General features: G+C 33.8%; 3 protein-coding genes and 1 long non-coding RNA gene across 9 annotated transcripts in view; 2 read left to right on the forward strand and 2 right to left on the reverse strand.

Annotated features, from left to right (window-relative positions):
• Window positions 1-1689, forward strand: part of LOC105785749 (squamosa promoter-binding-like protein 2) — a 4657-nt gene extending 2968 nt beyond the window's left edge. For 4 of the 5 annotated variants that reach the window (XM_012611896.2, XM_012611897.2, XM_012611900.2 and 1 more), the window contains 2 exons: window positions 187-453; window positions 1212-1689. In XM_012611896.2, the coding sequence (XP_012467350.1) occupies window positions 187-453; window positions 1212-1540 (596 nt within the window). In that variant the 3' untranslated portion in view covers window positions 1541-1689. The remainder of the gene's footprint in view (window positions 1-186; window positions 454-1211) is intronic. The other variant, XM_012611901.2, reaches the window with a different exon arrangement.
• Window positions 1690-13464: 11775 nt separating this feature from the next.
• Window positions 13465-14634, reverse strand: LOC128039728 (uncharacterized). Its single transcript, XR_008194205.1, has 2 exons — window positions 14363-14634; window positions 13465-13856 (listed from the first exon to the last, which is right to left on the reverse strand). It is a non-coding gene; the product is annotated as an uncharacterized LOC128039728 (long non-coding RNA).
• A 33244-nt stretch (window positions 14635-47878) lies between these two features.
• LOC105785751 (YTH domain-containing protein ECT3) lies at window positions 47879-54568 on the forward strand. 2 transcript variants are annotated; one of them, XM_012611903.2, is made up of 9 exons: window positions 47880-48203; window positions 48351-48494; window positions 48621-48694; window positions 48827-48956; window positions 49722-49783; window positions 49920-50429; window positions 52128-52658; window positions 53275-53487; window positions 54066-54568. In XM_012611903.2, exons 3-9 carry the CDS (start codon window positions 48644-48646, stop codon window positions 54378-54380), a joined length of 1812 nt encoding a protein of 603 aa, XP_012467357.1. In that variant the 5' UTR covers window positions 47880-48203; window positions 48351-48494; window positions 48621-48643; the 3' UTR covers window positions 54381-54568. The 2 variants fall into 2 exon arrangements, with proteins under 2 accessions (XP_012467356.1, XP_012467357.1); XM_012611902.2 differs by lacking the exon at window positions 48351-48494 and having other exon boundaries at window positions 47879-48203.
• A 2138-nt stretch (window positions 54569-56706) lies between these two features.
• On the reverse strand, window positions 56707-57617 carry LOC105785752 (non-specific lipid transfer protein GPI-anchored 1). Its single transcript, XM_012611904.2, has 2 exons — window positions 57230-57617; window positions 56707-57146 (listed from the first exon to the last, which is right to left on the reverse strand). The coding sequence occupies exons 1-2, from the start codon at window positions 57567-57569 to the stop codon at window positions 56920-56922; spliced, it is 567 nt and encodes a 188-aa protein (XP_012467358.1). The 5' UTR covers window positions 57570-57617; the 3' UTR covers window positions 56707-56919.
• Window positions 57618-72089: the final 14472 nt, after the last annotated feature.

A 72089-nucleotide genomic window follows, 5' to 3' on the forward strand; every position in this document is an offset into this window, starting at 1 on the left:
AGATATTATGCAAGTGACTTAATTCATGCTTACTGAGTAGTTGCTTGATTTTATTCTATAACATCTTATACTCAAATAGTTTGGATCACCTTACTTCATTGGATGCTATGTTTCTATTATAATTACTGTCCCAGCTTTCAAGTATATGTGTTAAGGCTTTATAAGTTTTGCCTCTACTTGTTGCAGATGGGAAGCAACAGATGAGTTTCATCTGGAATAAAGTGCCATTTCTTCATAATGCTAGACCCAATGAAATTTTTACATGGGAAGGCACATTTGATTCCAAGTCCTCTCAAATGAAAGGTTATACGCCTACAAAAGTTGGAAATGTTAATGGACAGCCAAACCTCCCTGGCAATCAGCTTTTGAATTCCATCACAATGCGATGTCATGATTCCAATGGATTCCTGCCCTCCAAGGGCAAGCAAAGTATAGATGACATTCTCAACCAAAGTTTGGTTTGTTTATCTTACTAAGAAACAAGATTTATGATATGCATTTTGATTTTGATTAATGACGTATGTTATCTTCTAGTGCTAGTTTAACACAAATTGTTTTTAAATGAACTTATATATGGAGTAAAATAAATGCCCCAAGAATGTTCCCTTAAGATAAAAACATGATCAGAATCATGAGTGGATGAGCGTGAGGCCAAAGAGGTGAGAATCTTGATGTGCCACTAATTTTGCTAGGTCTCTACCTTTGAAAATTGTTTTCTCCCAAGTTAGGATAATAAATATTCAATTCTTCATCAAAAAGTAAAGAAATAACGTGCCTACTTATTTCATAAAGCTTTTGCTGTGACATGTGAAAGTGAAGGTTCTTTTTGTTTGGATAAACAGATTTAGGACAATGATTTTTCGACTTTTAGATCCTTATGCTACAAGTCCTTTCCTGAACACTTTTGGATAGCGTCTAGGTAGTTAGCAATAGATGTTTGATGATGAAACGGTTTCCTATGGAATGATCAATGTACATTAAGTGACATGCTGCCCTCAATGGGACATGGAGTAATGCTAATTGAGGGATTGGAGTTTTTTGCCGAAATATGATGTACATATGTGACAGAATGTTGAATAATTAACTTTCAGCAGAGGTACATGTTGGATGGGAGATGAGTGATGGTTCTGAAGGCCTTTAATGGTTGTTAAAATGATGCTCTCCTTATGGAACTGATATACAAGCTTAACAAATTTGGTCAAATTTTGTAGGTGTAGAAGAATCCAGAGTTGATTCAAACATGGCTACGACGCAAGATCTTCATCGTGCTCTCTCTCTTCTGTCAAACGAATCCTGGGTTTCTTGTGAGCCAAAACACGGTTCAATTGCATACCCCGTGCATGTTAACCCTAGTACCAGTATGTCTCAGCCAGCAATGAATGCAATTTCACGAGGATTTCCAAGTGCCTTATCTGAAAACTGGCAGATGGAACAGCAGACAACTGAATCTCAAGTGCATAATAGTGATGGTGACAACCATTTCCAAGAGTTCCAGCTGCTCAAGGCTCCCTATTATAGTGGCTTTTATTCCAATCAATGAGCTGAATGAGTGCGCTCAATTCAGCCAATTTGAAATTTGTGATCCCACACTCAAAGCTTAAACAATGTTTTGTTTTGGTAGGAACTCTCGGATATTCCAGTTTGCTGTTTTTCTTTTTCTAAAAAAGAATTTTTCATTTACTTTTACAACTTTGTTTCAATTTTTTTTTTTTGGTATAAATGTTGACTTTTTCAAGTGTCCATCAGGCGTATATGTGTCTGCGCTTAGGTAGTTTTGGTTTTGAAAAAGAAAAATTTATTATATTTTACAATAATCGAGTTTTTAAACTTCATTGAAATTGATTCTTCAAAATAAAATATATATATTCCGACTTGTATGGAGAAATGAACGTAGTGCAAAATCCCTTTGGAGAGAACTGCATTTCATCCCTTGTCCTTAAAGACAATTTTGTTATTTATCTACACTGCATCCACTCTTTCAATGATGGAAAAAAAAATTCGTGTTAATCAAGTTGATATGTCTTATTTTATCCTTGATTTAAAATTTTTCCAAATCGAGTCGAGTGAAATAAAATTCGAGTCGAATCGAGTAAAATTGTTCGAGTTAAATTAGACATATTAAATTAAAATCTTGTTACAAGATAATTAATTTCATGTTAGACTACATAAATTTGAAATATTTTATAACTTTTTCAAAGAAAACAATAAAAAGATACTTTAGTATGATAAACATGAACCATTATTTAGGTCCCAAAATTTTAATTTTAACTTTCTTTATATATTTTTAGATTTTTTTTTGAAATCTTTACAATTTTTTTAAAATATAAATTTTGGAATTTTAAAAGTTATTTGAATTTTTTTGTAATTTTTGTTGAGAGAGACTAATTGGCTCATTTTTAAACTTGACAGGAACCAAAAGGATATATACACTAATATATTATTCGAGTTATTTGAATTATAAAAGTTAACTCGATTCGAACTCGAAACTCAAATTGCTTATTCGAGTTTACTCAAATAATTCAAATAACTCGATTCGGTTATTTCGAAATTCAATTTTTCTTTTGATTTTTTAAATCAAATCGAATTTTACTCACCGTTAAATAATGCTTGTAACCATCATCTTTTCCGTTTCAATTTTTTGGAATTATGTAAGATCTATTCATATAAAGAGTAACACGAATATTTTAGGAAACTTGTTTTAGGCTTTCAAAATATTTTCTATTTTAGTTATATTTAAAAGGTTAAATTACACAACTGTAAAAAAATTCTCACGCATTTAAAATAAAAATTAATTTAAGTATTCACATTAAAAATGGTCACTCTCCTTAAAAATTCTAAGAAGAAACCTAACATGATGTTTTTAACACAGAGATCAATTATTGAATACCACATAGCACAATTTACCATGTCGTAAGTGTTGCATACTAATTAAAGGACTAAAATATAATTTGCCCCAATATTAATTATTAATCAAATTAAAAGAAAAAACAATAATTAAAAAGTTGAAAAAACCTTCTTCCTCACCTTGCAAACTGTCATACAATTAGAAAAAAGAGAACTTATAGACATCCTAACAACAACATGCAGCTTTCTATCAGCTTCGTTTCTAGTTGAGTAAGGTCCAAAAACCAGCTGCCTCGGTCTCCACGCATAGCAGAGCCTTCATCGGAGACCGATTCTAAGGTCCTCGGAGGCTCCCCTTGATTACTAGGACCGACTTCATCCATAACTATCCCCCGCAAAGAATCAACGTTTTCTAACCCCAAAATTTATTATTACCCTCAATAACTCCATTAAAGAAGAAACCACTCAAAACACCATAATAACTCCATTAAAGAAGAAACAACTCAAAACACCATCAATCGGATTGTAGTTTCCAAGTCAAGATTGAAACTTTGGTTACTTTTCAAAGAACCATTCAGCTAACTCAAATCCCATTCTTTTTTTATATTGATTCTAAGAAGAATCAGAAATAAAATGTTTTGGTAATTTATAACAATTATTTTATAAAACAAAAACCCCAAATAAAATGTATATATTATTCAAGTCAAGATTGAAACTTTAGGTATTTTATAACAAAATGTTTATTTTTTCAAATTTGAGGAGGAAGATGAGGTTTAGATTTTACCACTTTTTTGAACTATTTAATTATTGTTTTCTTTTATTTTGCTTAATAATTAGTATTGGATAAATTATGTTTAGTCCTTTAAAATAGTATGCAATACTTTTGACGTGGTAAGTGCGCATGTTAAAAAATTGTTATGTAGATTTTTGTTAGCGTGTTTAATAGGAGTAACTAAAATGAATGAACTGTATAACGTGAGTGTCTAAATTATAATTTAGAATTTTTTATAATTGCGTGACTATCTACATAGTTCACCCTATTTAAAATTGGTCTGTTTTTAAATATAATTTCTTGAGTTTTTTACCCAAATAATACAAAAAAATTTAAAAAAACCAAAATAGTACAAGCATTTTATTATGTACCAAAATGGTACAAACAGTAGTGGAGGGACTGCCACAGGCGGCACTAATGGTGCCAGTGGCAGAGGCGGCACCAAAGGTGCCACTGCCACAAGCGGCACCCCCCATTTATTCGTATTTTTCTTATTTTTGGATTTTTTTATAAAAATAAAATATCGATAAAATATGTTTATGAAAAAATAAAATACGAAAAGAAATAAAAAACGAAAATAGTATATTTACTGAAAGTAATGAAATCCGAAAAAAAAAAAGAAAAATACGAACAAAGGGTCAAAACAAGGTTTTCACTAAATTTATATAAAAAACACACTAAAATAATATATTTCAAACATTATGTACTAAAATAATATAAAATATGAAAATACGAAAATAATATATTTTTGAAAGTAATAAAATCCAAAAATAAGAAATGTATTAATTTAGTGTATTAATTTAGTGTATTAATTTTTATATTATTTTATATAGGCGGCACCCCCTTTGTTTCTATTTTTCTTATTTTCGATTTTATTACTTTCAAAAATATAATATCTTCGTATTTTATTATTTTATATTATTTTATTACATAAAGTTTGAAATGTATTAATTTAGTGTGTTTTTATATAAATTTAGTAAAAACCCTTATTTTGACCATTTGTTCGTATTTTTCTTATTTTCAGATTTTATTACTTTCAAAAATATATTATTTTATATTTTATTATTTTATATTATTTTAGTACATAATGTTTGAAATGTATTATTTTAGTGTGTTTTTATGTAAATTTAGTAAAAACCCTTACTTTGGCCCTTTGTTCGTATTTTTCTTATTTTCAGATTTTATTATTTTCAAAAATATATTATTTTCGTATTTTATTATTTTATATTATTTTAGTACATAAATTTTGAAATGTATTATTTTTGTGTGTTTTTTATAAAAATTTAGTAAAAACCTTATTTTGGCACTTTGTTCGTATTTTTCTTTTTTCGGATTTTATTACTTTCAAAAATATACTATTTTCGTATTTTATTATTTTATATTATTTTAGTACATAATGTTTGAAATGTATTAATTTAGTGTGTTTTTTATATAAATTTAGTAAAAAACCCTTATTTTGACCATTTGTTCGTATTTTTCTTATTTTCGAATTTTATTACTTTCAAAAAATATACTATTTTTGTATTTTATTATTTTATATTATTTTAGTACATAATATTTGAAATGTATTATTTTAGTGTGTTTTTATATAAATTTAGTGAAAACCCTTATTTTAGCCCTTTGTTCGTATTTTTCTTTTTTTGAATTTTATTACTTTCAAGAAATATACTATTTTCATTTTTTTATTTCTTTTCGTATTTTATTTTTCATAAACATATTTTTTGGTATTTTATTTTTAAAACTATTTTATTAAAAAATCCAAAAATAAAAAATACGAATAAAGGGGGGGTAATTTACCAATAAAAGCCCTTTTTTTTCAAAATTTACCGAAATGGGCCAACTATTTAATTATTTACCGGAATAGTCCATTTTCCGCGAAATCGCGTCCACGCCAACATGATGTCGTGGTACGCCAGCCAGAATGCGTCCACGTCAGCGTGACTTGCTGACGTGGATGGAAATCGTGCCCTAGAGGATGCGATTTGCTGACGTGGCATGAACAGTTTATGTTTTTTAGCTTGAAAAACTTTGAAAGGCCATAACTTTTGGCTCGGTTGTCCGATTGAGACGATTTTTTTTATTTTGAATAACTTTTCGAGATCTACGCGCTGACAAACTGCTTAGAGATGAATAGGGACTAATTTGTAAAGTATAATTTGTTAGTTACGATATAGGGACTAAAGTGTAATTATTTCAAAATTAGCATGAAATTTTTGTATTTAAGAATATTTGAATGTTATGGAAGGATGAAATTGAATTTGAATTGAAAAACGAAGCTTAGATTTGAAAATATGACTATTTAGGTTTTAGGGACTAAATTGAATAAAATCAAAAATTTTAGGGAACTTCTCAAAAGTGGAATGAGCTAACTTATACCTATAACAGGATGATATAAGACAATTCTGTAAAAAAAGATCCGGTGTTTACTTCAAATAAATAAAGAAAATAATGATTTGAATGTTTCAAAATTCAATTTTAAACCGAAAAAATCAAAATTTAGGGGAAAAAAAGGATCTTTTTCGACAGAAACTACGGCAAACCGCCTTCGGCATTTGTCAGCGCGTAGATCTCGAAAATTGATTCGAAATAAAAAAAAATCGTCTCAATCGGACAACCGAGCGAAAAGTTATGGCCTTTCAAAGTTTTCCAAGCTTAAAAACATAAACTGTTCATCCACGTCAGCAAATCGCGTCCTCGTAGGCGCGATTTGTGTCCACGTAAGCAAATTGCGCTGACGTGGACGCGATGTCTTGACATCGCACTCGACATCGCTACGACGTGGACGCGATTTCGCGAAAATGGCCCATTCCGGTAAATAATCAAAAAATCGGCCCATTTCGGTAAATTTTGAAAAAAACGGCTTTTATTGGTAAATTACCCTAAAGGGGGGTGCCGCCTGTGGCAGTGGCACCTTTGGTGCCGCCTCTGCCACTGGCACCATTGGTGTCGCCTGTGGCAATCCCTCCACTATTGTTTGTACCATTTTGGTACATAATAAAATGCTTGTAATATTTTGGTATTTTTTTAATTTTTTTTGTATTATTTAGGTAAAAAACCCTAATTTCTTCAATAGTAATAATTAAGTTTTAAATAATAAACATATTTAAATATTATACATATGTGTATTAAATAAATTACATTTAAGTAATAAAATAATAGATAAACAATGAGGATACATGTTTTGGAGCAGTGTGTGTATAAATTTAGCCTTCGTACAAATCTTTATGCATGGGTCTTCTTAAATTTAAACATTGTATGTACATTTATGTAATCATTTTATAATATCATACTTATAAATATTTATATCAATTACTTTTATACATAACTTATTTAATATCAATAGAAGTGTGTATAAATTAAATATTTGAATAATCACCCTAAATATAATATTAAATTGCAAAATTGAATACAATTACATATCATATATATACACAAAACTTAAACCTAATTACAAAAAAGATAATCATTATTTGAATTATTTTAACATTGTAGTGTCTAAATTTTATATTTTATATTTTATATAATGTTTTAATTTATTTAAGCATTATTTTGGTTGACATTAAATAAATTTTTAATATAAAACTTACTATTAATTTTTAACTTAAATTTTATATAAATTTATTTATTTTGTAATTTATACATGTTATTAGTACAAACAGACATTTAATACTATTTGAATCTTACACCATGTTTAGTTGGGTGTAATTGCCCCACTCAATCCTTTGTTTGGTTCAGTATATTGGCCTAATACGACTCTATTACATTACGGACGTAATCCCCAAATCTACCTATTTCTATTTCCTTCCTTTTGGTCAGTTTAGGTCCTGCTTTAGTTTTATGCCCTGTTTTAACCTCTCAATTCACGCTTCTGTTTTACCTAAAATCCACCGTCTTCTGTTTCTTCCTTCTAGCTTTCTTCTCCACTCTCCTCGCCGTCTTCTCCTTCTCTTTTTTACCTCTCTTTGGCGTCACAACTGGACTTAGAACACCGATCAGAAAGCAGCCTCCATCTCACGTTTTCCGTTCCTCTCCATCAGTGAAACTGTGTTGTGTCCATTGGAACCGGTAAGGAAGATACAACTTTATTATTATTATTGAACATACATATCTCAGGATTCTTTTGTGTTTAAGCTGTCTTGCAATGACAAATTTTGCAGTGGCATATATGTTCGATGATTCGATGTCTGAATTTCCATGCAAAAAGAAAATATTTTTGTTTGCTAAGATATCGACAAAAAAAAATGGGGTTTCTGCAGATTTGCTCTCTCTCTAATATTTTTTCAACAAGTTAAGTTAACTAAATATAGAAATTGAGTTTTGTCCACGCAGAAAACCTACTAATATTGTGGATTGGGTTCTGCAAGTTATTAACTTTGACTTATAATTTGTTTTTGTTTGAAGTTATGGAATTTTAATGGATTGTTTTCTAACCTTGCGATGACCACATTTTGTTTTAGAAGGGGTTTCTGTTTGAAATTAAAATGAGAAACTGGATTTGGGTATTTCGATTTTTATCACATCATGTTAACTTTGAAGTTTTCTTTTTCTATTTTCTTTTTGATTTCTGTAATTTGCTAAATTGTGGATTTGATTGTTTGGCTGTAATGTGGTTTAGCAGAAGATTCACAATTGGTTTCTCTAGAATGTTTTGATCTATCATTTACTGGTATAGAAGAGTTGCCAATGGAGTTGAAATCCTGGACAAAGCTAAAAATGTTGGACTTGAGTTGTACGGACAATCTCAGAAAAATCCCACAACATTTGATATGTAGTTTTTCAAAGTTGCAAATATTCAGAATGTGATTCAGAATGTATCTGATAGATTATCCTAACGAAGACAATGTTTTAAAAAGGGGTAATGAAAAACTTATAGCTTGGAAGGTTTGTAACATTTGAATATATTAAGGATACAGATAAAAAACATGTTTTGTTTAGAAAGATTCCTAAGCTTTAACTTGTTTCGATGTTGCACCGAAGCACTAAAACTTAGTGATTTTAGAGAATCCAATGTGTTCAATGTTTTATGCTTAGAAAATTTGGAACGTCTAAAGAAAAAAGGGTTGCTTTCTGTCGCAATGATGAGTCTCTGTCTCGCCAATGATTTTGAAATGCTGAGCAATGCAATAAAGTTCAAATCATGGTGAACAATTGTTGATTGTTCTAGTAATAAGTTATCCGTAACACACCGGTATGTAGATAGATGAGATATGACTGGTTATGCTAGACTGGATCAATGCAATTATGATATATGTCCTGTTTTTACTTTTTACACTCAATTTGCAGGCTAACTAGTTACTGAAATGTATGATAAGTCTGTCATAATTCTTGTTGGGTTGCAATATGATGAGCATCAATTAATTTACAATCACTTGCATGGATCGTGAAGTTGACATGTCTGAAATGATGGCATGCTGAAAGTTTTACAGTAATTAGTTTCTTTTGTGACAGGAGAGTGAAGCTGCTATCTTTAGAAGGATGCTCGCTGTTGACAACTGAAGGTCTGGAAGCGGTGATTCTTTCATGGCAGGACCTTGAAAATCTTATAGTGGTATCATGCAAGAACATAAATGAAAGCGACATATCTCCTGCACTTGCAACTTTGTTCTCCATTCTGAAAGAGTTGTTTCTTCAGCTGCATTTGGATCCTGCTAGTAGCAATACTTTGCCTACAAGTGGTAATGGGTCCATCACTCAAAGCATGAAAGTCACTAATAGCCAACATGGGAAGGTATGTACCGAGTTTGAGTAGATGATTATATATGTATATATATAGTATTGGTTAAGTTGCTCTATGATATTGTTAGTGGTGCTCTCTGTTCTTCTAACTGGCATGTTGTGGCAGCAGCTTTTTATGATTGTTTCATCATATAAAAGCAATTTTTAAACTTTTGAACATAGGGATTAAGCACTTGGCAGAATCAAAGTGATACTTTGACTAAGCATTTTTTTTGCACAATAGTTAGTTTATCAATGCTTACTTGGCCTTCTTTTTTACTTTTTAACTTTAGTAAGTATTTGTCTTAGATTTATCCTGTATCAATGGAACAATGCTTGCATGTCCATGTTTTATCCTTTAGAAGAAAAGGGTGGTTTAGGCTAACTTTGTTTGGGAAATATGCCATGATTATTTTCATAATGTTAATCTCTTGATGGTATCCATATTTCAAGGATCTTTTAGAGGCTTAGTTACTCTTTTATCTATTTTAACTTTCAGAAATCGTTGGTCATGCGCATAAGGATAGCTTACAAGATAAACAACAAAGATGTTGTAGAAGAGGGGCAAGTCAGCAATTTCCCTCGCTATTTGTGAGGATGATTGATCCAGAGATGCGGAAGATATTCACGTACCACCTTTCCTTTTTCTTTTAACTCTCAGAAACTTCATCTCACAACTTGTAGTGAGATAGACTGGTAATGCAATCTTTTTGTTTCAAATCTTGTAACCGTGGGGGAACATAAGATTTTGTTGGGGTTTGTGTTGTGTTGATTCTTCAAAATTTTTCTCATCTTAGGTGATTTTATGTATATTATCATCTTCATTATTATTTCACTTGTCATCCAAGTATTAGTGTGTTTTTTGTTTTGGTCATTCAATTCTAAAATTTTTAATTTTGCCACCAATGTTATTCACATTGAATTTTTGTTGTCACTCTTCTGTCGAATTGTGTTTTTTTTTTTGCATAATAATAAAATTAGCCCTCAACATTTACGTATTTTATCAATTTGGTTACGGTTCTTGTTAAAGGGAGGTTGGTCTCGAATCTTTAACGAAAGATATTATCTCGTTCAGGGGTTTTTATCTCCCTTAGGGAGTACTTTAGTTGATGTAGATACGACTTGTAAGTTTATAGAAGAGGTATCAATATTTGTTAGAAATTATGAAAAATGCATTTGTTAGGAATTAAACCATCAACCATTGGCATCACTTGCTAGCCTAGCTTCCATGGTTGTCATTTTTTTCCTCTTCATTTCTTTGCTTATTTCTTCAATTTCTTCCAAAATTTGCACCAATGTTGAGATTTTGTTAAAATCTTCATGTAAGCAATTTCTTAAGCTCATTTTCTCCATAAATTTCATCACTACAACCTAAGGTTTATGAAGCTTTTGTGAGAGAAGACAAACTAGTGTGAGAAAGCTTCAACAATAGTAAAAAATGGTTTACTACACCTCCATTAGTTTAATATTTGTTGAGCAATGTCACGAAAAAGCTTAAAAAGTATATGTTAATATTGGATATTTTCTTATTATTGTATGAAAATGGGGAAATGTTGGTTCATATATTTAATAATAATTATTTTAAAATTATATTTTATAGTATTATATATTATGATTTTAGTAAATTCATATAAGAATATTTATTATTAAGAATTTTATTAAATTATATATTTTATTAAAATATATTTAATATATTTTATTAAATTATATTTAATAATAATTATTTTAAATTATATTTTATAGTATTATATATTATGATTTTAGTAAATTCATATATTTTATTAAATTATATATTTTATTAAATTATATTTAATAATAATTATGTTAAAATATGATTAAATTATTTATTAGTTATATTAATAATCTTATTAAAATTTAATAACAATAATCATCTACCTAAAAAAATTCTGCTAAGGGTATTCTAGTCATTTTAGTTTTTTCCTTATGTTATTACACATCTATTCCATTCAACCAAACACAAGAATACCATTATGCCTTTATTCCATTTCATTCAATCAAATAAAAGAATTACCTATTACGCCTCTATTCCATTACGCATCTATTCCATTACACCTCTATTCCATTACAGTGAACCAAACGTGCTGTTAGTGTTTTTTAAAATTTTACATGAAGATTATTCCTAACTTTTATTGTAAATAAAACTATGATTATAGTTTTAATCATAGTTTTGTCTCACATTAAATCATTTTGTTTAATATATGTTTATATTTTTATTAATGAAATATATTTTAATTAACACATGATTATTATGTGTAAAATAGTTTTAATACTATTTAAATTTCAATATTTTTCCCCAAAATTTATACATATATATTCAAAAATTACAAACATTATATTCTAAATAATATATATAGTAAATATATGCTTCGCACGATAAATAAAACTAATATCATATAAAGGAAGGCACGTAAGCATATATGGAAACATTAAGTTCTTGGAGTTCCAAAATATTTTCTTTTTAGTTATATTTAAAGTGGATCTCATTTTTAAAAATTTTAAATATGATTTTCTTTCTAAATTTAATTAGAATTTATTTACAATTTTTAATGATGTTGTATAATTACATTAATAAGAGATTTAAATATATCAACTTTAAATTCATAATTATATTTATTTTATTGATGATATATTAACGCATGAAATGACACGTCAATCGATAATGATAATTACATTTGCTTTATTAATAATATGTGAAATCATATATTAACATTATAATTACTTTTTAAAAAGGGATAAATCTCAAAACTATATTTGAACTATTGTTCAATGTGAAAATTCTATACATGAATTTTGATTTTGTGCATTTTATACATGAAATTTTGGTTTGATCTAATTCTTATAAATTATTAACACAATTATTGATATAACATCATTTTATGTTTATATACTACATATATAAATAATTATATTTATCCAATATAAAAATAAATTGATGTATTTATTTCTTTAAGGCTCCGTTTGTTTCACTGAAATGGCTTCCGGAAAATTATTTCTGGAAAATTACTTTTCTGAAAAAGCTAATATTTTCTAGTGTTTGGATGAATCTGTGTAAAATATTTTCTTTTGTTTGGCAGGTTCTTTAAAAATATTTCATAAAAGTAGTTTTCAATTAAACAAACATACATTTGATTTTTTTTTCATTGTTTAATTGAGTTTATTTTATATCTATAATTTTATATTTTACATTGTTTTTACATATATTAAAAATATTTTGTTAAATTTAGGTTCATTGCAACGATTATTTTTAGTTACATGACTACCAACTGAGTATTTTTTATTTAAAATGTGACATTAACAAAATTGACAAAAAAAATCAACAATGTCGTAGTTGGACTTGATTTTCAAATCTCGAAAGTAGAGGACTAAATTCTTGAAAATAAAAGTACGAAACTAAATTGCAAATTTGTGAAGAGTATATAAACTTATGACATATTTTAACATTTATACTACAAAACATTTATTATTAATATATTTATAATTGTAATAAATATTTAGTATTAAAATATTAATATTGATATTTAAAATTATTATTTTAAAATTTACTATTAAAATAAAATTTAAATATTAAATAATTTATTAAAATAATAAATTATATTAACTATATTAATAATTTATTATATGACTAAATATAAATAATTAAATACGTATATTTAATACTATTAAAATAATATTTTATATTAATATTTTAAATATTTAAATATTTTTAAAATAAAAAATTTATTATCAATATAATAAAATTAAACTTGATTTAAGTTAATTTTATATAAAAGTAAAATTATCTATTGAGGAGCTCTTTTCTGGAAAATGAATTATGCTTTTCAAAAGGGTAAGTCATTTTACAAGGAAAAAGGCTTATTTTCCGTTGACCTGTAAGTCATTTTACGTTGACCAAGCTGTTTTCTGTGAAATAAACATAGGAAAATGCAGAAAACATTTTCCGTAAAACCTTTTACATGTAAACAAACGGACCCTAAATGTGTATGATTAAATTAAAATTAAAGTTTCAACTATACATTTAAACCACAATTAGAGTTTCACGTGTATAATTACACCAAATTAAATTTTATGTATACAATTGCACATTAAATCAAAGTTCATGTATAATTTTGAGATTTATCCCTTTAAAAAATGTTCCCATTAATCAACATGAGTATTAAACATCATATGATAATCACAATGTATAAAAGACATAAAACTGCAACTAATAATATAGAACAAACTATATAAAAAAATAGAAAAAGTACTTAAGTTTACATTGGTGTAAGTCAAAAGTGCTCTCTCGTACTCTCCCAAAGAAACAGGTTTGTTGTGGTTGGGTTCTGAGTAGGGTGGTGACAAAGATAGTTATGGAGAGGGATGACATCTCTCTCCTAGAAGAAGAATTGGTACATCTGACAGTTAAAAGCTCGCCAGTAGTCTCCAGTGGAAACCCGACTCTCTTAGGAACGGTCTGGACAACGAAAACCTACAATCCGGATAGCTTTTGAGCCCAATTAAAAAGCATCTGGAAAACAAAAAAGAAATTTGACATCAAAATTGTTTGTCAAAACTTGTTTATGATTGAGTTTGATGATGAGGAAGATCTGGAATTACTACTGGCAGGAAGGCCTTGGCTTTTTAGACGAAATTTGGTGATTTTCAAAAAATTGGACAAGGCAATGGAAAGAAGCAACCTTCATTTGGTTGAGTTTCCCTTTTGGCTTAAAATAGGTTCTTGTCCACCTGAATATGAAAATAAATATCTTACACGTGCGATTGGATCCACTTTTGAAGGAATCATTAGTTCAGAAATAAATAGGGATTTCTGTTGTATAAAAGTGGAGTTAGATGTTCAAAAGCCTTTACGTGCAAGAATTTTCATTCTGGCTAGTATGCAAGGAAAATCTTGGGTCCCTTTTAAATATGAAAATTTGCCTGGATTTTGCTTTGGATGTGGGCGAATGGGACACAGAATTAAGGAACGTAAAGATACTCTAGATGAATCTAAGGAATTTCCAAGAGACGATGTACCTTTTTCTTTAGCTCTAAAAGCAGAATCAAGCTTGATGGGGAAGTTAAGTATGCGACTAGGAAAAAATATGAAGAAATCAATGACGCAATGTTTCTACTTGGGGTAATTTGATGAAACAAGGGGGAAAATAAAAATTTTGATATAGTTTAGGGCAAAAGGTGGACGACGGTGAAGGAAAATTCGGGAATAAGGGAGGTAGAAACCAACTTAGACTCTCACTTGTCATGACTGGATTCAAGGAAAAAGATAAGGATAAAATTTGGTGTGATGATAAGAATGAACGCAATGATAAAGTCTTCTATTCTAAAATTTCAAATAGTGATAAAATAGAACAAAGTGGGCCTTTAATTTGGGCTAGCCCTCATTCAACTACGAAAATGGGCCAAGTAGATTCATCTCATAACATCATTGATGAACCCAAGGGATTAAGGAAATGATGGAGACAAATAGGAAATAATACCCTAATGGATCAAAGTGAGGGGGCATTCACTTATCAGAAAAGGAAATGGGATTGGGAGCGTCTAGAGGATTTAGGATCACTCTTCGTAGGTAAAGTTAGGGGGAAAAGGGCAAAACTAGTAGCGGAGGAATTTGAAATTGGAGAAAACATATTTCAAAGGGGTAATTCTATAGGAGAAGATCAAACATCACCAAATCTAGGATCGATGACAGCCAGTTGGCTTGCCGACCAGGCGCAATAAAAATCTTATACTAGAATGTTCGTGGTTTGGGAAACCCACGGGCAGTGCGTAGACTTCGGAATGTACTGAAGTTATATAAGCCCTAATTTTTCTTCTTTATGGAGACGAAACTTGATAATCATAAGATGAAATTAGTTAGGAGGTAATATGGTTTCATAAATGAGATTGAGGTAGGGGCGGAAGGGACCAAAAGTGGTTTATGTTTAGCCGAAAAGAAGGAGGTGGATATTATACTTAGGAGTTTCTCTAGGAATTATATTTATATGATGGTTAAGTCAAAAGAAGTGGATTTGAAATAGAGTTTTACGGGGTTTTATGGATATCTGTTTTCAAACGGAAGAAGTGATTTATAGAATGAGTTAAGAAGACTGAGGACGACTATTGATCTTCCATGATTAGTTTGTGGAGATTTTAATGAAATTTTATATGCGTCTGAGAAAAAGGGTGGATTGCCAAGAGAAAAAAAAGAATGGAGTAGTTTCGAGAAACTCTTTCGGATTGTGGTCTTTATGATATGGGTTTTTTGGGTCTATAGTTCACATGGGAAAGGGGAAATTTGTCAGAAATGAATATTAGGAAGCGACTTGATAGGGGAGTGGTGAATACAAACTGGTTAGAGCGATTTTCACATGCTTCAGTTCGACATTTACCATATTTTTTCTTTGACCATTGTCCTCTCCTAATTCAATTAGAAGAAAATGGTACAGAGAGGAACAGAGAAAATTTTTATTTTGAAACTTGGTGGATGATGGAGGAGACCTTTGAAGGAGAAGTCCAAAGACTATAGAGTTTGACAAGTGGGGATTTCTTACAAAAACTGGAAAGCTTTGGTAGGGGTTTGATGGGATGGGGTCGATGCATTCGGTGGAAAAGGAATGAATTAAAAGCGAAGCTGAACCGAAAGCTGCAAGATTTGATGAATGCAGATTGACAAAATGAAACTTTAGACGATTTAATTGATACAAAAATCCAATTAAATTGAGAGGTTGACAAGAAGGAACTGCACTGGGAACAAAGGGCGAGGATTAATTACCTTAAGCCTAGCGATAAAAACACGAAATTCTTCCATACCTTTGCCTTGCTGTAACATCCCGATTTTCAGAGTGACGGAATAGTGATTTTGGGACCACAAATTTCATCGTGTCAACTTGTAAATGTTATTTTTAGAATATTTATAGAGTCATTATAGTTTTATTAAAATTTGGTTTAGAAATATTAACGTTTAGTTAGTTAATTTAGGAAAAATGACTAAATTGAAAAAGATATAAAAGTTGTTAAATAATGCATTTAGGTGATTAAATTGATTATTTATTAATTAAAGAAGGATCTATATGGTAATTATGCCTTAATTAATGAGGTGGGACGGCATTAATAAGGAAAAATAATAAAAAATTAGTAATTAATGGCAAAATGATAAATAAATTGAAATTAGTTAAAAACAAATAGAAAAACAAAACAATTTCTATTCATCTTCTTCATTTGGTCGAATTCAACATTTGGGGGGAGATCTTCACATTTCTGTTCTTTATCTTCTTGCATGTGAGTTCAATTCTTACCCATTTCTTATAATTTTTATGTTTTTGAGATCGTTGCAACTTGGTCCAGCTAGTCCGTACCTTCGTTTCTGATTCTATTAAAAATTTTGGAAGTTTCCATTATTGAATACTAGATGTTTTTGATGAATAATCATGTATTTGGAACTTTGATTGTGTTGTGTGATGATTTGGTAAAGTGATTTTTGTTAAATTTTGATTTTACGATTAAATTGTGAAAATGTCAAAATATTAGGGTTGGATAGTGAATTTGATGTTTATTAGAGGCTTTTTGAGGGCCTAGAATATTTGGATAAATTATTGATTTGAGAAAATTGGTTAATTTGATGAATTAACTAATTAAGGGATTAAATTGCAAAATTATAAGTGTTTAGGTAATTATGTAAATTTGAAAAATAAAAGGGTATTAACTGTAAAATGGATTGGAAATGAAATATATGCTAATAAATGAGTAATTTTATATTTTATATCAAGATTCCATATATATTCGTGGAAAAAGAAAAATAGCGGAATAGTTCTTAAACTTCTGCAATTACTACAATTCAGTCCAGGTAAGTTCGTACGGTTAAAAGTTAACTTTTGTATTAATTGGTGATTGGTATTATATATATATTCTATTATTAAAAATGAATTATTGTTTGAATTATAATATTGAATTTGATATTCAGTTTGAATTGAACGTGGGATTTAAGTACATTTGTGATTTGGTATATTACGGGGGTTTGGAGTAGAGATGGTACTGGAAGGAGACATCGTCATTTTATCCAAGTAAACAGGGGTTCAACATTTGTTGCGAACTCTCGCGTTTTACTTTCTGTTTGGCGTGATTGGGTGGATCAGCTCTCACGAGCTTCTGTTCAGCTCTTACGAGTTTCTGTTTAGCTTTCAAGCTTCTTTTGGTGTATTCGAGAGGACCAACTCTTATAAGCTTTTATTGAAGATGTACTCTTACCCGTAAGTTGTTCTTCGAATGGAAAATCTCGGTAAGGTGATTTATTTAACAAATTTGAAAGACATGTTATTTATTTTTGTATTGATTTGAACACGGATGTATTTATCAATTGAAGTTATGAATGACAAGGAGTTCTCTTGGATGATTTTTATTATTTGATTTATTATAGTTAGTTCGGTAAGATTTTCGTTTAACTCGTCGAACTTACTAAGCTTCACTAAGCTTACTTGTGATGTTTAATGTCATTGTAGATTTTCGGAAGGTTGGACGATCGGATCGGCATTCAAGTCACACTATCCAGTTTATCTCGGTAGTTTTTGAAATGCTTAATTTAGATTATATGGCATGTATAGGCTTTTGTGCGGTTTTGGTTAAAGTTTGGCTTATGTAAATATTATGAATGATATTTTGTTTATATAACCAACTTGAATATTGGTATGAGAATGAGGTATAATTGTGATGCTAGTATATGTGATATATATATGTATTTGAAAGAGTTGATGAATTGAATTGATGTTTATTTTATGGTGAAAATGTTATATACTTGTGGTACCATTAAGGGTACATAGGTTAGACACTATTTAGGTTGGTTTGACGTGTTTATGGCTCGATTATTATCATTTTGGATTGGTATTTTGATTAGTATTTGAGTTTCCTAAGGTCTAAGCAATTATGAAATGGTAAACTTGTGTTTTAAGGTTCATTTTGGGACCTGTGACATGGGCGTGTGTCTCAGCCGTGTGTGACACATGGCTGTGTGTCCCTTATAGGTTCAATGCATACAACTCAGGCTATTACACAGCCTGGCACATGGCCTGGCACATAGGCGTGTGAGATCATTTCGAAGGGTATACGGTCTGGCACACGGGCGTGTGGCTTGGCCGTATGACCCAAATCAGTGAGTTACACGGGCACAGACACGAGCTGGGACACGTCCTTGTGTCTCTATCTTGAATGTCCACACGGCCTGAAACATGGGCATGTGTCTCAGCCGTGTGAGTGACACGACCGTGTGACCCCTGTAGTCTAAAATTTTTAACTTTTTCCTAAAATTCCCAAATGTTTCTGATTTAGTCCCAGACTATTTTCAAAGTATTTTTAGGGCCCGAAGGCTCGATTAAAGGACATTATGAATGTGTAATTAGATTATGTTTGTTTTGATGTATGAATTGAATGGTTTTCTATTTTGTTAGTCTGGTAATGCTCTGTAACCCTGTTTCGACGACGGATACAGGTTAGAGGTGTTTCATTTAGTGGTATTAGAGCTACGATTTAGTCTATTCTCAGACTGAACTTAGCGTGTGAAATGTCTAGAATTACATGCCATGTAAATTTGCGATAGTGTAATGTGTATGATCCGATCTAACCTTTATTTTCTTATAGATTGTAAAGATGTTAGACGAATCTGATCGTGTTGACAATGATGAGGTTAACAGTAACGTACCGACTTCTGATCATGGGACTAGTAGTAATGTCCCGATTCCTCCGACTCAGGAACATGAGCTTAAAAATATGTTCTTTAGGTATAAGAACTAGTGGTTCAGTGAGTTTATGCAAGTGAAAAATCTGGCTCAATGACCTCTTCCCCCTATTATACCACCTATTGTACCTCTGGTAGCACTTCCACCTCCTTCAGTGATTGAACGTAATAGACGTATTCCAGTTGAGAAACTTAGAAAGTGCGGTGCTGAAGAATTTCGGGGCAGATCAGAAGATGATTCGATTAAAGCTGAGTACTGGCTTAAAAATATATTACGAGTTTTCAAAAAATGACTTGCTCTCCTGATGACTTTCTTAGATATGTTGTTTCGTTATTAAAAGAGGAAGCGTATAGTTGGTGGTCGATAATAGTAGTTGTGGTACCGAGGGAGAAAATTTTCTAGGAATTCTTTTAGACCAAGTTTAAAAAGAAATATGTCGGGAAAAAGTATCTGGACAAAAAAAAAGAGAGAATTTCTTGAGTTACGTCAGGGAAATAGATCGGTAGCTGAATACGAGAGAGAATTTGTGTATCTTAGTAAATATGCTCGAGAAATTGTACCTACAGAAGAAGAAATGTGTATCTGATTTAAAGATGGCTTGAATGAAATACGAGAATTTGTTGTCTTGTCTCATCGTGAGCAGAAAATGGAAGAAGTGTACAATCACAAGCTACAACGGGATAGACGGATTCAAGAGTTCCACAAAAGAAGTTCTTCCAAGTCGTATTCTGCATCACCGGCGAAGAAAACTAAAGATGATTTTAGCCGAGCTACTTTAGTGTTTGAGCATCTGAACAAAAACAAGACTATTCAACATGATTTCAGAGTACCTACTAGACCAACTGATAGTGTGGGTAATGTATAAAATGTTTCGAAGCCCAATTGTAGGTATTGTAGGAAATATCATATTGGCGAGTGTAGAGGTAAATCGGGAGCCTGTTATAGATGTGGATCAACTGATCATTTTATTTTTAATTGTCATAAATTGCCAAAAGAGGATAAAGATCAGAAAGAAAAGCAAATGTCTACCTCTTAGAAAAGTAGACGTCTAGGCCAGAATAGTGCTACTGAGACTACTCGTACGGGAATGAAAGACACTGTTGTTCGGTCAGAGGCTAGAGCACCTGCTCTCACCTACGCCATTCAAGCCAGGGAGGAAGCTACTGCTCCAGATGTGATTGTTGGTATATACTATCTCTTTGATGTTACTGTGTATGCATTGATTGACCCTAGGTTGACTCATTCTTATATTTGCACTGCATTAGTAACGAAAAAGAAGTTACCTATTGAATCTACTAATTATGATATTCAAGTTACTAATCCACTAGGTTAGAGTGCGATAGTTAACTTAGTTTGTCGTAATTGTCCACTGAAAGTTAGGGGCTATGAATTCTCTGCTGATTTGATGTTGTTACCCTTTCTGGAATTTGATGTTATCCTGGGTATGGATTGGTTATCTTTGCATGATGCTGTGGTAAACTGTAGACAAAAAAGATAGGAGAGATGATTTCAGTTGAGTCTGAGAGTCCAAAAGATGTTGTCAGAATTATTTTAGCTTTTACTGCTTAGAGATTGATACGAAAAAGTAGCGAAACATTTCTAGCATATATCCTTGATACCCGAGATTCAGAGTCGAAGTTAGATCAGTTACCAGTTGCTAGTGAGTTCGTTGATGTATTTCCTAAAGAGTTTTCAGGTTTACCTCCTGATCGTGAAGTTGATTTTGTGATTGATTTGGTTCTTGGAACTACTTCGATATCAATATCATTATACCGTATGGCAACAGTTGAACTAAAAGAATTGAAAGCACAGTTGCAAGAGTTATTAGACCAAGGGTTTATTCGACCGACCGTGTCTACCTGGGGTGCACCTGTATTGTTTGCGAAAAAAAGACGACTCTTTCAGATTGTGTATAGACTACAGACAGTTGAACAAAGTCACGATAAAAAATAAATACCCTTTTTCCACGTATCGACGATTTGTTCAATCAATTAAAAGGTGCCACAGTATAATCGAAGATAGATCTCAGATCTGGGTATTATCAGTTGAAGGTTAAAGATTGAAATGTGTCAAATAATGCTTTCAGAACTTGTTACGATCATTATGAGTTTCTGGTAATGCCATTTGGTTTAACTAATTCCCCTGCTGCTTTTATGAATTTAATTAGCCAAGTTTTTAACCTCATTTGGATAGATTCGTTGTTATGTTTATTGACAATATAATGATCTATTCCAAGACAGAATCTGAGTTTGCTCAACATCTGAGAATCATATTACAAACTTAGAAAAGCAATTGTAAGCAAAATTTAGTAAATGTGAATTTTGGCTTCACGAGGTTGGATTTTTGGTTCACATAGTATCGACCGATGAGATTCGAGTTTATCTGAGTAAAGTTTCTGCTGTGATGAATTGGAAGACTTCGAAAAATGTTTCAGAAGTGCGAAGTTTTCTGGGTTTAGCAGGTTACTATTGATGTTTTGGTAAAAACTTTTCGATTATTGATTCGCCGATGAATAGATTATTATAGAAAAATGTTGAGTTTGTTTAGTCTTGACTCAGCCTGAATCTGGAGTAGCGTATGTTGTTTATAATGATGTATCTTTCAACATTTTGGGTTGTGTGATGATGCAATCATGAAAGGTAGTAGCTTATGCTTCTTGACAATTAAAGTCGTATGAGAAGAATTATCCTACTCATGATCTCAAGTTGGCCACGATTGTATTCGCTTTGAAGATTTCGAGACATTATTTATACGACGAGAAATGTCACGTGTTTATAGATCACAAAAGTTTAAAGTATTTAATGACTTAGAAAGAATTGAATTTGAGATAGAGATAGTGGTTAGAGTTACTGAAAGATTACGATCTGGTTATTGATTATCATCCAGGAAAGGTTAATTTAGTTGCGGATGCACTTAGTCGAAAGTCGTCATTGTTTGCACTTCGAGCGTTAAATGCCCATTTAGTTCTTAATGAAGATGGTTCTATATTAGCGGAGTTGAGAACGAAACCCCTATTTCTACAACGAATTCAAGAATTGTAATACGAAGATTCGAGATTGATGATGAAATTATAGTTGATTCAGGATAATTTGAGTTCAAAGTATAGTATTGATGATAGTGATATATTGCGCTATCGTGGTAGAATTTTTGTTCCGAATAATTTGGAATTGAAACATGATATTCTTTTTGAAGCTCTTAGTAGTACATATTTTATTCATCTGGGTAGTAAAAAGATGTATTGTGACTTGAAACAAATTTACTGGTGGTCAAGTATGAAACGAGAAATTTGTGAATTTATAGCTAAATGTTTGATTTGCCAGCAGGTGAAACAGAACATCAGGTACAGTCAGATTTACTACAACCTGTTATGATTCCTGAATGGAAGTGGGAGCGAGTCACGATGGATTTCGTATCTGGTTTACCTATAACTCCGAGAAAGAAATATTTGATCTGGGTGATTGTTGACAGATTGACTAAATCGGCACATTTTATTTTAGTCAGAACAAACTTTACACTTGAGAGATTAGCGGAACTATATGTATCTGAGATTGTTAGACTACACGGAGTTTCGACATCAATTATTTCAGATTGAGATCAAAGATTTACATCAAGATTTTGAAGCAAACTTTATGAGGCTTTAGGCACTAAGCTTAATTTCAGCACGACATTTCATCCTCAAACTGACGTGTAATTAGAACGAGTGATTCAGATTTTTCAAGATATGTTGAGATCTTGTATACTCGAATTTGAAGGTAACTGGGAAAAATATCCACCGTTAGCTGAATTAGCATATAATAACAGTTATCAATCCAGTATAAAAATGGCATCGTTTGAAGCTCTTTATGAGAGAAAATGTAAAACACTGTTATATTAGACTGAGCTAAGTGAATCCAAAATGGTGGGGCTTGATTTGATCCGAGAAACTAAAGATTAAGTTCAGATTATTTGGGATAGTTTTAAAGCTGCATTTAATCGTCAAACATCATACACTGATCTGAAAAGAAAAGATATAGAATTTGCTGTTGGTGATCGGGTATTCTTAAAAATCTCTCCGTGGAAGAAAGTGTTACAGTTCAGCAGGAAAGGAAAGCTCAGTCCGAGATTTATCAGACCGTATGAAATTGTTGAAAGAATCAGGCTTTGAGCTTACAGATTAGCTTTGGCCTTTGAACTTGAGAAAATTCATAATGTGTTCCATGTATTGATGCTGAGACGATACAAATCTGATCCTTCACATGTGATTCTTCATAGTGAGGTTGAGTTAAAGTCAGATTTGACATATTCGAAGGAACCAGTGAGAATTTTAGCTCAGGAAGTTAAAGAATTGCGAAATAAAAAAGTTTCGTTAGTAAAAGTATTGTGGCATCGTCATGGTTCAAAAGAAGCTACCTAGGAAATGAGTTATTAGGGTTATTAGGGTGATAGGTAGGATGATTACCTTATAAGTCCAAGGTGGAAAAGAAAATCTATATTGGCAACTAACCACCCAATTAAGTGATTAAAGAATTAAAATTTATGAGTACAAGGATGTTTGGGAATGGAGATGGATAAAGGAAAGAATGTACGCAAGAAAAAGACAAAGTACGCAGTTATGGTGAGACACTTGTGAAACTAGCAGTTATGGTGAGACACTTGTGAAACTACCAAAGCTTGTTGAGTGGCTTAGGATCAGCCAGGGGAAAATCGTTTAGCGACCTATTTGCTTATATATAAGTTCAGGGAATGAAACAAAGATCGCCAACCCAGATTGAGAGAAATTGTCCCAAGACGATCATGGAGTTAAATGTGTTTAGTTATTTTATTATTCTAGCAAGTTTGGGGTTATCTTGCATTGTATAGTAAAGAAACTCACTGAGTTCATTTGAACTTACAAAATCTAGCTATGTAGGACTCGTTGGATGAGTAAGGACCTTAAGGAGAGACCCAACCTGACTGAGATATATCAAGGAGTAATCATTATTTTGGTGTCATGCACATAGGAATGGGGTACCTTTAGACTCTTTGCTTATGGGTCAAATATAATGTAATCAAACAGTTCTTTTAGAGTTTGAAATTAGAGATAGTAAGTTATATTTTAATTTAAGGCTTTTATTGTAAGAATATTTATTAATGAGTAACAAACTTTGCTCTTTAAAATAGTTAAGTTGGAAATTTGTGGTTAGGACCAGTCTGGTTAAATTGTGGCATTCCGTACCTAGATTCAACAATTGGGTCGGGTAAGGGTTTTACAAGTTCTTTCCTCATTTAAAAGGACCAACAAATAGGCCCAAGCTCAACCCTTCTAAGTCTAATTTGTCAAATTATGGCCTGATTTTTTAATATGAGGTTTGAACAATCCAAAAAAAATTGAATATAAAATATCATGATCAAATAGTATTTTCATCATAAAAGCCTCAAAAATTGATCAAATTACCCTTTTATGGCAAAATTACTATTTTGTCCCTTTTACCTTTTTCACTATTTCTTCTCAAAATTTGATATGTAAACCAATTCAAGTTCACAATTCATAATAAACCTTTAATATAATTCCATGAGTGGTGAAATTTTCAATTTTTCTCTTTTCCTGGTTAAATAAGAAATTTACAATTTAGCCCTTACACTATTTTTTTTTCAATTTAGTCCTGAAAGTGATTTTCGTCTCACCAAATCATGCATCTAATCTATTTCATATCCAATAATCCACAATGATTCATATTTTCCTCCTTTAGACAACTTTGCACATTAGTCCTCATACCTTTTAAAATTTATGATTTGGTCCCTTTTATCAAATTTTCACCTTTACAACTCTTTTCACGTAATTCCTCTTCCAACATCATTCCCTAAATTTTTCTCATAATTTTTTTCTTAATATTTGAACTCGAAATTATGTCACGTGTCATATTGGAATTTATGGGGTGTTACATTTAGCGTTTTCGTACTCAAATCAATTTGAAAAGTTGCATTTTAAACCCCTCCAGTGCTCCAAAATACTTTCTTTATGTTTTCATTTATCTTAGTCCCGGGAAAATATGTTAAGTGATTTTGAAAACGTGTTTAAATCTTTGTAAATGTTGAAATTGGTTTTATGAGAATTTATGATATGAACAATTCTTGATTTTTGATTGTTAAAGTGATTGTTTTGTCAATTTGATATAATTTATCAGTAACTATCATCGGGACAACTAAGAGGTGTTACATTATTTTTTGCCATATATTTGATTATTCTCGCAACCTTTATAGGTGAATTACTTAATGATGCCCTATTAGTTACTACATCTAGATTACCTTTGATTGATTCTTTTAACCCAGTATAGAAAGTTTAGATTTACAGCCAATTTGGCACCTGATGGTGAGCACACTTCTTCTGCAAGTCCTTGAACCATTTATATGTAAGAGTATGCCCAAAGATCAATCATGAGATGGTTGTAATAACATACTTGATTTACCATGTTTATTAATATAAGACTGTAATACCCTGAAAATTTTTACAGTAAGATATTATCTTTGATATAGTAAGGAAATAAAGTGACAAAAGGAGAATTTTGAGTTATGACAACATTGGGAAGTATATTATGACATATTAATTAAAGAAATGATTAAATTACAAAAGTGAGAAAAGTTTTGTTACCCAAGAGTAAATACTCAAAATTTGAGGGGTTAAAGTGTAAATATGAAAAGTTGAAGGACCAATAATGTAAATATTTTAAGGGTGGAATAATCTAGAAACTAAGGAAAATGGATGAATTGGGACCAAATTGAATAGATGAAGAATTATGAGGACTAAATCATAATTTTACCAAATTAAGAGATGACTCAAGGATGGAATTTTAAAAGATCTAAAGGGAAAATGGTCAATTAGAAGAAAGAGAAATCTAGAAAATAATGATGATGTTGGAGATATTTTAGATTAAATAAATAAATATTTAGTTTATTAATATTTTAATTTGATTTTTAAATGACATTTTATCATTTTATTATTATTTTATTTAGTATATATATATATGGAAGAAAAGATGAAGAATCATCATCTTCTCCCATGCATTCCAACGTATGAAGAGAAAAGAAAGAAAGAAACTTTCTTTTCTTTACAATTTGGTCCTCTCACTAAAATTTTACCATTTTCACTTAGAAATCAAAGAAATTTCCATAGCCACCAAGAGAGAAAATTTATAAGGAGACCATAGGGAGCTAGAATATCAAGTTATATTCATGAAATAGAGGTTGAAGGAGAGATAAAATCAAGTTAAAGATTGAAATCAATAGAGCAAGGTAAGAACATCAAGATTTCAATATATTTTTGAGTTTGATATTATTGAAAAAGCATGGAATTGATGTTAATGTAGGGTTTTGTTATATAAGATACTATGTTCTTGATATGTTAGTGAAGGGAAGCAAGAGGAATTGATAGAAAATATTGTAGAGAAAGGAAATGAGGGTGTTATAAATTTGATTATCAACATCTTGCACTAAAACAGTTTTGGACAGCAACAGTAGGTTAAATTTGAAAAATCACCATAAATCATGGAAATTGAATTAGAGGATGAAAAAAATATGGAATTAAATATTATTGAGTCTAGTTTCTTATAGAAGAAACGGTGTAAGCAATGGAATTGTAAATCATGAGTTATAATAAAGTTTGTGAGATAAGGTCAGAATGATTTTGGGTTCCCCTGTTCTGACTTTGGAAAATCATCAAAAATTGGATAAAAATTATTAGGGGCTTAAATTTATATTTTTAAAATAATTAATGAGTTTATTTTCAATATAAACAAACTGGAACATCATCCTAATTCTATACAAAGAGATAATTAATTTTTAGTGAAGAGGGGTCGGAACTGTCAAACAGTGAAACATGGGAAACTTTAAAGAATAAACTGTACTTATTGGCTAAACAAAAAATTTTATGGTAATAAGATATGTGAGTCTAGTTTCAGATAAAATTTGTGGATCTCAATTCGGAGTTCTGTAGCTTAAGATATAATTAATTTAGTGACTATGACTCAAGTGAACAGCTTGTTATGGGTAAACAAATAAATAGTGGTATTATGTATATATCAAGGATGTGGAATGGAGTGGTGGAGGAGGAAAAATATATGTGAATATCCAGCTGATATGATTTTATTTTAAAATGGCTAATTTACATGTTTTAGGTTCAGGGACTAAATTGAATAAAAGTAAAATTTTAAGGGTAATTTTGTAAAAATGTCAAAAATGACCAAATTGCATGAAATGAAATGTTTTATTATTTAAATTAATAAATTGAATGAAATATTAATTTAGATCAAGATTGGGGGGAAATTCGAGGAAAATGGAAAATTACCAAAATGTCCCTAAATTTTGGTATTTCTGCAATTTAGCTGTGTAAGTTCGTGTAACTTGAATTATATTCTTAAATGCTTGAAATGTTTGTTATTGATGTGAATATAATTTGAATGTTCATTGTATGAAAATTGATGAAACATTGATATATTTGATAAAAAGGGGAAGAAATCCCGATTGAATGGAAGGAAAATTTGATGGATCTCTGAAAAGGAATTGACGGTAAAAAGGATCTAGCCCGGACGGGTGATCCTGTCCTGATATGGCCCTCCTGAAGAATATGTGGAAAATGGATTTAGCCCGGACGGGTAATCCGAATTAGGGTCAGAATTTAGCCTGGACTGGTAATTCAGATCCAAGCTCATTAGAGTAATTGTCATTGCAGGGGATTTAGCCTGGACTGGTAATCCCGACAATACTCTATGAATTTATATTACAGGGGATTTAGACTGGATTGGTAATCCCGCTGTAAGGATGAGGTTCGCAGGAGTGTGCTCTCTGAAATGAAAATGTGCGCACATGAATATGAATTGACGGACCCAGATTTGTACACTTAGGTGTACCCTTGAAAATCCATCGAAATTCCAAGTAGTTCAACGGGATAAATATGGAAAAATAACAAGGAAATGGAAATCATGGTATTGATGAGCTCATCAATCATGGTATATATATTATTGATACATGGAAATTATTGAACTAACTTGAATGTTGAGTTTGTGCATGTTAGGGGAATAATACATTGAGTGGCATGTATAAGCCTCATTAATGTTTTGATTTTGTTTGGTTTTAAATATGAATGCTTGATGAAATGAAATGTCTTTAAATTAATTTGTAAACTCCGATAATGCTCTATAACCCTATTCTGGCAATAGATATGGGTTAGGGGTGTTACACGCCATACTTATTTATATGTCATAGTCTACTCAAGATATCAAGGAACATGGGATGGACTATGCAAGTGTGACTAGTCTACTCAAGATATCAAGGAACATGGGATGGACTATGCAAGTGTGACTATTCCATAACTTGTGTCCATTCCAAAGATAAAGGACTTAAGGATTAATGCATGAAAGGTTAATCACAAAAGGTTATGTCGAATCATGACTTCTTGTAACTTAGGTAGCAATGATGCATTGCCAGACACCACTCATTATTTGTATCATTAGAATCGTTCTAGTATTACTGCTAACGTTACAAGAACCTACAGGGTCACACCCTATGGTTGAAATGAACGGAATAAAATATAGTTGGTATTGTGGTTGATTGTCACATGAATTAAATTAATTATAGAATTAATTTAATTAGGCAATCAAATATCGAACATATTATATGTACAAGGATGTTGTGCACACAATGAGAACATAGTTCTATTAATATATGAATTTGGTTCGTATATAAATTTAAATAAATATAGTTTATCGAAATCCTTGTTATAATTAATGTAATTATAATTTTCGGTTAAAAAAATTATTATATTTATTTATTTTTATTATGTTCGGATAAAAATTTTATGAATTATGATTCATTATATATATACCAATTATAAAAGGGTGAGTGTGTTAGAGTTTAAAAAAAAAACCCTAAAACGAAAACTTTGCTTGTGAGGTCTAGCAGCCATCAAGCAAAGAATTCTCCAAAAACAGTTTTGGAAATTTCTTCCGTTCATTGTCAAACTGGGTGGATTACGTAGAGGTCGAAATCATAAAAGGTTGCGGCTTGGTTCAATAGTAGATCAGAATTCTCAATGCCGAGGCGTCGTTGTCTACTCAGATTGAAATTACGGTAATTTCGAAACCATTATTTCACCCCGATTCATTCCTTGCACATGGATCCATTGGTTGGATCGCCGGAATTATTTTTTTATTATTTTTTGCTGCGCCATGGGGGTACCGGAATTATATATTCCTTGTGTAATGTTGTCCAATCAGCTAGAAACTAAATATGTTATTATGCAATTTAGCTATCTTAAATGGAGGGAGAACTTAGCTAAGAAAATTTCCATCACTTGGTCCTAATTTGTAATAAACCCATCTAATCAATCCACAACTTTTCTAGTCAGGGAAGATGGATATTGTACGTTTTACTTCTAACGGTTTTTTTAAGAAACACCATTAAACTTAAATATATTGCATAATTTAATTAACTTCTGCAAATGTTGATTGGAACCTTGATGAGAAAATCCAGAAATATGCTTCAACCTTTTGGATAACCACTAGCTTGCTCTAAAAGTTGTTTACTTCCACCATCAAAAAGCAAATACTAGTTCTGAGTCCTTTGAGGTGAGATATAACATAATCTCTAGCTGACACCGAAGCAGTAGAAAGAGCATGCATTAGCATTAGCATTGACGTCCCTTGTAATTAATTCCTCAAACTCAATGTCTAAATGAATGTCAAGTCTTCTAAGTCTACATAAAATCTTCTCAATCTCTAAATCTAGCAGGAATAATTCAAGATTTTGACTACTTGATCAAATATCACAAGTGCAAGTATACTATAATATGATCGTTCCCACAAAGAGCTAATAATCACCAACTATTACTTTATATCCCATCAAAATAAATCGTTGATAGAATATTTTAAAAACTAAATCTAGCAAAGCAAATTAAAAGGAGTAGTTAATCTATATATATATATATAAAGTTAAGATTACAATTTTATCCAATTTATAGCTAATTATTCTATTTCCACCTAATTTATTCTAAATTTTCTTTAACCCTTTTCGAGAAATTAAAATCTAACTTAATATAATTACATACGAATATTCACATGCCAATAAATTAAATCAAATTGATCAAAATAAACTCTGACCTAAAATGTTTAGGTATATTTCTATTTCAATTACGAATCAACCCAACTATTAGTTAAAAGTTATTCATTGTTAACCTAAATCATAAAATCTTTTTCCAACGTCTTTTGTCAAAAAAAAGTTGATTAGACTATTAACGATAAAATGTGGGAATGAATAACTACTCAAAACTGAGGAATGGACTAAACATGGAATTAGAAAAAAATTAATTGACGGAAAAATTAAAAGCATCTCTAAATAGAAATCATGGAAAATAGAACAAGAAAATAAAGGAGATGAATAACTAATTTAAATGTTTTTGGCTTTTAGATGATCAAATTTAGTGTGAAAATATAAAATTACTCTTCTCATTTATATTGGGTATACAAATGTAGAGGAATTTTATATTATATATTTGTAAAATTTATATTAAGTGTATAATTAGAATTTAAAATTTTAATATATATTAACAGATACAAAATATATATTTAATTTTGAAAAAATTTATATACAGTTTTAATATCTAAAATATGAGTTGTACCTTCAAATAAAATTTTACTTCAAAATTATTCAATAAAGGGTTAATGAGAATCCAAATTAAACTACAATAATTAATATTTAAAAACATATTTCGAGAGTATGATAAAAGTAATATAATAAAATCATTATTGTCGAAACTATTTTTTTTATTTTTGAAAAAAAAACAAAAATTATTTGTCGATAAAAATTTGGAGTCGCCACCAATCTTTTATCAAGGTGTGATTGGGTCACCTAAAAACGACTTTGGTTTACGAATTTTAAAAAAAAACGGGTTCGGGAGTCAGTTACGTATGAGGAAGGATTAGCACCCTCATAACGCCCAAAAATTGGTACCTAGTTAATTAATTAATGTCTTAATGTCGAAAATTTGAAAATATATAATCCTTAGCAAAAACTTAAAAAACGTTACGTATTAAGACCCTTATCATTTCAGAGAAAGAAAATGTCACACCCAATGCGTTAGGGCACGACATTCTAATTTCCTCAAAAATGAATTAGGCTAGAATACTCGTGTAATAAAAATTTAAAAGAATATCCATTTATTCAAGATTTAAGAAATCGCGGCCTAATACGTTAGGACACAATTCCTCCAAAATCCCAAACTTGGAATATTTCCTTTATTCTTTTTTAGAAAAAATCTTCATTTCGAGAAATCAATGCGTCACATCTAAACGTTATGACACAACGTGTTAAATTCCCAATAATGAGTTCTTATTTTTTGATTAAAGAGAAATGCTCGATTGTTAGATTTAACGAAGAAAATCGGAACCCAATACGTTAGGGCTCAATTTCCTTAAAAATCCTAAATACAAGCATTATTTCAATTCTGAAAAGTTTGAAATCGAGTAAAAAAAATGATGTGATGCTACATTAAATATACAATGCAATAATAAATATTACAATGGTATAGAAATAATGCATACAAATAAATAAATAAAACTAATATACATAAAAAATAAACAATGACATGCAAAGTATCACATAAACGAGCAAAATAATATAAATGAAAACACAAATAAATAACAAAAATAAAATAAAAGGTACATGATATCCACATTAAACTATGAAAATACACATGAATTTATATATAAAATTAGATTATAAAAGATTTATATAAACAAAATACATAATGCATTTGTGAAAATAGAGAAAGTAGGAAAATATGTATATACATATAAATTATAAAATACATGTTAAAATAAATAGGTATTTAAGCATTTTGAAAATACAAAAAACATAGATATACACATGTTTTATATAAAAGAATATTTGTTAGGAAAAAGGAAAAAAATAAATGAAAAAATAATAATTACATTACTAGAATTAATTAATAATAATAAATAATAAAAAAACTAAATTGAACTAGAATTCAAAATTTTGGGGTAAATTCGCAAATAAATAGAGCCAAAAGGACTAAATCGAACACGCGAATTACATAGAGGGGCTGGAAGGGAAGTTTTCCCTTCTCCTCTAAAACGACGTCGTTCCAGCAGGGCCAAATTGAAATTGAAAATAAATTAAAGGGCGAATTAAAAAAATAAAAAAACTTAATTGTAAAATATCAAAAAGGCGTAGGGGCTAAAAGCGTAATTCAGAGTCGGGTCGGTCCCCCAAAACGACGTCGTTTTGGCATCTGGGGAGGCCTGGTGAAATGGTGTCGTTTCACTAGACTATTTAAGTAAAAAAAAACCTAAAAATTTCATTTTTCCCTTTCTGTTTTTAAAAAAAAAAACTAAAAAAGCTCTCAACCTTTCCCCTTTCCTCCGGGCACGGCCTAAGGCCCGGTCATCGGTCGGTCACCGGCCACCGCGTCGGCCGCCTATCTTCGGCGCCGACACCGCCGTCTGCGGTGGCCGAAAAAGGGAGAAATCCCCTATTCGATTCCTTAGGCTCCTCTAAGCCTAAATCTGGTTTAAAAATCTCCAAAAGGTAAGCGTAAAACCCTCAAAAGCCCAAAAAACCTTTCGGTTTCCGGCCGTCTTTCCTCGGAGACGACTTCCTCGGCCGTTCACGGCGATTTGGGCTCAAAACACAGGTTATTTCTCCCTTTTCTCTTACTTATTTTATTTGTATGTATATAAATGATAAAATAAATAAATATAACAGTAGAAAATAAATAAAAATTGTAAGTAACAACCTTTGATCGATTCTTTGCTCTTTTCGTTGCGAAAGTAATAGCTTTTTTATTTTATTTCTGAAAAATCCCCCTGGTGCAGTGTTACAATGGCTTTTTTATAGCCAAAATTACAATTTCATAAATAAATCTAATCCATTTTCTTTGATTCGCAATCTTTTTTCTTTCCATATACTGCTATTTCCCTTCTTGATGCGCAGGTATGAAGATCGCGCGGAGATTCGGGGGCATGGTTGTGGCGACCGAAGTTTACCCTAGAACCTTAGGGTTTCTAAAATTGCTTTGGGCCTGGGGGTTAATTTTGGGCCTCTATTTATTTTGGGTTTGGGCCATATAGGCCGATTTGTAATTCGGGCCCTGTATTCTGTGTTTGTAATTTATATTGGACTATTGAACTTTATTTTTATTTTTTGGTTTTTATTGTTTTAACAAGCCCATGGCAAAATTGGGTATTACAGCTGCCCCTCTTTACTCGTTATCGTGTAACGGGAACAGAACAAAGACTTTTAAAATGCCCAATTTTGCTCGACCGTGCTGGCTTTCGGTACCCTTCTTCCTCAAGTAGTCTCATTCCTTCCTACTGCATCTTCAGATGTATAGGAACTAGTGCTTCAATCTACACCACTGCAACTTCAGGGAGATAAGACTTATAGCTTCCTTAAGTCTGCTCCATTGCAATATCAAGGAGATAAGACCCGATGCGATCTACTCTACTACAACTTCAGAGAGATAAGATCCAAGGTTTTAATCCGCTCCATTGCAACTTCAGGGAGATAGGATTATCGGCTTTAATCTACTCCACTGCAACTTCAGGGAGATAAGATTTGCTATCTTCAGTCTGCCTCACTGCAACTTCAGGAGGATAAGACTTACTTACTTAGTCTGCTCCACTGCAACTTCAAGGAGATAGGATTATCGGCTCTAATCTGGTCCGCTGCAACTTCAGGGAGATAAGATTTACCATCTTCAGTCTACCTCACTGCAACTTCAGGAGGATAAGACTTGATTGCTTAGTCTGCTCCACTGCAACTTCAGGGAGATAAGACTAGATGCGATCTGCTCTCTGCAACTTCAGAGAGATAAGATCCAAAGTTTTAATCTGTTCCACTGTAACCTCAGGGAGATAGGATTATCGACTTTAACCTGCTCCACTGCAACTTCAGGGAGATAAGGTTTGCAATCTTCAGTCTGCCTCACTGCAACTTCAGGAGGATAAGACTTGCTTACTTAGTCTGCTTTACTGCAACTTCAAGAAGATAAGACTAGATGGGATCTGCTCTCTGTAACTTCAGAGAGATAAGATCCAATATTTTAATCCACTCCACTGCAACTTCAGGGAGATAGGATTATTGGCCATGGATCTGTTCTCGAGGGAACATGACCTGTAAAAAAAATCCATTTTATGAACTTAATTATGCCTAGTGATTAGGATGTCATGATCAAAATAAATTCAATGCTCCTAACTAGACATGTATGAATGACATTTGAATGAATGCAGAATGTCATTTTTCGAGAATTATCACTCAAGTTATCATTTCTTAAAGTTTATTAAGGTTTTATCACTGACGCCTTTTGCTTGGCTGACATCTCTAAAGAAACACTTAATCAAATTGCCCCCAATTGTGAACTTCAAAACTCAACCCACTAGGACGCAGAATTTGTACCATATTCCTTCCACCGTGACCCAAGGGTAGGAAGATTTGACTCTTCTCAATCCTCTCCTATCGTAATTCAAGGATGCAGATCATGAAACTCTTTTACACCACTCCCAGGGTGTCCTACCAAATGCTCATGCCCAAATGAGGGGTTTTCTTTCCATAGGGGACTTCTTCCTACCCCATCAAGCCTTCTTTCCGTCTCATTCGATATTTAGACATCCAAATCCTAAAAAGCAGTCTTAATTTAGACATTTTCCTTCTTAGGCTCTTTAACTTTTGAACTTGGTGCGTTCTAAACAATAGTCCTATTTCAGGTTACTAAATTATTTAGAAATTCCCAGAGTAATATGCAAAACTTTTTTTGTGAAAGTTTATTAGTCCATCAATCATTATTCTAATGCGACATGCTTGCACAAAGATAAAAAATACTGAGTAAGAGATGAATTAATTCAGGTCATAACTCGAATAATAAAAAGGAATTTATTGATAGTAAGTGTCTTGAAAAGAAAAACTATTCAAGAACAGCAAAGAATGAAGTATTTACAAGAACCAACAAACTTGGTACAAATAATATGAAGACTAGGTGCTTTGGATATCGCCGCTTGAACTTCTCCGTGCAAACCAAGAACCATTCTGAATTTAACATGTGTTTAGAGGATCTACAGTACTTTGTCGATACCTCAAGACGTCGTATATCCTTTTCTTGTTGACTTAAGTGTATCAGGATCACCATATGCCCCAATCTGAAAGTGTTTAAGGCGCCCTTTTTGGGTTTTCAACTCAAACCCCCTTTGGTCTCAATGCGCCCTTTTCGGGTTTTCGCCTTGGCCTCTCCATTTTTTTTCAAAGCTCCCTTTGCGGGTTTTCACTTTATTCCTTCTTTTCAGGTGAAATACTTCTTGACCGAATCTGAATTTACAGGATTCGGAAAATTTTTGCTATCCATTTTACTCAAAATCAAAGCGCCTCCAGAAAAAGCCTTTTTCACAACATAAGGTCCTTCCCAGTTTGACATCCATTTCCCTCTGAAAACTTTTTGTAAAAGGAGGATATTTTTCAAAACCAAATCCCCCTCATGAAATTCTCTGGGACGAACCTTCTTATTATAAGCTCGCATCATTCGCTTCTGATACATTTGACCATGACGAATAACTTTTAGTCTTTTTTCTTCAATCAGGTTCAACTGATCATACCAAGATTAGATCCATTCGGCCTCATACAACTTTAGCTCAGCCAATACCCGGAGAGAAGGAATTTCAACCTCAATAGGTAAAACTGCCTCCATTCCATAAACCAAAGAAAAATGTGTTGCCCTAGTAGAAGTCCTGACAGATGTTCGGTAAGCCAGAAGAGCGAATGGTAACTTCTCATGCCAATCCTTGTAAGTTTCAGCCATTTTCGCCACAATCTTCTTAATATTTTTGTTGGCTGCCTCTACTGCACCATTCATTTTTGGACGATACGGTGACGAATTATGGTGTCTAATGTTGAACTGACTGTAGACTTCCGCTATTGTGTTGTTATTCAGATCCAGCGCATTGTCAGATATGATTCTTTCAGGCATTCCATATTGACATATGATCTTTTTCTTCAAAAACTTACTGAATGCTGACTTTGTGACATTAGCATATGAGGCTGCTTCTACCCACTTAGTGAAATAGTCAATAACCACAAAAATGAAACAATGTCCATTAGAAGCCTTCGGTGATATTGGTCCAATGACATCCATACCCCACATGGAGAAAGGCCATGGAGAAGTCATAACATGAAGAAGTGAAGGAGGGGCGTGCATTTTATCCCCGTAAATTTGGCATTTATGGCATTTCTTGGCATGATTGATGCAATCTCTTTCTATGGTAGACCAGTAATATCCAAATCTCATGATCTGTCTAGCCATTGTGAATCCATTAGCGTGCGTTCCACAAACACCCTCATGGACTTCTTCTAAAATTTCCTTAGCCTCTACAGCGTCCACGCATCTCAACAGTACTCGATCCTTTCCCCTTTTGTATAGGATCTCTCCATCTAAGATATAGTCAATAGCTAGTCTCCTCAATGTCCTCTTATCATTCTCCGTTGCCTGATCAGGATATTCACAATTCTTCACATATAGTAATATATCTTGGTACCAGGGACGATTATCATTCTCCACTTCTTCAATGCTATAGCAGTGGGCCGAGATCTCATAAATACTAATTTGAATGGGCTTCATGTCCTCTAATCTGTTCATTTTAATCATGGAGGCTAAAGTGGCCAAAGCATCAGCCATTTGATTTTCTTCCCGTGGGAGATAACAGAATGTAATGTTGTCAAATTCTTCGATCAATTCAAGAACCAATCTCCAATAACGGATCAACTTAGGATCTCTTGTCTCTCATTCCCCTCTTAGTTGGCATATTACCAATGCTGAGTCTCCGTATTCTTTTAGTGTTTTAATTTTCCGCTCTATGGCTGCCCGTATACCCATGATGCAAGCTTCATACTCAGCCATGTTATTAGTGCAATCAAAGTCCAATTTGCTGGTGAAAGGATGATAATCTCCATTCGGAGACACCAGGACTGCCCCAATCCCATTGCCTAACGCATTCGATGCTCCGTCAAAGTTTAATCTCCAAGAATGATTTTCTTGGGGATCCTCTTCAGCATTTGCCACATACATCAAATATTCATTCTGGAAATCGAAGTCTAAAGGCTCGTAATCTTCTAAAGCTCTGCTAGCCAAGAAATCTGCTATCACATTCCCCTTGATGGCCTTTTAACTTACATATACGATATCAAACTCAGAAAGCAGGATTTGCCATCTAGCCATTCTTCCATTCAATGCTGTTGATTCCATCATATACTTTAAAGGGTCTAATTTTGAAATTAGCCAAGTCGTGTTATAGAGTAAGTATTGCATCAACCTCTTGGTTGTCCAAATCAATGCGCAACATAGTTTTTCAATAGGCGAATATCTCATTTCACAATCAGTGAATTTCTTACTAAGATAGTATATCGCCTTTTCCTTCTTTCCAGTCGCGTCATATTGACCCAGCACGTATCCCATGGAGTTATCGAACACCATCAAATACAAAATCAATGGTCTATCTAGGCTAGGTGGTGATAGCACTGGAGTATTGGATAAGTATTGCTTTATCTTTTCAAAGGCTTTCTGGCATTCTTTATTCCAGACATCAGGATTATGTTTCTTCAAAAGGCGAAATATAGGATCACATTTCTCGGTCAACTGTGAAATAAACCGAGCAATGTAATTTAGTCTTCCTAAGAAACCTCGAACTTCTTTCTGAGTACATGGTGGTGGTAAATCTCGTATTGCCTTGACTTTGTTTGGGTCAATCTCGATTCCTCTTTCACTGACTATGAACCCCAACAACTTTCCTGACCTGATTCCAAAAGTGCATTTCGTCGGATTGAGCTTGAGCTGAAACTTCTTTAGTCTTAAGAACAATTTTCTTAGGACCTGTACATGCTTCTCCTCTGTTCTGGATTTGACGATCATATCATCAACATACACCTCAATTTCTTTGTGCATCATATCATGAAACAAGACTACCATGGCTCTCTGATATGTTGCTCCCGCATTCTTCAATCCGAATGACATTACTTTATAGCAAAATGTTCCCCACAAAGTAATGAATGTAGTTTTTCCCATATCTTCTGGATGCATCTTTATCTGATTATATCCTGAGAACCCATCCATGAAAGAAAACAGCGAATATCTCACCGTATTATCGACCAGAATATCAATATGTGGCAATGGGAAATTGTCATTTGGGCTTGCTTTGTTCAAATCTCTGTAGTCCACACACATTCGTACTTTTCCATCTTTTTTGGGAACTGGAACGATGTTGGCTACCCATTCAGAATATTTGACCTCCTGTAAAAACCCAGCATCAAACTACTTCTTGACCTCCTCTTTTATTTTAAGCATAATATCAGGCCTCATTCTTCTGAGCTTCTATTGAACTGGCCTGCAATCCTCCTTTATAGGTAAGCGATGCACTACAATGTCAGTACTCAATTCGGGCATATCCTGGTATGACCACGCGAAGACATCTTTAAATTCTTAGAGTAATTCAATGAGGTATCGTCTTGTCTTTGCAAAAATCTCAGCTCCAATTTTCACCTCTTTTCCTTCTTCCAAGCACACAATTTCTACTGATTCTTTGTGAGGTATGATTTATTTTTCTTCTTGTTCTACCATCCTCAACAAGTCCAGAGATAAACCACAATCTTCATCACCTTCAAAGTCGTGCGATCCCTCTAAACATATGTTTTGTTCAAAAGGACACTCTGAGTTCGCAGCGGCGTCATTCACGTTGTGGATATACAGTGACCTAATACAGTTACAAAAGAATGTATGAATTTATGTACAATTACTTGTGCAATGATTATAAATGAAAGAATATATTTACTTGTATGGAAAGAATGAAAGAATATTTGCTCGAAACAATTGCATAGATCTTTTATTAAAATAATGATATTCAAACATAAGCCTATTTCACAAAAGAGTTCTTGTTATTTCTAGGCTAAAACAACAAGTTTGTTCTGAATATTACTCTGAGATAGTTCTAAAGACTTTAGGTATTTCTTCCGCAGTCCAATTGTCTAGAACACTCCCAGGCTCATAAGGACGAATATCTAACCAGCTTCTCTCCTCATTCACATGCTCATGAATGGCATTGATGTACATATTTCCCAACGTTTCTTTAATACTTTCCTCAACTGGTATCTTTCTCTCAGCATGAATAACTCCTCCAGATCCAAATGTTTTGGATACGTGTGGAATTATAATTGGTTCCCATTTGGTTTCCTCCCCACTTAGACGCGCCCTTCTTCTTTCCTGTCTTTTTTCTAGCTCATTCTTTCTCTGTCCTCTGTTTGGCTTATATCCTAAGCCAAAGTGATCTTGCTTTTCTTTCAGTATTGGCACCTCAATCCTCCCTTGAAGATATCTCTCCAACCCTTTTCCAGGTAAAGCTTCTTTTCCTACCAACAACTGCAAACCCATCTCTGTAGTTTTGGATAATTTAGGCACCAAAAATTTGCTTCCTTCAGGAGCAAATGCCGCATTTACAAACTCATTATTAGTCTCCACGTACGGCATCTCATTGGATACAGCTGCTATTATATCCTCTTCGACGTTTATTGTCACTAGCCGACCTTCTGACACTAACTTCAGCTTCTGATGTAATGATGACGGTACTGCCCCCGCTGAATGTATCCATGGTCTTCCTAATAAACAATTGTAGGAAGGTTTGATATCCATCATAATAAAATCTACCTCATAAACTGTTGGGCCAATCAGTAGGGGTATCTCAATTCTTCCCATGACCTTTCTTTCTGTACCGTCAAACGCCCTCACCATATTTTGGCATGTTTTCATGTGCGAACTGTCTATGGGAAGCCTGTTGAGTGTGAATAATGGCAACACGTTCAAAGCTGATCCATTGTCAATCAATACTCCTGGTAAAATGTGCCCCTTGCATCGTGCGGTGATATGCAAAGCTTTAGTAGATCTCACGCCCCCAGGAGGTATTTCATCATCATTGAAGAATATGAAATTATTAGCACTGATATTATTGACCAACCGATCTAACTTGCCGACAGAAATATCATTGGAAACATATGTGTCATTTAGCATCCTCATCAACATACTTCGATGTACTTCTGAATTCAAGAGCAAGGTTAGTACGGATATACGAGCCGGTTGTTTATACAATTGTTCGACAACATTATACTAGCTGTGCTTCAAGAATTTAAGGAATTCCACGGCTTCTTCCTCCTTCACTGGCTCATTGATAGACAACACAGGCTTAGCTATTTTCCCCTCTTGTTCTACTATTATGGCCCTTCCTTTCACATGTTCTGGATCAGCACTCACATCCTGGTCTTTTGTAGTCTCCATTCCAGGGACAGTTGTATTGCACTCATAGTTCCACGAAACCTTCTTACTATCTTGGAAAGAAAAGGTTGCAGGTTTCTTTATTATGATCCTTGGCATTACTGGCGCTCTCACTTCATCATTCCTTGGTCGCGAGATGATGACCACAGGCTGAGTTACTCTTGGAACCTTTGTGGACTCGGATGTACAAATACTTCCCTCCTCCTTAGCTTCTTCATAAAACTCCATTTCCTTGTTATCCATCAGGCCTTGAACCAAGGCTCTGAATTCTGTGCATTCTTGAATTTCATGTCCTTCCACATGATGGAACTCACAGTAATTTTCCATCCCTTCAAAGTTTCTTTCTGAATTCAATACAAGCAACCCTATTTCTACTATCTTCTTCTAGATCCATCTCAAAGGAATCTTTACTTTTGCAATATTTCCCTTGATTTTCCTACTCGTGCTACCTCCTATCATGTTCATTCCATTTTTATTGTGATTAGGTAACAGATTCTCTGTACTGGGCGAATCATCCACTTTAACGACACCCATGCTTATGAGTCTTTCTACCAGCTTCTTGAACGACGTACAATGTTCTATAAAATGCCCCACAATTCCTACGTGATAATCGCATTGTGCGTTTGCATCATACCACTTGGGGTACGGAGGCTGCAGAGGTTTCAAGTGGTAAGGGGAAACCACATGTGCATTGAATAGATTCTGATATAATTCCCTATACGACATCGGAATCGGCGTAAATTGAAGCTTCTCCGTATTTTACCTTGTGTCGGATCCTCGTTTTGATGATCCTTGTTGGTTAACAGCCACTTTTCCTGGTTGATTCACCGTAATCGTCTTTGAATATGAACTTGTATTGTTGACCTCATTTTCCTTCTTCTTCAAGGCCGACCTTCTGCTACTTTCTCCCGCATCTATCTTCCTGCTTCTGATAGCATTTTCTATCATTTCGCCATTTATAACTATGTCAGAAAAGCTTTTAGTAGCACTTCCTAACATATGTGTAATAAATGAGGCCTTCAATGTGTTAACGAAAAGCATTGTCATCTCTCTTTCTAGAAGAGATGGCTGAACCTGTACGGTAACCTCCCTCCATCTCTGTGCGTATTGCCTAAAACTTTCACCGGGTTTCTTTTTCATATTTTGCAGAGTGATCCTATCAGGTACCATGTCAGCCACATGGTTGTACTGCTTTATGAACGCCTATGCTAGATCTCTCCATGAATTAATCTGGTACAGTTCAATTGATTGTACCACTTGGATGCTGCCCCTGTGAGGCTATCCTGGAAGCAATGTATCAGGAGTTGGTTATTATTGACATAACCAGTCATTCGTCTGCAGAACATGGTAATATGAGCTTCGGGGCTACTAGTTCCGTTTTACTTCTCAAACTCTAGCATTTTGAACTTGTAAGGGAGTACTAAATCTGGAACCAGACTCAATTCTTTAGCATCCATCCCATAGTAGCTCTCTGCACATTCCATCACTCTAAATTTCTCTTCCAGCCATTTGTACTTTTCCTCTAACTGTTTCATTTTCTCCTTTCCAGCCGTCTCATCGAAATCAGGGATAGCAGGATTAACAAGGTTAGCTCCGGGGTTAGAGCCTGATCCTGCCTGAAGATTCATTAGCGTTGCAGCGTCGCCCTGAAATAGCTGAGGATTAATGGTAACAAAGGACCTACGCGGGTATATCTCAACTTGCTGGGAGGTAAAGTCTGGAGGATAGACAGGTCCCTCATTGTCTCTTTCTTCAACATTGAATACAGAGCCTTTTCCTTTATCAGTTCCCTTGTTCAACCATTGAGCTAACTGAGCCATCATACTCCATTGAGATTCTATCATTTTGTCTATCATTTTTTGCTACTCATTCATTTTGCTGTTAAAGTTGCTCCTGCATTTCCTTTTGGAACTGTTCTAGCTTTTCCATCCTTTGATCCATATCCCTAGTTTTTAATCGAGTACCGTAGCGGTGTTTAGTAGGCTGGTTGGTTTCCAGATTAACTGAGGAGTGATTTAAATTAATTAGAATCTTTTAATATTTTTAAATGCATATAAAGTAATGCAATGCATGAAATGAATGCAAAAAAAACGTCAATTTTGATTCAATTCCATTTAAGAAAACTTTACTAGAAATTAATTTTTTTTACATAAACTGGATTACAAATAAGACTTTGCCCTAGTACCCAGAACTTTAATCTTTCTAAGTAATGAACCTAATTCTTGCCCCCGATCCGATTCTAATTCATACTTCACACTCAGCATGTCAGCCTGTACTGCTAAAGTCTATATGTGATTGGCTACTTCTCGAATCTGGACCACGACTTCTTCCATAAGATGATCTCTGTTCCTAACTTGACTTTGAAAGTAGTGGAGCTGTTCATTATTACGGCTTTCATTTACTTTCAAGTGCTTGATTTGGATCTCATCATTTTGCAGCGCCATTTCTAACTCTTCGATTCTTTTCTTCATTTCTTCAATCTTGCTCAAGCTTACTTTCAACTCTATTGCGGAATTTCGATTTCGATACTGACGATGAGATCCTTCCAACACAATCACCCTATCCTTTAACTCGCCCTTTTCCTTTTGGCTTTCTGACAAACTCTTTTCTAAAGCCTCGTTTCACCTCTGCATCTCTTGGAATTTCTGTTCCCATCTATTAGCTTTGTCATTTTCTTCTCGAATTTCTGCTCGCCACTGTTCTAACGTTTTTCCCAGCCCGGTAGTTCTCATTGACAGACGCAACTTTTTATAATCCGCTTTCAGACTACCCAGCTCCTCCTCAGCCTTGTTTTTCTCTTTCCTTAATTTCTCAGTTTCAAGCTTCTGAACATCTATGTCCAATCTCAAGTTCATCTTTTCCTCCTCCATTTGCTCTATCTTCTTTTCTAAATCCGCATTTCTTCTCTCAAAATCTTGTCTTATGATTTCCAACTTAGAAGGGATAACTCGTAAATGTTCCTCTATTGGCTGGCGACCTTCCTGACTTACCTTGGGTATACTGTTGTTGATTCTCTTACCCCACCATTCATTATACTCAGGAGTTGTCATCGGACCCACAGCTAACCCTTTCATTCGGTGAATCTGTTTCCACACGTTAGACATCTCTTGAATCTTCTTTCTATAACCATTATCTTTGTACGAAAATTCACAATCAGCTATCCCTTGGGTCGCAGGTATAAATTGTCTTGACCTATACTGTCTCAGCACCAATAATGGGGTATATCCAATAGCTCCCCAAATCCCAAGTAGTGGAACCCAATCAAAATTACCACACCTATACAGGATCTCATCTGGAAGCAACCAAGGAGCTCTACACTCAACGTCTTCCTCCTGAAGATTTTGAAGAATTGCCATCCACTTCTCCTCCGAAATGTCGTCTCTTCTCGGCGTAGCTACTATCTCCTTTAGTGGTGAATAATTTTCAGAGAAAACCCGATACGAAACCTTATCCACCTTCCAAAAGTGATTGTGAAACCATACAAGTAGAAGCTGTGCACGTCCAATAAATCTGCCCTCACCTGTTTTCCGGCATGCAGTCAATGACCTGAAAGTTTCTGCCAAAATTACCAGAATCGGTGTAACCTTCTTATCAAGCCGGTCAAATAAATCGGTGACTACTTCATCCACATGCCCTAAGGCCTTGAGGAAGACAGCCAAGCCATATATACTTAAAGCAAAGATATCTAACCTCTTTCTCACGTCTAGGTGCGTTAGAATTGCATATTTCAAACTTCTCCAAGGAACGCATTTACTATCCCCCTTTTGCTTAATCCGTGCAGCAACCCACTGCTCACTCATCCCTGTTATACCCATCAGCTTCTTTGAAAAGGTTGGCACATTTACCGCTCTCGAGTAAACCCTGTCTACTTGAGACTTTGAACATCAGAGTAAAACCACATATTCTTCTATCGTAGGCACCAAATCGACCTTCCCAAACGTGAAGCAACTGTAAGCAGGATTCCAAAACTGGGCGAGGGCTCGAAACAAATTCTTGTCTACCTTCACATCAAGCAAATAAGGCAAATCCCCATAATTATCATAAAATAACTGTCTAACCTCATTATTCCACTGATCCTAGATTTCCTTCAACTCTTGCAAATTGTTTTGAGTTACACTGGTACGAGTAAAATCCCATAATTCCGATACATACCCATCGGCCAAGCTATTGTCTTTCTCTCACTGCGTTGTTTCAAACCAAGTTCAGACTGCCGCATTGTCCTCTACTTTATCAAGAAACCCTTTTTCCATGACAAGCTTTCTATCTAGCAACTGAATATGGACTGACGCCTTTTATGACGAAATGAAATTCCATGTCATGCAATCAAAATAAAACACGAAATTCAATATCAAATATAAGCATATAATCAAAGAAGAATAAAACGTCTATTAGGACATCTACTAGGGTTTAGTGTGGTTCTACCTAAGGCAAGTTTCTAAGGCTCATTATATGCGGTTCGGCTCTAAAGTAAAGGTACCCGAACCAGCAGATTCCTCGATCTTTACCCATTATAGGCTCATATAGATCAAGTTCAGTTCAGGGGGACACATTTTCCCTATGACTATACCGAGATGAAAATCTCACGAAGGCATAGGTACCGATGTATCCCGACAGCGATCCACTATCCTATACGAAGGTGAAAACCTCGCGAAGGAATAGTTTCTCACTCCCACTTAGAGGGTAAAATTATCCAGTACATGTAATGTACAATGCAAAATAACTTAAAGTACTTAAATCAATTAAGCATGAATGCAAGAGGATTTTTAAAACGAATTTCATTTTTTCGACTATAAGATAAAAATTAATCAACTTTGTGGCTCGACTCTCTTATTATTTTTTTCTAAAAATGTCCCCAGTGGACTCGCCAAGCTGTCGAAACCATTTTTTTTATTTTTAGAAAAAAAACAAAAATTAGTTGTCGATAAAAATTTGGAGTCGCCACCAATCTTTTATTAATGTGTGATTGGGTCACCTAAAAACGACTTTGGTCTACGAATTTTAGAAAAAAAGGGGTCCGGGAGTCAGTTACATATGAGGAAGGATTAGCACCCTCATAACGCCAAAAAATTGGTACCTAGTTAATTAATTAATGTCTTAATGTCAAAAATTTGAAAATATATAATCCTTAGCAAAAACTTAAAAAACGTTACGTATTAAGACCCTTATCATTTCAGAGAAAAAAAATGTCACACCTAATGCATTAGGGCACGACATTCTAATTTGCTCAAAAATGAATTAGGCCAGAATACTCGTGTAATAAAAATTTAAAAGAATATCCATTTATTCGAGATTTAAGAAATCGCGGCCCAATACGTTAGGGCACAATTCCTCCAAAATCTCAAACTTGGAATATTTCCTTTATTATTTTTTAGAAAAAATCTTCATTTCGAGAAATTAATGCGTCACATCCAATACGTTAGGACACAACGTGTTGAATTCCCAATAATGAGTTCTTATTTTTTTATTAAAGAGAAATGCCCGATTGTTAGATTTAACAAAGAAAATCGGAACCCAATACGTTAGGGCTCAATTTCCTTGAAAATCCTAAATACAAGCATTATTTCAATTTTGAAAAGTTTGAAATCGAGTAAAAAAATGATGTGATGCTACATTAAATATACAATGCAATAATAAATATTACAATGGCATAGAAATAATGCATACAAATAAATAAATAAATAAATAAATAAAACTAATATACATAAAAAATAAACAATGACATGCAAAGTATCACATAAACGAGCAAAATAATATAAATGAAAACACAAATAAATAGCAAAAAAATAAAAGGTACATGATATACACATTAAACTATGAAAAATACACATGAATTTATATATAAAAATTAGATTATAAAATATTTATATAAACAAAATACATAATGCATTTGTGAAAATAGAGAAAAGTAGGAAAATATGTATATACATATAAATTATAAAATACATGTTAAAATAAATAGGTATTTAAGCATTTTCGAAAATACAAAAAATATAGATATACACATGTTTTTTTATAAAAGAATATTTGTTAGGAAAAAAAGGAAAAAAATAAATAAATGAAAAAATAATAATTGCATTACTAGAATTAATTAATAATAAATACTAAAAAAACTAAATTGAACTGGAATTCAAAATTTTGGGGTAAATTCGCAAATAAATAGAGCCAAAAGGACTAAATCGAACACGCGAATTACATAGAGGGGCTGGAAGGGAAGTTTTCCTTTCTCCTCTAAAACGACGTCGTTCCAGCAGGGGCAAATTGGAATTGAAAATAAATTAAAGGGCGAATTAAAAAATAAAAAAACTTAATTGTAAAATATCAAAAAGGCGTAGGGGCTAAAAGCGCAATTTACCCCTCAGCTCAAAAACACGTGGATCCTAGGCCGGGTCGGGTCGGAGTCGGGTCGGTCCCCCAAAATGACGTCGTTTTGGCATCTGGGGAGGCCTGGTGAAACGGCGTCGTTTCACCAGACTATTTAAGTAAAAAAAAAACCTAAAAATTTCATTTTTCCCTTTCTGTTTAAAAAAAAAACTAAAAAAGCTCTCAACCTTTCCCCTTTCCTCCGGGCACCGGCCTAAGGCCCGGTCATCGGTCGGTCACCGGCCACCGCGTCGGCCGCCTATCTTGATCTTGCGTCTGCATCATTGTCTGCATTGTGGTAAAAAGGGAAAATCCCCTATTCGATTCCTTAGGCTCCTCTAAGCCCAAATCTGGGTTAAAAATCTCCAAAAGGTAAGCGTAAAACCCTCAAAAGCCCAAAAAACCTTTCGATTTCCGTAGTCTTTCCTGAGACGACTTCCTACTGCTCACGGCGATTTGGGCTCAAAACACAGGTTATTTCTCCCTTTTCTCTTATTTATTTTATTCGTATGTATATAAATGATAAAATAAATAAATATAACAGTAGAAAATAAATAAAAACTGTAAGTAACAACCTTTGATCGATTCTTTGCTCTTTTTGTTGCGAAAGTAATAGCTTTTTTATTTTATTTTTGAAAAATCCCCCTGGTGCAGTGTTACAATGGCTTTTTTATAGCCAAAATTACAATATCATAAATAAATCTAATCCATTTTCTTTGATTCGCAATCTTTTTTCTTTCCATATACTACTATTTCCCTTCTTGATGCGCAGGTATGAAGATCGCGCGGAGATTCGGGGGCATGGTTGCGGCGGCCAAAGTTTACCCTAGAACCCTAGGGTTTCTAAAATTGCTTTGGGCTTGAAGGTTAATTTTGAGCCTCTATTTATTTTGGGTTTGGGCCATATAGGCCGGTTTGTAATTCGGGCCCTATATTTTGGGTTTGTAATTTATATTGGACTATTGAACTTTATTATTATTTTTTTGGTTTTTATTGTTTTAACGAGCCCATGGTAAAATTGGGTATTACAATTATATTATTTGAATAAATAGAAAAAAGGAATATGAAGGGAAAAAATTGGAGTAACGTAAAGTGACATAAGCGAAAAACTGCTATGGTAGGGGGGAGCAGGTGGACAAGTGGTGTTTTGCCAACTCTTCGGTACCCGCAGATATTTCCTTTCCTTCCCTTCCCTCTCCTTCATCACTCCCAATGCCCCCGCTTCTCTCTGCTTCTTAACACAACAACTCTTCACCAAATTAACACCCCCCCCGCCCCCCCCAAATAAGCTTCCTTTCCAGAGCCCCTGCTCTCTCGAATCTCGATCTCCAACCCAAAATATTTCATCAAACCAAAACTTATCTTTCAATTCGTTATTATTATTATTATTATTATTATTAAAACTTACATTTTGTTCGTCTATAATTTATGCTAATGGCTCACCAAACTTCTGATCGATTGACCTCTACTGGTACGTCGCCGTTGAATCATAATCTCCGTAAACCAACAAACAAAAATTGAAATATGATATATGATTTATGTCTTCTTTTTTAGGCTGTAAATTTTCAATATAGCTCTTTGGTTTTTTTTGATGTGTTCTTGTTTGATTTTATGGAAGCATCGAATGAGAAATGTGGAATCTACTGCGAGATTGTTCTGCTGGTTTCTTTTATTTGTTTAAAGGATATTATTGGAGATGATCGTGGACATAATTAATGTTTGGCAACAAATAGTATCATCGCCTAACCATGTTTGTTCGACAGTTATGATCTATTCTTATGTGTTTATGTTTTCAATGTTTGACGTACTTGTTTACTTACATGCTGCACATTATTGTTCAATATTTGTTGCTAAATCAAAGATTTTGACAATGGTTTTCGAATTCTAGACTCGGCAGAGGTTTTCAACGTTATGGTTCTGGATAGCAACATCCTTGCTAATCCGAACGCTTTGACTAATAAGGTATATTATTGCTTGCATTGCTTCATTTTGTTGGTTGCCTTGATTAGATTGATATTGCCATTGTTTTAAACCGCTGCGCTCTGTTATTGATCATTACTTAGGATGTTGTTATTTGTTCATTTATTTGCACAGGATTTGGTAACTGTTGGTTCCTTGAGGGATGGTTCATCCCATCAGTCGGGATTCATGCCATCTGTTGTTGAGTCCAAGACAACCTATTTGCCCAATGCCTATTCTCCTGAGGCACAGTTCCATCAAGAAGGTTAGTTCCTCTGCATTTGTCATATGAAACTTTGTCTTGTTTCTGTTAACCTAGTTTCTGATTTCATGTATGTTAAAATATATGTAGAAACCTAGGATTAACGGTGTATCAGTATAAGGTTTACAACTTGGATATTTCTTAGGGAATTGATATTCATTCTTGTGCTGATTGGAAGGGTAACTTATTTTGCGGTAAGCAATTCATCTCGTAAATATTTTTTTCCACTTTCTGGTCAAAGTGGAATTAAAAAGATTCAATATTTGACTTCTAATCTATTCAATGTGGGGAACATAGCGGTGGTATTTGAAGATAGAATCTACAAACCTTACGGCAGAAGAACTTCTTTGTATGATTACATTGTGGTTCCTTTGTAGTATCAATAACTGATCTTTGATTTACAGAATTTTTCCATGTTGGCTTATGATTGAATAGAAGTTTTATCAAATTATCTCCAAGTCTATACTGGACTTATGTTAATAGTTACATATCATTTTTAATGTTTGAGGTTGATGTTTTTCCTGTTAGTATGTAGAATAAAATGGCTTTGTTTTTAAGAAACAATAATTTTTTTTCCTTTTTTAGATTCCACTGAAGGTGATTCTAAATTGGATGTGAGGTATGACATGCAATTTTATGGGCTACGGTTGCTTAAGCAGCTAGTTAGCACGGTTGTGGCTGGCAGAATAAGCTTTTTGTATGGCACATAATGCTCTTTCTTACTTTGCTCATTACTCATGAAGTTTTCTCTATGCTTTTGGAATGCAGCTCATAAACAGGGTTCATTGCTTCCATATGTTAATGCTGAGGGTTTGGACAATGGTTTTCATGTGTGTAAACCTACTATCTTTTCCAATCATTTACGATAATTACTATTTGTTTCATTTACTATTATTACTATTTGTTATTTTCTTTCCTTCTATGAATATGTCTTACAAAGGCGTTACTTTTGTTTACCTTACCCAGGACATCTACAATGAAACTGCATCTCTTGGGTTTCATGGTTTTGGGCATAGTCCACAAATGCAACAAAGAGCTTATGCTCCGGTTTCATCTTATCTGCCTCCTGTTGGGGATCCTATCGGGCTGTCCAATGCAAGGCATTTCATCACCATAGATTCATCTTATCACCATCCATCAGTTCCCCAAAATATTCCACATGTTACTTCAAAGGCCCAGTTTTCTCATTTAGAGTGTCCTGTAAATATTGAGCAACAAGTGGTTGGAAAAAGATTTGGGCTGAGAACCAATTACCTTCCTCAGTTAGGATCATTTGATGGAGGAAGAAACTTCTTTGGAAGCTCCAGCAGTCTTTGCTCTTCATACCAAGGGTCTGATGGTTTTGCGGTTGGTGGATTCTGCTCAGACTGGTCAAAGCCTTTTAGTGGGAAGAGTTCTCTGTTTCATCTCTCATATGCACCAGCTTCTCCAAAACGGGTTGGTTCACTAGAGTTTTCTTCAAACGGTCCTGCAGTGGTTAGTTCTTTTCCTATCACATATTTTAGGTAGATGGGAAGCTAGCTTTTTTATTTTCTTTTATTTTTCAGATTTTAGATGGCCATTGAAAATTTGGAAACATAAATTCCATATTTCCTAGCAAGTATTTTTGGCAAAAGGAAAAGCTATATCATGATTGGAGTCGGGCATGCAGCTAAGAATGGTTATAGAGCTTCTCCCCCCCTCTCTCTCTTTAGGGGTGGAGTGGAGGTGTTAAAGAGGTCATTGAACTTTAGTCTTGGTATGATTAATTCAACTCTTAAGTTGGCTTAATTGGCACCTGCCATAGAAAGTGGTTCTTGTATTAATAATGCAATTGGCTGGTATAAATACCAACTTTTAACGTGATCAAGGAAGGAACACAAATCTAAGCTCAACTCCTGTGCAGCAATTTTAACTAAAAAAATGTTTAAGATCAAAGCAATTTTGAAGGCACAAGTACTCTATTCTCACCAAAACAGGCACCACTCCCCACCTTAAACTATCTTAGTCTAGCCAACAATATCACTATCTTCTCTCCTCCCTCTCTCTCTCTTTCACCATCTAGCATTACTACACAACTCTGTTGATTTTGCATTCTCTAATATTTCTTGCAATAAATTGTTTCATGCTTAATCATATTGTGTAATTATATAGACACGAAGCCTTAAGTTCTCCATTGAGTTTTTTCAGTAAACTGCCGTCAATTTCAGTTTTCTGCCATTCTTGTAGTTATCAGTATTTGGTAGCATCTGACTCTGCTTTGACTTGTTGAGAAGAAAAAAGTCAGGTGCTAGCATGGCTGTAGAGAGTGGAGAAAGTCAGGAGGCATGGCAGTGGTGCCCGAGAAAAAGAGAGCTTTATTGGTCTTTGGTTTTGTTGGTCCTATTTTGTTTTTGCCACCCTTGGCATCTATTTCCTCTTTTTAAATTGGCTAGTTGCTAAATGATCATGGTAGGATCAATAACCAAGACCCTAACAGGTAAGTAAATCCTGCAAGATGCTAGGTCAGCAGAGGCGGGTAGCCTGTCTATAAATGGAATATTTTTATCTGATTAGTTTCATTGAATTGAAAATAGAAGCATAGGTGCTCTATTCTAAATTTCAGGTATGTATTTTGTTGTTGCTAATTTCAGATTCTTGAAATAGGTTCACCTTTCATGTGACCTTAGAAAAAGATCAGCTTTTCATTTTGGCCTTAAAATCTCAATTCAGCTTTTTGTCATTTGCTTTCTGGCAAAAGGAAATGAAAGAACTTACATCAAGTTGATAGCATGAACTTTGGAGTTCCCAGATGAACATGTGTAAATCATGCGTCATGCATCATTTCTCCTGAGCAGCATTTGCTTAAGCTTCAATGGATCAAATCGTGTAAAGCATGCATTATTTCTCCTGAGCGGCATCTGCTTAAGCTTTTACCTTTTTTTTTTTTTTCCGTCCATTCAAGCTCAAAAAGATTGAGGAACTTATATTAGTGCCTCTTGGAATTGTAGCTCAAATGGTAGCTAATTTGGTAATCCTTGTATTCCATTACATGATTGTGTTTTATGTGCAAGAATGTGACTTCATGATTTTGGTTTGCATCTTTGATTTATCATTAGATTGTAATCCTGAGATGTCTCTAGTTCATTGTCTGTGAAATTGATACTGTCAACTGATTGATTCTAGTTTATTGCCTAACAGTTAAATCACATGCAGGTTTCTTTTCAAAAAGGACCATTTAATGGGTTTGGTTGTACTAGCTCCAGCTCTAGAGGCTACAGTGGTAGCCAAAGTGATCAACGTTCTTGTCATGGTAGTGTCTCTACTAATAGTTTAGGAATAAGTGGTCATAACTGGCCTACGCTTGCTGAAGCAAGACAAGGAGGGAGCTGCAATGACTTCTCCTGCAGTTGTACTGTAACGCTTGATACACTAAGTGAGCGTAACAGGGGACCTAGGGCATTTAAGCCGAAAACACAGATAACTACGAAAGGTTTTATTGTTGATAGCAGCCAGAATGGCACAATTAATGGCATTACCAATGGATCCTACAACCGACAGAATTTTGTCACTGATTATGAGGGTGCCAAGTTCTTTGTGATAAAATCTTATAGTGAAGATAATGTTCACAAGAGCATTAAGTATGGTATCTGGGCTAGCACTCCGATCGGCAACAAAAAATTAGATACTGCTTATCATGAGGCAAAAGCTATACAAGGAACATGCCCGGTCTTTCTCTTATTTTCGGTAATCTACCTTATATTGAATTCCTAATGTTGGAGAGGAAAAATGAAAAACAAAAAATGATGCTGTCATTTAATTTAGGGTTAATGTAAATTTTGGTCCATAAACTTGATATAGGTCCACTTTGATACTTGTATTTTTGTCAACTTTGTTACCTGAACTTGACAGCTTTTCCCATTTAGTCCCCAATTTTGGATTTGTAAGAGTGATGACATGGCACTATGAGATTGTGTCATGTTATCACCTGAAAGCTTTTTAATTTATTACTTTTTAGATTTTATATAAATTTTTTATTTTCGGGTGATGATGTGCACAATCTCATAGTGCCACATTATCATACTTTTACATAATCTAAGTTCAGGTGCCAAAGTGGATAAAAGAAGTACCAGTACCAAACTGGACCAAAATGTCAAGTTCAGGGGCCAAAAAATACATTAACCCTTCAATTTAACTTACTAAAATAGTTGATAGATAGAATTCAGTAAGCGGTAATGATTATGAACTATTAGCTGAAATCCCTAGTATGTAATAAATTTACTTTCCTTCTAGTTTATTTGTAGGTAGAGACCACGAATGAGGAAATGAAATTAACTTAGTTGTTCATATGTTATGCATGCAGGTCAATTCTAGCGCTCAGTTTTGTGGAGTGGCTGAGATGGTGGGACCTGTTGACTTTGATAAAAGTGTGGATTATTGGCTTCAGAATAAGTGGTCTGGGCAATTCCCTGTTAAGTGGCACATTATTAAAGATGTCCCCAATAGTCAGTTCCGCCACATTCTACTCGAAAGTAATGACAACAAGCCTGTTACTAACAGTAGAGATACTCAAGAGGTAAGGATGCATTTGAAGTTGACACTGTACACTTTTGCTTGCTGATCTGATTTTTGGTGTGTCCGGTTGCATTCATATATTAGTGTCATCGTGGCTATTTTAACTAGAGCTTCTGAGGTGATTTAGTCTATAATTGAATTCTTATTTGACCAAGCCAACAAGAAACTAGTCTACAATTCCAGTGCTCACTTGTTTTTTTTTTTCTCAAGTAGATACTTGGGGTGTAGTTACGATTTTTGTTGAAATGTAAGATGTATAACTGGATAAACTCAAAGAGACAATGTACATTACAGAGCTAGAAGATAACCAACCTTGTTTCCATTTGAATTTGTGAATTGGCATGCATTGCATTAACATCAACTCGTCATGTAATGAGGTATTGAGCATGCAAGCAAAATCGCACATGCATTGCTGATATGTAAGACCTGATGATGCGTCCTTCCTATGAATCCAGTTTCTGCACCATTATACTTATTTTGTCTGAGTGTGGTTACATCAAGTAAGGTATAATCTTTCTTGTCTTTCATTGCAACGCGATTGAATGGTATCTGAAGCTGCTGCATCAAATAATATTTCAGGTCGAGTTTGAACAGGGCATTGAGATGATAAACATTTTCAAGAATTATGAAAGTCATTCTTCAATCCTTGATGACTTTTATTTCTACGAAGAGCGGCAAAAAGCAATGCAGGAAAGGAAGGCCAGGCAGCTAACCAGCCTAGTGGCTTCCGATGATTTAGTGTGTGAAGCATCAAACTTCGTCTCACTCCCTAATGATATCGTGAAGAAAATGTCCAAGAGCTTTGCAGAAGTTCTTTTGTTAAACGAGAATGAGAAAGCAGGCGGAGGAACTGGAAAGGTGCTCTCTGCTGCCTGTGGAGGCCATGTTAGATAGGTGCAACTACAAATTTGGCCAGCAAGGAAACAGATATGATGGGTAGGGAATTACAGTTTATACCTTTATATGCATATTATGAAAAGTGGATTTAAATCCAACCAATGTCACCTCTTACGTTGATCTCGTGTTTGTTTCTTTATTATTTCCTGCCTCACAAGTTTTGAGAAGGCACCTAGTTTGGGTTATCTTGGTTTATGGGTTTTATTTGTTTAGATTAGATAGACATATTCTGCAGCAGTCCATAAGATAGACTTGGTTCATAACTTTATATCGTATGTATACAGTATATATACCTCAGCTAATATATCTAACTAATTTTATTCTTTACAAAAAGCAAAGGAAACTTACAAGGAGAAATGGTGAAGTTGTATGAAAAGGTTGGGAGTGTAGTTCATTTGTCCTTTCTCTAAGTCTCTAGGAGCCTGTCTGTGTGTGTGTGTGGATGGTGGGTACTAGGATAGGATTATAGACTGGACTTGGGTGGGCTTCTCCTCTAGTCCTTTGCTCTTTTTCTTTCTTCAAATGTTTAACTTGCTGCGTTAGTTATAAAGGAAAATATAATAGAAAATAAAAAATTGGTAGAAAAGGTCCCAACACTCCAAAATGGGTAATGGTAATTGTAGTTTGCACTCTGGGACTGGAATGCGGTATGTATAGGTTCAGAACAGATTATTGGTAAAATTACGAGTATAGCAATATATTTTTAATGCCTTAAATCATGTGTAGAGGTGGTGTCTTTGTGGTATCGGCATGTGAGGCAGTTCTTGTCCTGACAAGTGTGTTCACTGTTCAGTTTTCTGGCTTCACTGGCCTAATTTCAGCCTCGAAATCGTATGATAATGGTTGGGTTTGAATTAGTTTTGAAAACGTTATGGTTGGTTTTATTTTTCAAGAATTGAGCCGAATATCAAAGTCATTGGGTAGACCCAAATCCAATTTCATCAAGGTGGATTTTAACGGGTAAATTGCAACCAAAAAAGAAGTTTACAATTTAACACCCATGTTTAGTTTTGTTTTCATTTGGTCACTGTGATTCTATTGACTAACGGAATCCCAACGGGCTGGCGCCAGATCTGTTTTTTTTTCCCACCAAATCGTTTTTTTTTTAATTTTCCACCATCCTCCGAGTACACGCAGCTAACAAATACAAAATTTGAAGACAATTATAAATTATAAAAAGACAAAAATACAAAATAAAATAAATAAAGAGAGGGTTTACTCTCAGATACCTAGCTTAGCTAGATAAGTATGTATTATGTCGAATACTCAACCTCGCCACACTGCCTCCATAGTCATTCCTCCACCATTAATCACCCTCAGCTTCACCTTCAACACCCACCATTCCGCTCTCATTCAATCTTGCCTCAACCCTCAATTTCCATCTTCAAAACTATTATCATACTCTACACCTAAAGTCAACCACTGCCATACTCCACCATCCCAACTAAAAAAACCTAATAATTCTTCTACCCAAACAACTTGCAGACCAAAACCTAAATTAGCCAACAACCAAAGAAAAAAAAAAAAAAACCTAAGAAGCTCCTTGTTTTGGAAGCCCCAAATCATAAACTGAAAACCCCAAAAAGGTCAGAAACGAAATAAACAAGCAAAAACAGATGAAGCATCTTAAGTTCGAATAGCAAGATGTAGGAGGTGGTTTGACGATCTGAACAGTGAAAGAGTAGCTCCGACCAAAAGGAGCAACATACTTCGGAACCAAGCCAACCAGACAGCTGCCGGCGGCCGACTTACATTTTTGGCTTCGAACATTTTCTTGGGTTTTCGAAGGTTTCGGGCATCTTTCGAGGAAATCTAAACCATAGGGAGAGAAGTCTATAGATCGGTGATCTCCGATTGACACTCCGACGGTGGCGGTAGATCTAACGGCGACTAGGGTTTAGAGTGATTTATAGTAAAATGTTAGTGACTAAAATTAGCAAAAACAAAAAAGAAAAAGAGATGTATATTATACAAATCCCAAATAGAAAATAAAAAATATGATCTGGCCAACCACGTTGGAATTCCATCGGCTAATATACCCATAGTGGGTAATTTTTGGTATAATTTATCTAAAAGATTATGAATTTATTATAAATTAATAAATTGAACTAAAACCCATTTTAATTTATGAAAATCATAGTAAAATCCAACAAAATGCTATAGTTGATATCCATTTTCTTTTCTTTCTCAATCACGGATGACATATGTTTATACATTCATTCAATCTATATATATATAAAAATAGAGATTTAGAACATATTAATCCGAAAATAATTAACCAACGTAAATCACAGAATCTGTACTAATATACTAAGTATCAGAATATTCAAACAATCACCCAAGTTGAATTATTATTAAAAAAAAATCATGAAACAAGTACCTAGAGTTAACATCTCCCCTAAATATGATGATTGAAGCTAAGAAAGAAAGTACAAGAACGGTAAAATCATGTTGCAGGTGCAGCTGAAACAAAACACGAAAACAAAAGGAATTTCAAGCATTTTTAGTTCACTCCCTTCCCATGCATGCACACCCCCTAAAACAGGGAAGCCAATCCCGGTGGGAGTGCATACAAAAATGATGCCGATGCAACCAGTAACGTGAAACCAACCAAGTGAGCAGTTTCTAGCTTTGTTCCACCGGAGTTATTATCAGCATTCTCTGAAGCACTTGACGGTGTCCCGGTGGATGGCGTCGTCGGTGTTGAGGAAGAATTTGTAAATATAGCCGCGTCTGGTGAGTTTGGTGCTAATCCAAGAAGCTCTATTCATTCATTCCAAACACAACATGCATTAATTTTATTACATATCAAAGCAAAAGGAGAGAAAAGAGAGGTTACTACTTACTTGGGCAGTCAGTGACGCTAGCGTTCTTCAACTGGCAAGCAGAAGGAAGTTGAAGAAGCTTATCTTGCTGAACGCCTAAGCTCTTAAGATTCTGAGCCCCGGATGCCTGGGTCTGCTGAAGAATATAACACAAACACTTTGGTTCTTCTTCTTTTATACTCGAAACCGAACTGCAACACTCCTTTGAAGGTTTCTCCATCTTCCCTTGCGCAAAGCTCAAGCAAGTCATGACGCTCTGTACATCTTTGCTGCACTCTTTGGCTAAACCACTCTCATCACCCGCACCAACCACCACCACCAAACTCATCATCATCACCTTCACTGCCCAACCCTTTCCCATTGTTTGAGTTCAGAGTCTTCTTCACACAAAAATATCTTGGAACTACATATGAATGCGTATATTTATGGAAGACTGAAATTTTAGGGTTTAGTATTAATGATGTGCAGTTGAATGGAAAGAGAGGATTGTTTGTGGAGCGTTGATATGTCACACCTGATGTGGAGTCAGCGGTGGTGATGTTGAGATCATAAATGGAGGCCCCCTCTCATTGGTTGGGCGGCAAGCAGAGTAAGGTAGGGAGTGAGAAGTTGTTGGTTTTACAAAGAGGAGTTTAAATGAGGTTGCGCTGGGCAGCCAACCGTGGCGACAATTGGTTGGTAAATTAAGTAGAAATTTTATTTTAACATAGGAAAGTTTAAATGTTTCCGGTTTGGAGATTGGAACTTCATTAATTATATGGGTAAATTAAGTAGAGGAAAGTTTAAGTTTGAATTTGAGTTGTACTTAAAATTTGGAGCTCGATACTCGATTTAAGTAGGGTTAAATATTTATTGTCATACCTTGAAATATATACGATTAAGAATTAAAATTAAACAAGAAATGGGTTATAGATTTAATGGTTAAGTGTTAAAATCTTTCTCTAGAGACCCAAATTTGAGTGCTTACTTCCCTTTTCAATTTTTTTTTTAAAATTTTCAGCAATTTTGAGTAAACTACTTGTGTCGCACCTAAGGTTTACTAACCCTAGATATGTAATCAATTCTTTCTCCTATTTTGGTTTTCACTTTGCCCCTTTTTCAATTTCTTTTTTTTTTTCTTTCATTCTTGCTCCATATTTCCAATCTTTGGACTGTTGATCCTTTTTCTTTCATTATTGAATTGTTTCCCAATCCTTTAATTTCAATCGGTATTTAGAATTGTGGTCAATAGCATTTGATATCTTTGCCAAAAAATGGTAAGTACATTTCGTTTCAATAATTAGATTTTGTAATTTTTTATTCAATTGATCGATTTTTAGATCTTGCCAAATCTTTGATAATGTTGTCAAAATCTTGATATCAACCGTTAATTCATGTGTATTTGTTGTTGAAGGATCGAATCTAGGTAAGAAATAATCAATTAATGTGTATAAGTATAAGTATAAATATAATAAAATAATATCACAAAATTATATAATAATATAATAAGATTTTTATAGATATGTAATATTTTAAATATGATAGATATAATCAAGCATCCGTTCCAATAATAAATCGAAACAATTATGTTTTGTTTTTTCATATGTGTAAATTTTATTTGTACTGGTTATATAGATTCATATATGTTAGTATAAACTTTTAATATTTTAATCTTTTAAATTAAAATTTAATTTTGTATCTTAATTATTTTATTTTTATATAACATTAAAAATTAAAATATTATCACTTAATTAATTATTAAACATAATTAATATTTTATATAAATAATTATATATATGCAATTGAGCTATATTTATGAGGTGAGTGTCCTTTTCTGTTTTATAAGTTCAATGGCCTTAACGAAAGATATAAATCTTATCCTTACATGATAGATGAGTTAATAGGATTAAGTATAAGCCTTAGATTGAATCGAGTGAACAATTTTAAATTAATTTAGTTGATGAGTCTTATTTTATTATTAATTTGATTTGAATTTTTCAAATTAAGTCGAGTGAAATGAAATCCAAGTCAAGTAGAATTGAATCGAGTGAAATTATTCGAGTTCAATTAAAAATTAAACATATCAATTTAAAATTTTATTCTAGTATAAATAATTTCATGTTAGACCACATAAATTTGAAACTATATATATTTCAAAACTTTTTCAAAGCAAAATAAGAAAAAATACTTTAGTATAACTTGAATCATTAATTAATTTATTTAGGTCCCAAAATTATTATTTTAGAAAATTTTAAAAATTTAACTTTCTTTATATACTCTTAAGAATTTTTTAAAATTTTTAAAATATAAATTTTGGAATTTTATAAAATTTTGAATTTTTGAAAATTATTTTGAATTTTTTTAAAATTTTTGTTGAGAGAGACCAATTTGTTCATTTTCAAAATTAACAGGGACCGAAGGGTTATTTACATTAATTTGTTATTCGAATTATTTGAATTGTAAAATTTAACTCTATAACCTCTCCAACTCGACCTAGACGTTAGACATGAATTCAGAAGATTATATTAGCCACCGAAATGGCCCGATAAACTAACTGCGTTTTTTTAATAAAATAATAATTTTAAAACATTTGTTTATCTTTGGAAGAAAACTTAGTTAATTACCAATTTGTTTACTACTCAAAATTCTTAATTATAATTTAGCAGCAGAAAAGTGATATTTTCAATAAAAACCAATATTTATGCAAAATTAATTAATATTTATATGTAAATATCCTAAAATCAATTTAAATATCATGCATGCTAAAAGAAAACAAATCCTAGGTCTTATGCAGCAATTCAAAATAAAACAATACAGTCTCTGAATAAATAAAATATCATATAATAATTTGAAAATATTTCAATGAACGAAATTGAGCCGAGACCTTCCGGGTACCGCGTCCGCGTCCTAACTTGGCGGGTTATTTGTAAGGATGAAAATTAAAAGAGGGAGTGAGCCATGATGCTCAGTGTGAGTTCAATCACAAGGAACCAGTGCAAATTAACGTATAAGCATATAGAAATATGTCACACAAAAATAATTTACAGTGGCAATATTAGAATATCGATGTTTTAGATTATTCAACAATATACATATATATATCTACTATATTAGAAATTTTAGTTTTGTATGCACATGTTTTTACAGATGCCATATAGTTTCGATTTTAACAGAAAAGATCCTACCATACTGCTAGACACCACAATGGGAGTTCCACTTGAACTCCAACCACCAACACACTGGGTTGTGGCTTAACCACCAAAAGTTTGTAGGTAAACTACCATTGGCTGTGGACACACAACAAAATACTGCAAATGGAATCTACCTATGGCTGTGGGTACATAACAAAATAATGCAGGTAAAATTTGCCACTAGCTGTGGATGCACAACATGTTTGCAGGTAATAACTATTGATGCGTTGTGGATGCACAACAAAAGTGCCGCAGATGGAATCTGCCTATAGTTGTGGGTACAGAACAAAATAATGCAAATAAACTGCCAATACTTCCTTCGTACATATCGTCCCACCCCATGCAATGTAATATGACATGTTCAAAACAGATCAATACAGTAGCATTTAATATGCTTTTGACAGAACAATACAGTAGCAATCATTATGCTTATAACAGTTCGATACTGTGGCAAAAATTATGTTTAAAACAGATCGATTCAGTAACAAAAGGCATGCTTATCATGTGTTCAGTTTAACGGTAACATAAGGTAGGTTGTACGTACAATCAATTCAAGGATTCTAACATTATTCATATTACTAGGGACTTAATTGAATAAAATAAAATACTAAAAATAGTTTGGGAACTATTCAAAGACTAAATTGAACAAATCATAAAATTTCTGAGCGAAACTGTAAAATAAAGGGCACATGGCCGTGTGTCCAGGTCATGTGGGATGTTATAGACCGTGTAGAGGGGTTACACGGTCGTGTGGCTAGGCCGCGTAATAGGTTGTAGGCGTGTGGAAATTGCAAAATCAATCTATAGGGGAGACAAGATCATGTGGCAAGCTGTGTGAAGGGTTCTTAGTCATGTGAAATTCGAATCACCCTAGGGTTTCAGAGGCACATGATCGTGTGAGGGGTCGTGTGGTCCACTTGCCCATGTGACAGACTGTGTGACCCTAATCTTAGGCACGTTTTGCCCTGATTTACTTGTAAAAGAACACATACCTGTCACTAGGATCCTGAATGACATTCTTTGTGGTCAAGAATGGTTTGTTTCACCTAAATCAAGTCCTTGAACGAAAAATTTCGCATGAGTTAACATTGGGTATCAAGATTCTATAATATTATCAAAATATTTTGGCAAGAACCGACAAAGAATGTTTTATCGAAGCAACATTAGTATTAAATAGAAATTTTATAAGGATTTGAGATCAAACATCGGGATTGAGATGTACTATAACATCCCAAATTTAGCTCCATAAAATTTAAAAATATAAATAAAATAGGGAATTGACCCAATGTTTAGTCATTAAATGTGAAAGCTTGAAAGTTAGTTGGAGGTCCCAAGTTCAAGTCTTAACTCTTACAAAATAAATTACTTTTTTTGCAAATTCCCCTTTTTTTTATGTGTTGGCATCCAAGCGTAGTAAACCTAAGTATAAATACATGTTTTTATCAAAATAATCAGCCTTTTAACCCATTTTCTTCTACCTTAGCCGTCCCTAACCCCCTCTCCCTCTCTTCACCTTTATTTTTTTGCTTTTTTCTTTTCCATTTTTCCTCCATTGTTGCCGTTGCCTACACCTCCCTTTTTACCATCATCTTCTTCTTATTCTTCTTCTTTTTACATCAAGATTGTGCACCATATCCTTTACTATATTGATACAATTTTTCCTCAATTAAATCAGCCCTAAATCTAAAATTTTGAATTTCAAGATCGATCCCAAAAATTGCCTAGAAAGTGCCATTGTCGTTTTTCTCGACTAGCTTGTGTAAGGTCTCTTCTCTCTTCAATTTCTTAATTAATCTTGTCCATTAAAAACATAAATTTCTAGATCTGGAATTTATAGGATTTTAAAATTTTTTTAAAGGTATTTTTCCAGATTTTAATGAGGTCTCAAACCATTTTAAAATTCAGCCCTAAATTCGGCCACCATGGGTGGTGGTGCATATGCATATGTGTTGAATAGGGGGCTGTTTTGTTTCTTGAATCTTGTCCAATTAATTCCAGCATTAATTTGAGTTCTTGAACCTTCATAATAAGTTATTAATCCCATGTCAATTATGGAAAAACATTCTTGAACGTTTGGACATTCGAAACTCACAAATCAGGAAGCGTAAGTGCAGTTAAGCGTAAAATTAATTGTTGTTTCGACATAGTTGTAGGGTAAATTTTATAGATTTATTAAATGAAGGAATTTAATAATTATTAGCTACTTATTTTACAATATATTATGGAATTAGGTGCTGATCCAAATTCCTCGAATCAACTGTAAAGCTGAAGAACGATCGTACGTACGGTTCGCATCGATACAAGGTAAGGAATAGAACTAGTTAAATACGTAAAATAGTTATTAATTCAAAAATTGGTTTGAACCCATAAGTGGGTAATTGGGAGTTGGTTTAGTGGTAAATTGATTGAATTTATATTGAATTTTGGTTTAGGATCATATAAAGGTTTATTAAGGAAAATTGGAAGATTGATTCGAGTGTTGCGAGAAAGTGAAAAATAAGGTGTGGGTCCTAAACTTGTAAAATTTGTTTGATAATGATAAATTTCATGTTATATTTGATAAATTAGCTTGTTGATTGGTTTGACATGGTAGCCAAAATATTAGTTTTGCGAGTGGCCGAACCAGGTACGTTTCGAGCCTTAAAAAGATTGATGTGTTGGCAAAATTGCTAGTTTGACTGTATGAATATGTGATTGAGATTGTTATGCATAATTATATTATGTGACATGAGAATGGTTGATTGAATGGTATGAAATGTTGAGATATTAGGTTTGTGCATGATTTAAATGCATGAAATATTTATTATGATATATATACGTGAGGTTGCTATTGGGGCATAATGAAATTCGTAAAGTATGTGAATTACACGATATTGATAGATACCATCTTAATGGTAATTTGAAAATTGGAACACTGCTTTCTTTCTCTGAAAGTATGTGATTATTGAGGACATCTTGAACATGTCGAATAAATGTGAAAAGTATTGAAATGTGATTATGTATGAATTTGTATGACATATTGCATATCCATTGGGATGGGATTTTATGGTTGACGGAGGAGTTTCGTGGAGTACCGACAGCATATTAAGTCCGCATATATTTGTAGCCAGTGCACTGTATTTGGAGTACTGAGGGGATTGGCGATTATATCGCATTATTTATTTGGCAGTTTCACTGCATTATTGATTATTGGTGGTTTTACCACATCGACCATAGCTCACATATGTTGGCGTTTGGCAGACGGGTTCTGGGGAACTCGTGGTGTGTAGTAGATGGTATGGGTAAGATCTCGCATGTGCATTTGAAATTATTATTGATAGTGTTTAATTGTGCTATTGGTACCATTATGAAATTTCTTGTATGGATGCTCAATACTCGTTTAGTTTCACACTGAGCTTGTTAAGCTCACCCCATTATCTCAACTTCTTAGGTAATGATCGAATTTAGGATTGGAATTGGCATACGGACGTACGACGAACATTGAACTTTACTTCGTCATATTATTTTAATTTAATTATATATATTTTGGTTATTTTATTATTATTCAATTTTGGATTGTAAAGTTTCTTTAAACTATGGTTTGGGATTGTTCGAGATATTGGGGTTTTTCATGCATGCATGACACGCATATTTGGTATAGATACACGATTTTTATAAATATGTTGAAATGGACTATGCATGATATATGACTAAATTAATAATTTGACTAGTAATGGTACATTTCCGCTGCTAAGAAGATAACAAAATGATTTTTCAAAGGTAACGCCATCAGTAAGGTTTTACAAAAACTCACCTAATTTGCTAATTTGACCTAAGCATGGTTGGACTAAGAAAATGGACGTTTTCTAAATCTAACAATAGAAACCGCGGTTTTATAAAAAGGAGTACTTGAAGGTTTTTAACTATCGTTAGGGTAGGTTCAACACTAATGTGTCCAATATGGCCTTCTTGATTCAACCGTAACGTCTAGGCCATGTTTGGGAGGTTACATGTACTTACCACTTTTTGGCAAAGATTAGGTTTGTTTCTAATGATGATTACGATTCCGGTGGAAAAAAATGAGTTAACGAAGATTGTTTTTTATTCAGGAAAAGCAATAATAATTTCAACAATGGAGAGAAACTATTTTACAAAAAAAGAAGTTGAAAAAGAAAGGGGAGAAGAAATAGGGAAAAAAACAAAATTTTATTTTAAGTTGGAAATGAGAACCTTAGTTTAATTGTGTTTAGGAAAAGAAGCTAAATATATAGGGTTTTCAAACTTTTAGACTGGATGACAATTTACCCTTGTTGCTGAAATTAAAAGCGATTTGAAGGGAGATTGGTGTGGCTCAATCTTGAGCATGCAAGGCAGAAGTGCAAAGGCTTAACCATTGGGCTACTACCCATTTCTTGATAGGTTTTTACTCCAAATAATATTTGTTTTAGTGTGGGTTTTATCCTAGTTTCCTGAAATTAAAAAGAAAACAAATGAGAGAGGAGTTGATAGAACTTAGGACCTCTAGGGAATTCACTAGCTACTTGACCATCAAGCCTAATTCAATACTTAGTTAATTATTTCAATTAACCCCCGATATTTTCGGGTGTGATAACTCTCCCCTACTTAAAGAAATTCCATCCTTGAAATTTACCTAGTTCGAATAGATGAGGATATTTTTGTTGAAATACGTCTTCTGATTCCCACGTGACTTCCTCAGTGCCATGATTCTGCCCCATTACTTTCACAAGAGGGATTCGTTTCCTTCTCAGAACCTTTACATCACAATCTAGAATTTTTACGGGTTACTCCTCAAAGGACAAATTTGTCTTACCTCGATCTCCTCAATTAGTACGATATGGGAAGGGTTAGACTAGTATCATCTTAACATGGAGACGTGGAATACATCATGTATATGATCCAATTTCTAAGGTAATTCTAATTTATATGCAACTAGATTGACTCTCTTAAGGATTTTATAAGGTGTTATGAACCTAGGACTTAACTTGCAATTTCTTCCGAACCTTAACACCTTTCTCCATGGAGACACTTTCAAGAAGACTTGATCTTCGACACTATACTCGATGTCTTTTCTCTTTAAGTCCGCATACGATTTATGCCTATTTGAAGATTCTTTCAGTCTATCCTGAATAAAATTTATTTTCCCTTCAGATTCTTGTACTATTTTTGGACCCAAAACTTTCCTTTCACCTAGTTTGGTCCAACATAGTAGTGTTCGAAACTTTCATCCATACAAGGCTTCATAGGGTGATGCAGAACCCGGATCTAGACACAAGAGAAACACAAATTAGAAATAAAAACGAGAATAAATAAAATTAGTTAAATAATAATAATAGGATAGATTTGCCCTATGGAACCCTTGGTTAACTTGCAACCAAAAACGCCAATGATTGAGCGGCTCCCTACGAAACCCCTAGAAGAAGAACCTCTAGAAACACCGATGAACGGGAAAGAAATTTGAATATTTGTAACTCTGAAATACCCTCAAAAGTAACAAACTCCAAACTAAATAGCAAGAGAAGAATCACTCTACTCTCAAAAATTTGCCTCACACAAATTTGGAAGAAACAAATACTCTCTTTTTTATATCCTCTCCAATGTGTAGAAAGCAAGCCTATTTATAGGTAAATTACAAGAGTAATTGAATCCTAATAAAACTCTTTCAAGAGTAATTGAATCCTAATAAAACTCTTTAAAATTATCTAAGAAATTAAATAAATAATAACTTAATCGATAAAACTACTTAACTCATAAGTGATGTGTCCCAACCAATGAGAATTAAGTAAATAATAATAATAATAAGATACATAAAAGATTAATCCACCAATTTATGGGCTTTCACTATTCCAAGATTGGTCCAGTGAATTGCATTCTTGTTTTTGTCAACGTCACGAACATGATGACTTAAATTTGTAGCAACAAAGTCTTGGACAAAAGCATTCATCTTTGATTTTAATTGTCGTGCCTTGCTTCGAGTGATTGGACCACAAGGAAAAACAACCCCTTGAGTGTCACCTCTTTGGCTCGTATCATTCTCCCCCTCTTCAAGAAGATTCGTCCTTGAATCTGAACCTACATCAAATTCAAAAGGAGAAGGATCAGAAACATTGAAAGTAGCACTAACACTATACTCACCAGGAAGATCGATGCGATAAGCATTGTCATTTATTTTCTCGAGTACTTGGAATGGTCCATCTCCTCGTGCATCAAGTTTATTCTTTCTCTTAGAAGGAAATCTTTCCTTCCTCATATGCACCCATACCCAATCTCCGTTTCAAACAAGACTTGCTTTAGCCTTTATTAACTTCGATGTGCATTGGACTCATTCTTTTCTCAATGGCTTTACGAGCCTTCTCATGGATCTCTTTCACTAAATCAGCTTTCCTTTCACCATCTAAATTAGCAATCTCATTCAAAGGTAAAGGAAGCAAATCTAAAACAGTAAGTGGATTAAAGCCATATACAATCTCAAAAGGAGTAAAACACGTGGAAGAATGAATGAACGATTATAAGCAAACTTAACATAGGGTATCCATTCTTCCCAAGATTTAACATTCTTACCTATTATGGCTCTAAGCAAAGATCCCAAAACTCGATTTACCACCTCGGTTTGACCATCAGTTTGAGGGTGGCATGTAGTAGAGTAAAGTAGTTTAGTACCTAACTTACCTCATAACACCTTCCAAAAGTGACTAAGAAATTTTGCATCTCTATCGGAAACGATAGTCCTTGGGATTCCATGTAATCTCACAACTTCACGGAAAAATAGATCGACAACATGGGTTGCATCATCAGTCTTATGGCATGGAATGAAATGAGCTATTTTAGAAAATTGATCCACAACCACAAAGATGCTATCTCATCCACGCTTTGTCCTTGGTAAACCTATTACAAAATCCATTGAAATGTCAGTCCAAGGTGAACTAGGAATAGGAAGAGGAGTATATAGACCATGAGGCATCATAGTGGATTTAGCTTGTTTACAAGTAATGCAAGTAGAGCAAATTTTCTCAACAAGTTTTCGCATGTTAGGCCAATAAAAATGCTCATGTAAAACATCATAAGTCTTAGTGACTCCAAAATGACCCATAAGACCACCACTATGAGCCTCTCGAACCAACAATTCTCGCATTGAACACTTTGGTAAGCATAGTCTATTATTTTGAAAAAGATAGCCATCATGCTTAAAAAATTTGTGAAATGCACCATGTTCACATGCATCATAAATGCTTGCAAAATCAGAATCAGTGGCATATAAATCTTTGAGATACTCAAAACCTAATAACTTAGTATGCAAAGTACTAAGTAAAGTGTACCTCTTTGATAGAGCATCAGCCACAATGTTATCGTTACCTTTCTTATACCTTATAACATAAGGAAAAGATTCAATGAATTCAACCCACCTCGCATGTCGCTTGTTCAACTTACCTTGTCCTTTTAAGTGCTTAAGTGATTCATGGTCAGTGTGAATCACAAACTCCTTTGGTAAAAGGTAATGTTGCCAAACTTCTAGTGCCCTTACCAAGGCATACAACTCTTTATCATAGGTCGAATAGTTCAAATGTGCTCCACCAAGTTTCTCACTAAAGTAGGCTAGTGGTTTACTATCTTGCATGAGGACGGCGCCTATACCTACACCAGAAGCATCACATTCAATCTCAAAGGTCTTTTCAAAATTAGGTAAAACAAGAATAGGAGCATTACACAATTTATCTTTAAGTTCATTAAATGCTAATTCTTGCTTATCTGTCCAATGAAAAGATACATCCTTTTTAATAAGTGCAGTCAAAGGCGAAGCAATTGTGGAAAAGTTACGAACAAACCTGCGGTAGAAACCGGCTAACCCAAGGAAAGACCTTACCTCAGAAATAATTTTAGGGATAGGCCATTCTTTAATTGCCTTTACCTTCTCCTCATCCACATAGATTCCTGTAGAACTTATCACAAAACCTAAAAAACAAGCTTATCTATACAAAAGGTGCATTTTTCAAGATTAGCAAAGATTCGTTCATGCATTAACACATCCAATACTAATTTAACATGCCCAACATGATCATTCAAAGTTTTGCTATAAATCAGTATGTCATCAAAATACACAACGACAAATTTTCCTAAAAAAGGTCTAAGTATGTGGTTCATTAATCTCATGAATGTGCTAGGAGCATTAGTTAAGCCAAATGGCATGACTAACCACTCATACAGGCCATACTTAGTCTTAAAAGCAGTTTTCCATTCATCACCTTGTTTCATTCTTATTTGATGGTAACCACACTTTTTAAGTCAATTTTAGAGAAAATGCATGCACCATTAAGCTCATCCAACATATCATCTAATCGAGGAATTAGATATCGATACTTTACAGTAATCTTGTTGACAACGACAATCAACACACATTCTCCAAGAACTATCTTTTTTTGGGACGAGAAGTACAGGGACCGCACAAGGGCTTAGACTCTCACGAATCAACCCTTTCTCTAAGAGATCTTCAACCTGCCTTTGCAACTCCTTAGTTTCTTTAGGATTGCTTCGATAGACTGGTCTATTCGGAATACTCGAACCAGGCACAAAGTCAATTTGATGTTCAATCCCTCGTAAAGGAGGCAATCCCTTAGGCATTTCAGAAAGAAATACATCCTCAAAATCCTGCAAAAGATCAACAAAAGAACTAGGCAAATGTGTATTAGGGTTAGTCAAAACAAAGTTTTCTCTAAACCTAATAATTACAATTGTTTGTTTTGTACAAAGAGCAAATTTGATATCTCGAAACCTAGCGAATAAACTCACTCTCTCATCTCGTGACTTGTGTGTGCAATCACTTACCAATGTTGGGCCTTTAAGTTGGCTTTTAACACTAAGGGCCTCTTTACTCTCAGCCTTTTTTAATGATTTTACCTCACTTCCCTTATCCATCTCACTAGCAAGTTTGAGTTGATCATTGTAGACTTCTTGAGGAGGAAGTGGAGCCAAAGTAAACTTCTTTCTGAGGAACACAAAGGTATATTGGTTAAGGAAACCATCATGATTTACTCGTCGACCAAACTGCCATGGCCGTCCAAGTAATATGTGCCCAGCTTGCATTGGAACAACATCACACAAAACTTTATCAGAGTATCTACCAATGGAAAATGAAACTAAGCATTGTTTAGATACTTTTACCTCCCCACTATCATTCAGCCATTGCAAGCGGTATGGCCTTGGATGCTTCACACAAGGTAGGCCAAGTTTCTCAACAAGGGAAGAACTCACCACATTGGTGCAACTTCCACTATCGATGATCAATGAACTAGGTTGTCCACCAATCAAACATCTCGTGTGGAAAATGTTATCTCTTTGTTCGCGCCCTTCCTCTTTAAACTGGACTTTTAAAGCCCTTCGAGCAACAAGTGCTTTCTCACCATACTCCAAGTATTCTTCATACTCATCATGAGTATGCACATCATCAGTATCTTCCAAAGGAGGCATCTCATCTTGGTTATCAGACTCAAAATCAACCTCGCCATCTTCTCGAATCACCAATGACTTTTTATTAGGGCATTCTCGAGCATAGTGACCCCTTCCTTGGCATTTGAAACAAGTAATATCTTTTGGCTGCTTAATGGCACTAGGAGAAGTAGAAGAAGAAGATGGAGCTCTATTAGTAGAAGTAGAACCTTTAAATGAATTAGGCATACCTCTATCTTTGGAGTAAGTTCTAGGCTCATTTGGCTTGAACCGTGCATCTCTCCCATTCCATAATCTATCATCTTGTTTTTGCCAATTTCCTCTCCAAGCAGGATTAGAAACTGAACTAGCACCCCTCGTTGTCCCTTTCTTTCGTAATTGCTTTTCAATGGTGAGTGCGGTTTGAAGCATCTCTTCAACATCTATGTAGTGTTGTAACTCAACTCGATTTGCAATCTCAGGCTTTAGGCCGGCAAGGAATCTAGCCATAGTCACCTCAACCTCTTCAACAAGATTGGCTCTAATCTAAATAGTCTCCATCTCTTTGTAGTAGTCATCCACAGATCTATCTTCTTGAACAAGATGTTGGAGTCTTTGATGGAGTTCTCGATAATAGTATGGTGGAACAAACCGTTTTCGCAAGATGCGTTTCATTTCAACCTAAGTAGTAACATGTTGCTCTCTATAAAGAATCCTGCTTTTACATAATTGATTCCACCATGTTAGTGAATAATCAATGAACTCAGTGACAGCGTATGTTACCTTTTTCTCATCAGAGTAGTTGTAACAAGCAAAGATTGCTTCCATCTTTTCCTCCCAATCAAGGTAAGCATCAGGATCATTCTTCCCTGAGAAAGAAGGAAATTTGGTTTGGGGTGTCATTGTTTCGTTCCAACCTTTCTCTAGGTACATACTCGGACTCAAAGTCATCATCAAAAACATGGTCCTCCCTTCGTTTAAAAGTTCGATCGCGCGAATTTGATCGGCTTATAAAGGCTTCGTTCAACTTCTTGTAATTATCGGCAATGTATCTCTCTTGAGTTGTAAGTTTTACATCAAGATACTCCCTTTGCTCTTGTAACATCTGGGTTATGCGATGTTCGAATTGAGTTTGCAACTTTTTCATATCTTTTTGTAACAACTCGACCAAAGGATCGTTCTCTCTTTTTTGCTCATCCTCTTCATTTTTACTAGTTTGGGATCTAGTGATCGGCATGGTATCTGTGAAAAAAATCACACAAATAGGAACAAGAAAGAAAAAATAATAATAACCTCACTCGTTAGCTTTCAAAAGAATAACTCTCTGAATGATTCAAAACTTGTAAATATGTTTGGAGAGGGTTACTAATCAAGATCAAATAACGAAGGTGCAAACTTCAAAGAAACAATGAAGATCCTAATTGCTTTAAGAGGCCAATAAACTTGACGAGGCAATTTATAATGGAGGCTACACGGATGAAGGAATTGTGCGTGCCTTTAATATCTGCTAACACAAGAAGAAACAAAGTGTTAGAAAGCGTAAGAGAAACAAATAAAAAAACGTAGACCTGCAACGATCCCTAACTCTAGAGTCAAAGAAAAGCTTTAATAAGAAGAAAACTTAAGAAAACTCTACCCAAATTAAAAAAAACAAAAATCGGAAATGTTTGGTGTCTTAAGATTTTCAAAAATTGAAGCTTTAATTATACTTGAGTCAAAAAAAGAAGAAGGAAAAAAAAATTCAATTTTGGGAAAAATAAAAATAAAAATAATAACAATAATAGGAAAAGAAGAAACCTACGTATGAAAGGTAGGCAACTTTTTTTTTTGCGCTTTTTGCTTTTTTTTTGTTTTTTTAAAGAATAAGAGGAGAATAAACACAAACTTCAAAAAAAAGAGAATCGACGAAACCGATGAAAAGTGTTTTTGGTATTTTGACTCGTTTCGGATTTAATTTTAGCTTCAAAAATAACAAGAATGGCTGGCCGATACCAACCGATGCGGAACCGGATCTAGACACAAGAGAAACACAAATTAGAAATAAAAATGAGAATAAATAAAATTAGTTAAATAGTAATAATAATAATAATAATAATAATAAAAGGATATATTTGCCCTATGGAATCCTTGGTTAACTTGCAACCAAAAACGCCAATGATTGAGCGGCTCCCTACGAAACCCCTAGAAGAAGAACCTCTAGAAACACCGATGAACGGGAAAGAAATTTGAATATTTGTAACTCCGAAATACCCTTAAAAGTAACAAACTCCAAACTAATTAGCAAGAGAAGAATC

This window comes from Gossypium raimondii, chromosome 1 (genome assembly GCF_025698545.1).
Source record: "Gossypium raimondii isolate GPD5lz chromosome 1, ASM2569854v1, whole genome shotgun sequence".
In the NCBI taxonomy this organism is placed as follows: Eukaryota; Viridiplantae; Streptophyta; class Magnoliopsida; order Malvales; family Malvaceae; genus Gossypium; species Gossypium raimondii.

Bases quoted from the DNA above. Each gene is read 5' to 3' on its own strand.
- LOC105785751 (XM_012611902.2), top strand. From the start codon at position 48,161: ATGCTAATGGCTCACCAAACTTCTGATCGATTGACCTCTACTG. The intron at 49,784-49,919 runs GTGTGTAAACCT...TACCTTACCCAG, and splicing joins GTTTGGACAATGGTTTTCAT to GACATCTACAATGAAACTGC. The intron at 50,430-52,127 runs GTTAGTTCTTTT...AATCACATGCAG, and splicing joins CTTCAAACGGTCCTGCAGTG to GTTTCTTTTCAAAAAGGACC.
- LOC105785752 (XM_012611904.2), bottom strand. From the start codon at position 57,569: ATGGGAAAGGGTTGGGCAGTGAAGGTGATGATGATGAGTTTGGTGGTG. The intron at 57,147-57,229 runs GTAAGTAGTAAC...ATGAATGAATAG, and splicing joins TAGCGTCACTGACTGCCCAA to AGCTTCTTGGATTAGCACCA.